General features: G+C 35.9%; 6 protein-coding genes across 6 annotated transcripts; 3 read left to right on the top strand and 3 right to left on the bottom strand.

Moving 5' to 3' along the window:
- The first annotated feature begins 30164 nt into the window (after positions 1–30164).
- Positions 30165–34074, top strand: LOC120088700 (exonuclease V-like protein). Its single transcript, XM_039046122.2, has 7 exons — positions 30165–30710; positions 31062–31166; positions 31526–31647; positions 32330–32479; positions 32583–32736; positions 33219–33295; positions 33593–34074. Exons 1-7 carry the CDS (start codon positions 30174–30176, stop codon positions 33810–33812), a joined length of 1365 nt encoding a protein of 454 aa, XP_038902050.2. The 5' UTR covers positions 30165–30173; the 3' UTR covers positions 33813–34074.
- A 4086-nt stretch (positions 34075–38160) lies between these two features.
- Positions 38161–39680, top strand: AAK6 (P-loop containing nucleoside triphosphate hydrolases superfamily protein). Its single transcript, XM_039045280.2, has 3 exons — positions 38161–38488; positions 38646–38791; positions 39231–39680. The coding sequence occupies exons 1-3, from the start codon at positions 38291–38293 to the stop codon at positions 39415–39417; spliced, it is 531 nt and encodes a 176-aa protein (XP_038901208.1). The 5' UTR covers positions 38161–38290; the 3' UTR covers positions 39418–39680.
- A 651-nt stretch (positions 39681–40331) lies between these two features.
- On the top strand, positions 40332–42890 carry LOC120088171 (hydroxyacyl-thioester dehydratase type-like protein). Its single transcript, XM_039045281.2, has 4 exons — positions 40332–40816; positions 41838–42156; positions 42283–42398; positions 42493–42890. Exons 2-4 carry the CDS (start codon positions 41887–41889, stop codon positions 42593–42595), a joined length of 489 nt encoding a protein of 162 aa, XP_038901209.1. The 5' UTR covers positions 40332–40816; positions 41838–41886; the 3' UTR covers positions 42596–42890.
- Positions 42891–42957: 67 nt separating this feature from the next.
- On the bottom strand, positions 42958–46519 carry LOC120088169 (uncharacterized). The gene is made up of 6 exons (XM_039045279.2): positions 45856–46519; positions 45390–45584; positions 45043–45282; positions 44535–44752; positions 43914–44165; positions 42958–43576 (listed from the first exon to the last, which is right to left on the bottom strand). Exons 1-6 carry the CDS (start codon positions 46193–46195, stop codon positions 43313–43315), a joined length of 1509 nt encoding a protein of 502 aa, XP_038901207.1. The 5' UTR covers positions 46196–46519; the 3' UTR covers positions 42958–43312.
- Positions 46520–51255: 4736 nt separating this feature from the next.
- On the bottom strand, positions 51256–54252 carry LOC120088754 (E3 ubiquitin-protein ligase RSL1-like). Its single transcript, XM_039046191.2, has 3 exons — positions 53477–54252; positions 52344–53110; positions 51256–51783 (listed from the first exon to the last, which is right to left on the bottom strand). The coding sequence occupies exons 1-3, from the start codon at positions 54101–54103 to the stop codon at positions 51744–51746; spliced, it is 1434 nt and encodes a 477-aa protein (XP_038902119.1). The 5' UTR covers positions 54104–54252; the 3' UTR covers positions 51256–51743.
- A 3539-nt stretch (positions 54253–57791) lies between these two features.
- Positions 57792–61193, bottom strand: LOC120089288 (E3 ubiquitin-protein ligase RSL1-like). Its single transcript, XM_039046712.2, has 3 exons — positions 60392–61193; positions 58744–59513; positions 57792–58201 (listed from the first exon to the last, which is right to left on the bottom strand). The coding sequence occupies exons 1-3, from the start codon at positions 61127–61129 to the stop codon at positions 58000–58002; spliced, it is 1710 nt and encodes a 569-aa protein (XP_038902640.1). The 5' UTR covers positions 61130–61193; the 3' UTR covers positions 57792–57999.
- Between the last annotated feature and the right edge of the window lie 10896 nt (positions 61194–72089).

The raw sequence follows: 72089 nt of genomic DNA on the forward strand, positions 1-72089 counted from the left end.
TAGCATCTCCGTATCGTATAAGGGGGATCACATAGGTAGTAACTAAGCGATGAAGCTTGCTAACTACACGATCGTCTAGCGCGCACCTACTACTAAACGACGAGCATCACATGCTCCCACTACGATCGCCTACCTCCAGCGCCTATGCGATCGCGCAACCAACGCCATAGGACATGGTAAACGATTTACCCCATCGCTTAGCATTAGCTAAACGATCGATTAGAAAATACTATATGGTCGTCTAGAAAAATTATCTAAATGATCGCTTAGTGAAATCCCAACGATCGTTTACCTGAGGCTACACGATCCGACCAACACTTGATCTTCTTCTTCGTTGAGAATTGCATCGTCATGCACCGAAGCTTCATCACGAACGACTCGACGAACTCGAACTTTTCGAATTACAGACTTGATTGCAAAGTTAATTTTTCCCAAAAACACAGAGGCCCTTACAATTAACACTTTGTAATACCGAAAGCTTTAACAAAAAGGCAATTTAAAACCGAAACGTCCATCAAAATCATCCATAAATGTAGAAAACGGTTAACCACAAATGCAAAAACCCACCGCGACTGTAAACAAATGTTTAATTCAGATCTGTAATTTGGAATATCAGAGAACCTGGCTCTAATATCAATTGAAGGAAATCGAAAACGAGGGATTTCCATGAGCAGCAGAACAAGACTATTCCAAATTACAATCATGAATGAACATATACATTTACAGTCGACTTCAAACAAACGGTTATGTGATTCATATAGAAATTACAACATGTAAAAAACAAAGGAATAGAGAGTAAAACTCTACGAACAAATGCACGCTTCGATGCGCGACTCTAATCGAACAACAGCAACCACGAACGCTCGATCTACATGACCGCAACACCGCACGAACACTTCGCGCTCGTCCTCAATGACTCCTTGGTCATGAACTCCTCCGCAACAGGAACGGCCTCCACAGCACCACGAACAGCCTCATAAAACCTCGACGGTATCGAGTTGAGTCTGACATCACCAACAAGGCGACCTTGGTATTCTCGGTGTGAGAATCCAGAGGGTGGGCTCTGTTCGGACTTGGTATGAGGCAGACGAACGGAGGAAACAACGATCGTGTACATGACTGGGCAAGTGGGAGAAGGCGGAGATCTATCGTATAGGTCGATGCCCAATCGTTTAGATAAAGCTATGCGATCATCTAGCAAAAGCTATGCGATCGTTTAGTATATTGTCTAGCTTGGTCTGTCGCCTACAGACTCTACACGATTGTTTTCCTTGGGCAAGTGATCGTCTAGCAAAACTATGTGATCGTTTAGTAAACACTACACGATCGTTTAGCTCACACCTGCACGATTGTTTAGCTCGTCCAGCCGTCGTTTAATAAATCTGTATTTACATGACGACCACCATGAGTTTCTATACGCCGAGAGAAAACTAAAAAGTCCCTTTCAAACTTTTTTAAAACTTCTTTTTCAAAATAGGAAACCAATTTCCTTTTAAACTCATGCTTACCATGATCCAATAACCACCCACTACTTTGGTTATTTAAAAGAAAAAAGTATTAATTATCCAATAATTAATATTATTATAAATATAAATGATAACCAACTTATCATACTATATCCAATAATTAATATTATTATTAATGATAACCAACTTATCATACTATATTTATAACCTATAGTTTTAATATTTCATCTCATGAAACATAATAAACCTTGGTTCTTTTTCTATTCCATGATACTTAATGTAAATCTCATTTACATTAATTCTCCACTAGATGTATCTTATACATAATACCGATTATATCATATAAAATAAAAATACCTTTTGTCAATTTAAACATTTCAAATCAACACCAAGAACTGATCCTTAATAGAATCCAAGCTACCAAGGGGACCTCATAGACCTGTAGCTCTGAAGCTCCAACGATACGTGAACAACTTACTAAACTCTTTAGTCACGGGATCCACCATCCATTAACTACCAGGCATTCCATTAAAGACCAACAGCTAAACTCTCATTACTACAGATATATTATGTGTCCATCTTAACTAATCAACAGTGCAACAACCTTTCACAGATCGCTCGTAAGTATAGTTGGGCCTTTAACCATTATGCCCCTGTAGTTACATCTATCTCCTTAAGTACCACTGATCCCTCTAATGAATATAAGTCATAGTCCTACTATGACTGAGTCTTCTCTTCCAAAGAGAAGTTGTGGCCACTATGTTCAAGCCTTGGAATCAGCCCTTAAGGGAGCAATCTCTCTACTTATCCCTGCTTTGGGAAAGAAGTGAATTCCATCTTGTGGATTGAGTTCCCAGCTCCCAGATCAGACAAGTCCCCAAAAAGGTAGGCATGTTGAGTTGGCAATCTGGCCACACTCATCCATACTAATCAAAGAACCGCCCTCAAAGGCAGGAATTCCCAAAACACTCAGGATTGAGGTCGTGTCACCTATGGTTGTTTAGGTGAGATGCAAGTCTCTAGTATCAACGACGTTATATACAGAGTCTAGTTATCTCGTGGTCCAAGTCTTATACAAACTCTTTGTATAGGACACCCCCCCTCCATGTCTCTACATGAATGGTCAAGATCTACCATCTGTAATAGTTTACAACACTTGCAAACCTCTACAAAGCGGGCCGTATTTGTAGTGTCATCAGGATCAGGTATCCCACCTTAATCATTATACTACAGACCTATTTAGGTTATCACTTAAGGCATGATCCACTTATATATCACATATACATGCTTAAGTTCACATAAGATAACCAAGGAGCTTTGTTTATTGGATATGTGTAAATGTCAGAATTAAAAAACACTTATTTTATTCATTGAACAATGTGTATCTTTACAAAATAACGAGACTCCGAGAGAATTAGGACACCAATCCCAACACTCGCTCCTCCCAATGTGCCCCCAAAAGAAGACAGGTCCAGATTGTTGAACGCAGCGATGATGCTTCTGAAAATGAACAAGGATCTGAAGCAGAGCATGCGTTAACACAAGAAGAAGTCGGCCAAATTTAAACATGCCTCTCCCAAACTCACCTTTGGCCTCGCACGATGATGAGATTCTTGATCTAACACATTATGATAACACCAACTTAGATCAAGAAATCCTTAGTCCTCTTCCTTCCCCTTTACCATCTCCAATCCCAACCTTCATCCCTTCTCCAACTATCTTTGAACCAACTGGATTAGGAACAAGTAACGTATAAAACTCAAAAGATCAGGATGGAAGAACTGAAGAACCAACCCCACCTCCAGCAAGTGCCAATCTTGATGAGTCGAAGGCGTTCATTAGCGATCAATGATAACGAGCAAAAATGCACGTTATCATAGTGTTAAGTTTACAATGTTGGAATGCGTTGATGAAATATGTTAATTTACGTCCATTAAGTATCAATTTTATAATATTGCGGTCGCATGCATTCATCGCATTAGAACAGTTGATTTTTGTATTTTTGTGCAGAATATGCATTAACGCAATACAAGAATTGCGATCATAGGAAATCATCGGTCAAGCACAACTTCACCGCAAGGCTTTGCGATGATTGTGCTCGCAAAAATTCACCCGAAAAGAATCGTCACAACCTGGTCAGCGTAACTTGGTGGGCGCATATGGGTGAAAGGCTAATTAATCACGATGGGATAGAAAACTGATGACAGTCGAATCCGAATTAAGTTGACAGCCAATAACGATCACAAGTACATTCAGCTTTTCGGTGACAAATATTCGGCGCATCAATTAGGAATTAATGTCGTCCCATCTGTATAATCATGAGAGAGAAGTCATTGTTCATCTTAGATGTTCTATAAATACTAGAGGCATCCTTCGAAAAAAGGGTTCACAAGTTCACTATTCTTTGTTCCACAAGTTCGCACGCCCTTGTTCATAGTTTTCTTTCATTTTAAGGCAGACGCAAGAGAGAAGGTTGTGCCGATCGAACGTTCCGATAAGCTTGGGAGAGCACCGGAAGCTTCAAGGACGGAGAGAGGGCCGACGCCTGTGGAAGCGAGAACATCTTTAGAATCAAATAGAGATTACAGTGTAAAAGCCTCAGTCAGCAAGGAATTGCTACCAGACTCTCTACCTTTAACTTCCATTGTCATTTTGTACTCCACTCATTTATCGAAATGGAATCTATTTCTCTATATCTATTCACTCTCTGTTATTTGCACATGAGTAGCTAAATTAGTTGAATGGGTTGAGAAGTACTTAGCTAGCACAACTAGGGAATCTTCATGCTATGCGATTATCTTATATTATGTATGCTTCATTCATCCATTAGAGATACTCGGGAGGGTAGTCTAAGGACAGGATCTAGACTTGGGAAGGCCAGGTTAGAATCTAGGCTCGGGAGAGTCAGATTAGAATGCATAATCAAGAGATAGAAGCTTAGGAATGAGTACTATTTGTTATCAACACATCGCATGCATCCTAGAGATAGGATATGATTGTATGCGGTCACCTTGCTTTTATGCATCTTACATCATTGCATAAGACAAGAGTAGAGACTTAGGGATAAGCTCTATGGATACTTTTGCATTCAACACATGCGTCCTAGACTTAGGAGCATTGCATTTGCATTGGAAAATGACTTGTTATGCATGGTGGTAGCATGATCGCATAGTCTGAGGCATTCCCAAGTAACGCTAGCTAAAGATTTTCTCAACCCATTCATCGCATATTCAGTGCATCTATCACACAACTGACTTTTCTTAAATCTGTCGCATTTTGTATATTTTCTCATTAATGCAATCAACAACAAACCAACAATTTATTTATTCGGTTACTGCAAAGTTTTCCTAAAAATTACCAACGCAACCTGTTTTCACAAGTCCTTGTGTTCGACCCTGGACTTACCAGGAAACTCAGTGGAATTTACTCTTGGATTCTGCTGAGGAAACTTGAGTGCACAACGCAATCTCATCAATGCATATCATCCAAATTTCCACTTCACAAAAATAAGCATCAAGTTTTGGCACCGTTGCCGGGGACTTTGGCAAAATAAAGTGCTAACGGTAATTTTTTTTTATTTCTTTGCAGACTCTCAATCTCTGGAGAATTATGACCAGGAGATTGAGACAACATTTAGACGGAGACTGAGAGACTGCCAATAGAAACCACAATCAGATAAAGAAGAGATGGCGGAGCAGCCTGAAAACGGAGCACCAAATGGTAACAATGTCATGGCGAATCCAATCCTGTTGGCAAACGATCACAATAGACCCATTAGGGACTATGCATCGCCAAACCTCTATGATTTCTCTCCAGGAATCATGAGGTCTGCCCTCAACGGAAGCCGATTCGAGATGAAACCAGTGATGCTGCAGATAATCCAAACTGCAGGATAATTCGGAGGAAAGCGTGGCAAAGACCCGCATGCCCACCTCTGAAGCTTTATTGAAATTTGCAATACTTTTGTGTTCCCGAACATCTCTGTCGAAGAAGTTCAACTAACTTTGTTCCCATTTTCTCTCTGTGATCAGGCTAGGAAATGGGCATATTCTCTCAAACCGGGAGAGATAACTTCGTGGGAACTGGTGGTGGAAAAGTTTATGAAGAAGTATTTCCCACCAACTGAATGCTAAGAGAAGGAAATTAATAACAAATTTTGAACAAGAAGATGACGAATCGCCCAGCGATGCTTGGGCGAGGTTCAAGCGGCTGGTAAGAAACTGTCCACACAATGGCTTACCAAACTGCCTGCAAATGGAGATTTTCTACCAAGGATTGAATCCCTCTTCGCAGACCGCTGCTAATGCGACAACCGCTGGTGGTCTACTCGACAAAACATATTGGGAGGCAAACTAGATCGCATTTTCAAAAATCACGAGGATTGGCGAGAAAGGGACCAGAGATTAAGAACAAAAGAAAATGACACAAACAATGGGGCCATCACATCCCTGCAAAATCAAATGACTACGATGATGAGTTTAATACAAGGAATCGCAATTAATAATACGGGAGCGAAGAAAGGGCAGGTCAGTGCAATTACTCAAACGACCGCAAGTTATGTCATTTGCGAAGATGCTCACCCGATGGAGGAATGGCCAACAAACCCACAATCGGTATGCTTCATGAGAGATGATCCCTATTCCAATACATATAATCTCGAGTGGCGAAACCACCCAAATTTTGCGTGAAAAACTCAACAACAAAACTTTCAACCTATGGCACAAAAAGAAGGGCCACCTAGATTTTTTCCTCAAAACAACGGTTCAGTGCATAGCCAAGCTAGGAGCTCACAATCACTGCAATCTTCATCCTTAGAGAGCTTGTTGAAGCAATACATTGAGAAAAATGAATCAGTGCTTCAAAATCAAGTTACATCCATTAGAAATCTCGAAATCCAAATGGGACAAATTGCGGCGAGCTGAAAAACATACTGCAAGGAGCGTTGCCAAGCTCAACTGAGCTCCCTCGCAATGCTGGGGGTAACGGGAAGGAACAATGCTTAGCAGTCTCCTTGCTAAGCGACAACATGACTGCGGAAGTAGAGGGCAAGCCCATCGCGACCAACTTGAATGCGGTGACAACCAAAGACCCATTGACCTATAGTTTGAAGAAGCCCAAAAGAATAGACCCTGAAGTTGCGTCCACCTTTAAGCCTCTAGATCTTGAAACAGAAGAAGTCCAACCACTAGCAACTCCGCAAAGACTGAAAGAGGAACAAAATGAGGAAGGAAAGATCGCAATAGTGGCTGCAGCGTAAAATGCTATGATCCCACCTAAAATGGCAACCCAGGAATCTTCACGATCCCATACTCTATCGGAGGGACCTACAGTGCCAAGCACTATACGATCTTAGGGCAAGTATAAACATAATGCCGCTATCAATCTTCAAACAATTGAATGCCGGCACACTTACACCCACAAAGGAAACTCTCCTACTCACTAACAGATCCCAAATACACCCAGAAGAAGAGTTGAAAAATGCTGTAATTTCAATCGATAAATTCATCCTGTCGGCAGACTTCTTTATTTTGGATTATAAAGCGGACGAAGATGTGCCCATCATATTGAGACGACCATTCCTTTCAATCGGTCGCGCTCAAATGTATGTGCGCAAGGGGGAAATTGTAATGAGCATTCATGGGGAAAAACTCTAGATTAAGGTAGTAAAGATCCCAGAGGACAAAGAAAAGAGAGAAAAGCCACCATGGACGTGAATAAACCAGCCTGGAATAAGTGATCCCTGAGTATTATATGATTCAACCTCATCAAGGACGCAATCCTTTTGAATATCCTTTTCCCGCATCAAATACTTCATGAACTTTTATCTTACTCGTTATTATCTATTATCGCAATTACTTTGTTTTACTGACTATCTATCTACACTGTTCTTATTCTAAAAAAAAAAAACTTGTTGTTTTGTTTAAAATCATTTAACCCTCTCTTTGTTTGTTTATAACGATTAAAGCACAAGATTGCGGAGATGCTACATAAAGCAGAAAATTATCTCCCTCCATCACCGCAATCCAAAGAAGAGAGATCGTCGCAAAGATGGATGTGTCAATACACAATGCGGGCAACAACGTAAATTTGGGGGTGTATTCTTCCTTATCCTTATTTCAAATTTTTCACTATCGCATCGCATGTTAGTCTTTACAATTTTTATCACCGCATCCTCTTTAATTACCAAAATCATATGACATAGATAAATTTAGTGAATCACCGCATGTTGTTTCTTTGCCAAGTATGATTTCAATGATGAAAAATATGCTTCTATGTCTTTCATATATACTAGAGTCAACTTAACTTTAAAATAGTCACCTCATAAAATATTTCTAGAAGTTAGGGGTTTGCTAGCTTTCTTTCAAACTCTCTTTACAACGCATTCTAAGAACATCGCATGACTCATTTCAATCTTTTGGCAATGAGGACATTGCCGCATTTTAAATTTGGGGGTGAGGTATTTATTTTCGACCTTGCTCTTTTTTAAAAAAAAAATTGAGAATAACAACTCCACTGTTAATGCAATGGGAAACCCATGTTGATAAGAGTTAAGTTGTGAAAGGCACTTACCCGTAGTGGATGTCCGCATGATACATGTGGGGGCAAGCCAAAACGAAAGTAAGTCACCACAATCAACGCATAAATAAATAACCGCAACTCCACTGCCAAATAGGTATGAGTTTAGTTTGAGAAAGAGTGCATTGCTCGTAGTTGAATGTCCACATGACACTCGTGGGGGCAAGCCAAAACGAAGGCAAGGCACTTGGATCAGGGCAAAGTCAGAAGAAAAAAATAATAACAATGACAAGAAATATGCGAGGATAAAATCATTTGACACCCCGGTGGAAAATTTTCTTTTTGAAATAAATCATGCGACGTTCCGGAAGTTAGTAAAGTCTTTTTTAAGGTTAAGCTTGCAGTCCTTAGGTCTTAGAAATATTTTAAGAAGAGACTTGAATAAGACTTAAAGAAATTTTGGCATATAGGATTTGAACGAAGTATCCTTGAGAAATCTAGGAAAAGAACTTTGCAGTTGACTTGCTAAGGAATCTTTAATTTATGCTTGAGGACAAGCATTGTTTAAATTTGGGGGTGTGATAACGGGCAGAAATGCCCGTTATCATAGTACTAAGTTCTTAAACAATGTTGGATTGCATTAATGAAATATGTTAATTTGCGTCCATTAAGCATCAATTTCATAATATTGCGATCGCATGCGTTCATCGCATTAGAACAGTTGATTTTTGTATTTTTGTGTAGAATATGCATTGACGCAATGCAAGAATTGCGATCATAGGAAACTTGAGTGCACAACGCAATCTCATCAACACATATCATCCACATTTCCACTTCATAAAAATAAGCATTAATCAATGCAGACCACTGGTTGCGTCTATAGAAACACTACAGTGTCAGAATATGGTTTTAAGAGGCTACATGCGACAATAAACAAGAAGAATACAGGACCAGTTCGTCTTTACAACACAATACATCAACCAAGTCCTAATAGGGATGTTTGCTCTACCACTTCTGCCTGCCCATCTAATGAACCCTCTGTGCTTCATGGATGAAGACCCTGCAGATGAACGCAGGGATGATGCACCAGCACAGTGAATCTGGGGGTGTTGGTTATTTTGTTCTCAATTGATCTTTTGTAATACTTTGTTTTGTTTTAGTTATTCCATGGCTGGCCTATCAAAGAAATGAATGAAATTTCTATCATTTTTCATCCTTGCATTTGTCTTAAGCATACCTCTTTTTATTCTTTAGTTATTTTATTGTCTTGTTCTTTGATTTACCCCAATGATATTACTAATATGCAAAATTTATAAGTATAGAGTAGGCGTAAAGAAAATCAACTAAGTCTGAACTTCTCTAAAAATCAAGTACATGCTTTCTTTCTGACACATGCAAGCCCTAACTCAAACCTTCTTTTGAAATTTTCAAAGCCTTTTCGGAATTTTGTTTCTCTTTTAGCAATGAGGATTTTGCTGATCTTCAAAATTTGAGGGTGATGGAAGTCCGAGTTAAGATGCATTGATCAAATAATTTCAACAAACAAAAATATTAAAAAGAAGAAGAAACAAAATATAAGGATGTAATATGCAAACTCCTCTGCCAACTTTATAAAAGAAAACCTCAAATTGGCAAGAGTTAGATTGGAACGGGCATTTAGCCGTAGTTGGATGCTCGCATGACCCCTGTGAAGGCAAGCCAAAACGAAGTTAAGTCTCCTAAACTAACGCATCCCAAACTCCACTATCTAGCTTAAAGGAACTGTATCCTGAGTTTAGTTGTGAAGGGCTCCCACCCTTAGTTAGATGCTTGCATGACACTTGTGGAGGCAAGCCAAAATGAAAGTGGGACATCTGGAATAACGCATGGGTGGTCCAGAATTCTTATTTTCTTACCTGCATCTTGTTTAAAAAGAAAGCATCTAATGCATTATTGGTTTAGAAAAATGAGAATGTTTTGAGAAGCGAAAGGAGTTGTTGACAAAAGGCTTGCTCCATTGGAAATAAAACATTCTTCCTTTTAGAAAAGAATCAAACCTGCGTTACATTTTTAAAATGTCAATATCAAAAGCTTATAAGTTAAATATGATGAGAGGTGAAACCTGCACACTTAAGACAATGGAGATAACAACGAATTGTTTTTGGAATGCTCGAGGATGAGCATTGTTCAAAATTTGGGGGTGTGATAATTTGTAGAAATACAAGTTATTGTCTCTCAAAAGTTGGAACAATTAGGGTTTTTAATGTTAAAATCTCATTATTCTTAGAGAAAACGCATGGAAATACTCAAACACTACTAAACTTGTACAAAAGAATGTTTATTGTTAAAAGTTGCGCCACTAACGCATATTATTGCAAGATTTCAACAAAGATTCTAAGTGTCGTAGGCGAAGCTAACACATGGACATGCGTCGGAGGGATTTCAACGCAACAAAGGTTCATTGACTTAGGCTGTTTATGTCAAATCACCATTTGCAAGCATGGGCAGCTGACTGGCGACGTCTAAAAAGTGTCTGAATGTCAGACGGCTGACCAGGGTATGGAAATTTAATGTTGCCTCATCATTAAGCTGGTGAAGAAAACGCCTATAAATAGATGAAATCCCACCAGAATAAGGGTATTCAGCTCATTGTGTATAATTTCGAAAACTAGAAAGACTTAGAGCTTTGCTGCTATAACAAGAACACATAAGGAAAAGATCCATCTCCACAGTTCATCAAGAAGTGAAGGAGACCTAGCTCGAGAGAGAACTTTCCTCCATTTCTTCCACAAGTTGGTTGTACACGAATTTAAATTGACCCAAAAAGGATAAGGGATTGTACTCTGCGGCTTGATTCTTTTCTTTTCATCTCAATTCTACTCTCTTCATCTCATTTGATTAAGTATTGACATTGTAAAGACAATCTGGTTCTTTATGAATTCACATATTTGATCAACTACACTTTGCTAATGTTTATTTCTTGTTATATGTTAGATGCATCTATGACTTCATGCAAGTTCAATTTATAAACGCTTAAGTCAACATAATTACTTAGCTTGAATTATTCGAGAGAATAAGCAAGTAAGCATTAAGTTAAAATGCTTGGTACATCTAGAGATAGAGGCACTAGTATTTCATTACTTTCTGTGATTAATGCATGCATCCTAGAGATAAGAATTTGTGTGGCATTCGCATTGAGAAGTGCTAAATAGAAGTTAAGCAGAAACCTAACGCATTAACGCATATTTGAATTATAAGCATATCTTCATCCACACAACATTCTCGTACGTGTTTTCAACTTAGATCAACGCATACCATTTTCACTGAACACCATTTTCACACGAACCCCTGTTTTCCACTTGACCTCTTGCATCTTCTTGTATGCATGCAGCAAACTTAGTGTAGATAAAAACTCATTCAACATTTACTTAGGATCCTTCTACATTAGCTACAACGCAAGCCCTGTGTTAGCTCTGATCTAAATCCCTGATTTCAACCCTGAACTTACCAAAAACCCGAATTAGATTTATACTCAAATCCGATTCAGGAAAACTTGAATGCATAAAGAGGAGTGTCACGCATCATTGACACATCATTCACACTTACACCCTATTTTCCTACTTTTCTCACACAATACACTCCTAAGTTCGCATCATGAGGAACACGAACAATGGTGTTGATATTTTTTATGCAAAACTGGAAAACAACCTTTATATGCTAAGACCTTAGCAACTAAGGCACTTCATAACACTAAAATATTTAAAATTTTGATAACTCAACATAAAAGGCTTAAAATTTCTCCTAAAGAAAATGCCCAACTTTGTCATTGAGGTTAGGACACATAAATTTTAATAGGATTGAGAGATTGGTGAAAAATGGACTTCTAAGCGAGTTAGAATAAAATTCTTTAAATGTGTGTGAATCATGCCTTGAAGAAAAAATGACTAAAATACCTTTTACTGGAAAAGGTCAGAGGACCAACGAATCTCTAGAGCTGGTACATTCAAACCTTTGTGGTTCGATGAATGTAAAAGCTAGGGAAGGTTATGAATATTTCATCACTTTTGCTAATGATTATTCAAGATATGGGTACGTTTATTTAATGCAACATAACTTTGAATCTTTTGAAAAGTTCAAAAAATTCAAGGCTGAAGTTCAAAATGCATTAAGTAAAACAATAAAAACATTTCAATCTGATTGAGGTGGAGAGTTTATAGATATGACATTCCAAAACTATTTGATAGAACATGGAATTGTATCCCAACTCTCAACACATAGTACAACTCAACAGAATGGTGTATCAGAAAGGAGAAATTGAACCCTATTGGACATGGTTTGGTCTATGATGAGTTACGCTTCCTTACTTTACTCGTTTTGGGGTTATGTAGTAGAGACTGCAGCATATATTTTGAACTGTGTTTCCATCCAAGAGTGTTACTAGAACACCTTTGGAGTTATGTAATGGTCGTAAAGCTAGTCTACATTATTTCAGGATCTGGGGTTGCCCAGCACGTGCGCTTGAGGCTAATCTTATGAAATTGGAATCTTGTTCAAAATTGTGCTTATTTGTAGGCTATCCCAGAGGAACAAGAGGTGGTTACTTCTTTGACCCAAAAGAAAATAAAATGTTCGTATCGACAAATGCTACTTTTCTTGAAGAAGACCACATGAGGATTGTGTTAAATGAACTTTCCAAAGAAACTACTAAACCTTCAACAAGAGTTGTTGAAGTTAGATCATCTAGTAGGTAAAATCCACCTTAAGTGTTGAGGGAACCTCGACGTAGTGGGAGGGTTACAAATCCACCGGTCTGTTATACGGGTTTAACTGAAATCCTTGCTATGGTAGCTGACGGAGATGTTGAGGATCCATTGTCTTACAAGAAGCCAATGGAGGATGTTGACAAAGATGAATGGATCAAAGTTATGGATCTCAAAATGGAGTCAAAGTACTTCAATTCAGTATGGGATCTTGTTGATCAACTTGATGGGGTAAAACCTATAGTTTGTAAATAGATCAACAAGAGAAAACATGGTGATGATGGAAAGGTGCAAACCTTCAAGTCTAGACTGGTGGCAAAGGGTTATACCCAGATTGGGCGAGTCGACTATGAGGAGACTTTCTTATCTGTTTCCATGTTGAAGTCTATCAGAATCCTCCTGTTGATTGCCTCATATTATGACTATAAGATTTGGCAAATGGACGTCAAGACTGCTTTTCTAAATGAAAATCTTGAGGAGACCATTTATATAAAGCAGCCCAACGGATCCATAACCCAAGGTTAAGAGTAAAAAGTTTGCAGCCTTAATCAGTCCATTTCTGGAGTGAAGCAAGTTTCTTGATCTTGGAACATAATGTTTGATATTGCGATCAAATCTTATGGCTTTGATCAAAATGTTGATGAGCCGTGTGTATAAAAGAGGATCATCAACAGTTCAATAACTTTCTTAGTTTTATATGTAGATGATATTCTACTCATTAGGAATGATGTAGGTTTACTAACTGAAGTTAAGAGCTGGCTAGCGACCCAATTCCAAATGAAAGATTTGGGAGAGGCTCAGTTTCTTTTGGGAATTCAGATCTTTCGAAATCAAAAGAACAAAATGCTAGCTCTGCCTTATGCATCGTATATTGACAAGATGTTTGTCAAGTATTCGATGCAGAACTCCAAGAGAGGCTTACTGCCTTTCAAGCATAGAGTGATACTGTCTAAGGAACAATGAGACACCTCAAGAAGCTGAAGAGATGAGACAGATCCCCTATGCGTCGACTGTTGATAGCCTGATGTATGCGATGTTATATACGAGACCTGACATCTGCTATGTTGTGGGGTAGTCAGTAGATATCAGTCTAATCCAAGATTTGATCATTGGACCGACGTTAAAAATATCCTCAAGTATCTACGAAAAACAAGGGACTACATGCTCGTGTATGGTCTAGGGATCTAATCCTTACTAGATACACAGACTCTAATTTTCAGACTGATAAGGATTCTAAGAAATCTACATCAGCATCAATGTTCACTCTTAAAGGAGAAGCAGTAGTCTGGAGGAGCACCAAGCAGGGGTGCATTCCTGATTCCACTATGGAGGCCGAGTATGTAGCAACTTGTTAAGCTACTAAGGTACCTGTTTGGCTCAGAAAATTCTTGACAGATCTGGAAGCTGTTCCAGGCATGTCAAAGCCCATCACACTTTATTGTGATAATAGTGGTTCTATGGCTAATTCCAGAGAGCCTAGGAGTCACAAAAGCGACAAACACATCGAGCGAAAGTATCATCTCATCCAAGAGATTGTGAATCGAGGAGACATGATCATCACACAGATAGCTTCGAAGCACGATGTTGCTGATCCATTTACAAAGGCCCTCACGGCTAAGGTGTTTGAGGGTCACCTGCATAATATGGGTCTATGGGACAGGCCACATTTAGACTAGGGTAAGTGGGAGATTTTGTACTGGGCGATTTGTGCCCTAGTTTATTACTTTGTGTACTTTGTTTATAGTTTTACTTTTACACTGTACACCCCACTAACTTTAGGTCATGTGGGAGATTGTTGGGGTTGATGCCCTAATCATAAGGTCTAATAGTTTGTAATTGTAATGTACGAAGATTTTATTTATGTAATAAAATATGTGATTTTTTATTTCAAAATTAGTTGCATTAACCATAAACCAATAAACTAACATCCAAGGTTATCTTATAGCTTAAACATATGTATGTAGAGACATATGAGTGGATCACGTTTAAGTGATGTCGATAGATCCGTTGGATACCTTATCCTGGTGACACTACGAGTATGGCCTGCTTTGTAGGTATTACAATTGTCATAAATTGCTACAAATGATCAAATCCTGATCATTCATGTGGAGACATGTGGGCAGGGATATTCTATACAAAGGAATTTGCATAAGACCGAACCACGAAATGTTTCATCTCATTATATAACGTCGTATATAATAGAGACTTACATTTCATAAGGATGACCATAGGTAACATGACCTGAATCCTAAGTGAGTTGTGAACTCCTGCCCATGAGGGCGGTCCTTTGATTGTATAGGTGAGAGTGGCTAGATCGTTGACTAAACAAACTTATCATTTTGGGGATTCTTCTAATTGGGGAGCTGGAAACACAGCTACACGAAAAGGAATTCACTCATTCCCCATTGTCGCGACAAGTAGATAAATTGCTCCCTTGAGGGTTGATTCTAAGGCTTGAACAATGTGGTGCCACACCCTTTCTTAGCTCGAGAGGGGTTTGATCATAGTTGGAGTATGATTTATTGTTCATTAGAGGAATCAGTGGTACTTAAGGAGTTAGATGTAACTACAGGGGCAAAATGGCAATTTTGACCCAACTGTACTTACGAGCAATTTGTGAAGGGTCGTCGTGTTGTTGATTGGTTATATCCAATAGACACAGAAATAAATCTATAGTATAAAGAGTGCAGTTGTTGGTCTTTAGTGGAGTGCCCAACAGTTAACGGATGGTGAATAATTTAATTAAAGAGTTTAATTAATTATTCACGTAACTTTGGAGCTTCAAGCTACAGGTCCATAAGGTCCCCTCGGTAGCTCAACGAGATCAAATAAGAATAAGTTTTTGGATTAATTTGAATTGTTCAAATTATTTGAGCGAATTAATTATATATGATATAATTAATTAAATTTTAATTATATGTTATATAATTACTATAATGTATTTGATACATTATAATATTAAGTATTTATAAGAGAAAATAAATATTTGAATATGATTCAAGTATTAATTATATGAATTTGATTCATATAATTAAATTTAATGTAAATATGATTTATATTAAAAGCCATTGGTAAGAGAAAATTGAAACTATAGGCTATATTGTATTTGATACAATATAAAAAACTATAGGTTATATATTATATGTGATGTAACATATAGTTATGTATATATGTACAATAAATTAGTTATTATATATATTATTATGAATATTATAATAATAAATAGATGTCCATTGAATAGTGTCCCAAAGCCATGTGTCACCATTCATGTTGTCCATGTGTCTTGTAATTATTCATGTTTGGTCTCCATATAAATCCACACCCTACTTGCCACTTTGCCTATAAATAGTGACATTTAGTGGATCTTAAAATTATATATACATCGGTGAGAATTCCACTTCAATTTACATATTATCAAATTTTATAATTTTAGTTATTTTATTTAATTATTATTATTATTTAAAATATTATTATATTATATGTTCTCCATATTCGTGTTCTTGTTGTATTCCTTAATTTCACAATACGTTATCAGCACGAGCTCCTGTCGTTTTTCCCACTAAAGGTAGGTCCTAAAGGTATGTCGATTTTTTCCTTTTCGTTATAATTAATAAATTTAATGTTATTTTACATATTCAATATTTATTAAATTTCTAACATAAGTAACATATTTTATGATAGTGTTGTCAGGACAAATCTCACAAAATTAGAATTTTCCGCCCTTGATATTAATGACAATAATTATTTGTCATGGGTACTTGATGCCGAAATCCACCTAGATGCTATGAATCTTGAGGAGACTATTAAAAAAAATATGACATCCAGTCAGGACAAAGAAAAAGCTATGATTTTCCTTCATCGTCATCTCCACAAGGGATTGAAAATGGAGTATCTTACAATAAAAGATCCCGTATCTTGTGAAAAAAATTTAAAAGAGAGGTATGATCATAAAAAAAAAAAAAGTTATTATTCCTAAAGCTCGTTATGAGTGGATGCACTTGAGGCTACAAGATTTCAAATCAGTAAATGATTACAACTCCGCATTATTTAAAATCAGTCCAGAATTATTATTATGCGAAGAGAAAATTAGTGATATCGATATGTTAGAGAAGACATTTTCTACATTTCATGTCTCGAATATGCTCCTGCAGTAGCAATATCGAGAGAATAGTTTTAAATAGTATTCTGAATTAATTTCATGTCTTCTCGTGGCCGAACAAAATAACGAGTTATTGATGAAAAATCATGAATCTCGACCAACCGAAACGACACCATTCCCTGAAGTGAATGTTGTGAAATTTAATAATAATTGTAGTCGAGGTCGTGGTCGCGATTGAGGTAGTAACCGTGGCACATGAAGAAATGATTATTATTTTCGTGGTGGTCATTTAATCATTCAAATTTCAGAAGAACCGCCCAAAATGATGATCACAAAGGAAAAGCTCCACAAATCAAGAGTTCAAAAAGTGTTGAAAATAAATATTTCTAATGCGGAATGACTAGCCATTGTTCATGTACCTGTCGCACGTCAAAACACTTAGTTGACCTCTATCAAGCCTCCCTGAAGGAAAAAGAGAAAAATGTGGAAGCAAATTTTGCATACCAGGATAATGACATATTTGACTCATCCCAAATGAAAATTTTGGATGTGGCAGACTTCTTTGAATTTCATGAAGAGAAGATTGGCGCAGTTGATGGAACACCAAGTGTTTCTTTTGATTTCGAGAATATCTAGACTTAATGTTATTGTTTTCTTTTATCTATCTTCATGTTTTTTTAGTAACTTTTGTTAAGTGTTGTTTTTCTTATTGTAATTATTTTTTTAATGAAGAAACATGGATCATTTTCATATGTTGGGTGCTTCAAAAATGAGCAATGAAGATCTATGTCTAGTAGACAGTGCAACTACACACACAATACTTACAAATAAAAAGTATTTTTCCAAATTGACAATGCTGAAAGCAAAAATAAATACAATATCAGGTTCTACAAACTTGATAAAAGGTTTTGGAAAAGCAAATATTATTTTGCCTAGGGGAACAAAATTTACAATTGACAATGCATTATTCTCTAGTCAATCAAAGAGAAATCTTCTAAGTTTTAAAGATATATGTTGCAATGGTTATCATATTGAGACTAATAGTAAGAATGATGTGGAATATCTATATATCATATCCACTGTCTCAAATGAAAAATGTATATTGGAAGAGTTGTCTGCTTTATCTTCTGGATTGTATTATACTCATATACGAGTAATTGAAATATATGCAACAATGAACCTGAAGTTCATGAATCTAAATATATTTACAATTTGGCATGACCGATTGGGTCATCCAGGATCTATAATGATGAGGAGAATTATTGAGAATTCAAATGAACACCCATTGAAGTACCAGAAGATTCTTCAATCTAATGAATTATCATGTGATGCTTGCTCTCAAGTAAAATTGATAATTAGACCATCACCAGCTAAAATGGGGGCTGAATCACCTGCATTTTCAGAGCGAATTCATGGTAATATATGTGGACCCATTAACCCACCAACTGGACCATTTAGATATTTATGTATTAATAGATGCATCCACCAGATGGTTACATGTGTGCTTATTATCAAGTCGAAATATTGCATTTACAAGATTATTTGCTCAAATAATTAAGTTAAGAGCATAATTTTTTCATTATACAATTAAGCCATTCGTCTTGATAATGCTGGTGAATTTACATCCTAAGCTTTTTGTTACACCCTGCCCTAGACCACCCTTTTAGCCTAGAGAAGGGCATGACTGCAGCAGTTATCAACCCTTAGGTTGACACTTACTGCTTAAAAACTCTTGCGGAATAACTCTGATACCAAATACAAATTATATGCAACGGGATGGCTGTAGGCCCACAATTTATTAACTTAGAAACTTAATATGTTTAGAGTATTTACAACATTAGATTTACAAGTCCCAAAACCCACAAACCCTAGTCCCTATATGAACAATAGTAACATGTGTACAATATTAACAGTAACCACCTAGCAAACGGTTACAAGTCTTTTCGTCCTTTAGTGGCAGAGCAGATACTGAGCTATCTTCAGAGGATTTGACCGCTACCTGTGGGGGGGGGGGGGGGGGGGGGGAACAAAAACATTTGAAAACGGGGTGAGCTTACGCCCAGTGAGTGACCGAGAAAACATAGTAAATTCTCATGCATAATTTCAGAAGATAGTTTTATCTGAAATATAATTTAATGCAGCATAAACAATTTCCAAGCGTAATGTATATAAAACTGTTTTAAACATAAAACAGTAAAATCATTTCTCAAATCAAAGTACTGTATAACTGGTAAAATAATCCCAACATCAACTACTAGTCCAGAGAGAACCCTTTTGCTCAATCTCTGACTTTATTCACCTATGGCCACATTAGGTACTACTGCTCAGATACCTTCTCCTTGTACTTCAGTATCGAGCTACTAGGATACCTTCTCCAACGTACTTCAGTATCCCGTTGGCTTGGTACCTTCTCAAACGTATTTCAGTACCAATAGATACCTTCTCCTTGTACTTCAGTATCTAGTTGAGTGGATGCCTTCTCCTTATACTTCGGCATCGCATTTTACCAAAACTATTTATAAACAACTTTTCTCTTTAAAGCATGTACAGTATAACACATATACAACATGGCTTTAAAGATGATAATGCATGCTGGATAAAATCAACATATGTAAATAGTTTTTCAACAATATGCATGCATTCAAACCATTCAAACTTGCTTGGAAACCACTTTATAAAACTAGTAGGCATGAGAACATTTTCGCAAATATGCTTTCTATAAAATGTTTGTAATCAAACCAGTTTAAAATATTTTAGTTCGAAAACATTTTAGCCACTCACCGCGAACTCTTAGGAACTTTTCACTCTAGTAGCTCCTCGGGTCCCTTTTTCACCCCTAGAATCCAGATTCAACTTACAACTTAGATTACTTATAGTTTCGGACCTTATTTGGAAATACTTCCTTCTACAAACTTATTCTAAAATGTCTTAGGAATCTTACCCTAAACTTTCACAAAATTCCTCATGGTTTGGCCATAATCTCAAAATCTTCAAGACTGGCTCAGACTGATCCGACAGTCTGACCCTTCTGACTTCTTCTCAACCTCTAGCTCAGTTCCTTTGAGCCTTTTCCTCCGTCAGCCCTACTCTGAAAACTAGACTTCTAGATTTCATATGGTTTTGGAATCACTCCAAATGCACGAGTAGATTGGAAGATCTTCTCGTCCAAAGTTGACACATTCCTCTGAACCCTCACTGCCCTCTACTTTCTCTACGAAATTTATGATTTTTGTGTGATTTGAAAATGAAAACCCAACTCTCTATTTATAGGCGTTCAAATTGCTCGTGGGATTGACAGTACCTACTTGGCTGCATGACCAAATGTTTAATCCTCCCTTTATCAACGTAAGCTGACTTCACCTTGGTTCAATGTGTTCTTCCCAAACGCATCCAACACAATTTCTTAGGGTTTAAGAATTTCTCTTAATCAGACACCTAGATTTTAATTGAAGTTTGCCCTTACGTCTTCAAGCTTTGTTTGTATTCAAATTAGGGTTTTTACATGTATAATCCACCCCAACGCGTCCAAATACATCGCCCAGAAGCTTGCTCGGTCGTTCAATGCATAGGTGAGGCATGGGCGTGACGTTCGAATGCAGCATCGGACAAGGCGTGGCTGACGCACGGGCTGCTCTCGCTCTCTCCCACTTTCTCGCTGGTCTCGCTCTCTCTACTCTTGCTCTCTCCCACTTTCTCGCTCAAAATCTCACTCTCTCCACTCTCGCTCTCTCCAACTTTCTAGCTCAAAATCTCACTCTCTCCAACTTTCTAGCTCAAAATCTCGCTCTCTCTACTCTCGCTCTCTCCCACTTTCTCGCTGGTCTCGCTTTCTCCCATCTTCTATCCAATCTCGCTCTCTCCCATTTCCTCTCCAATCTCGCTGGTCTCGATCTTAATGATCTCGCTCTCAACGATCTCGCTCTTAGCTACTGCGAATTGTTTGTCTCCGTGCAACTTCTACACGATTGTGCCACTAGTCACTTGCCTTCTAGTGCTTTGTGCACAACACGCATTTCACATAAATTTTCCATACTTAGCCAATTTTTCCCAAATTTTCCAAACTCAATGTCCATATTTTCTTTTCAAATCCCCATTCCTTCTTCACCATTTCACACTAATTTTCTCATCAACCTACTCAACTTATTTATACAAATTTAAATAAGGACACACAATTAAGTAAAAAATTAAGACAATTTAAATAAGAAAACACACTTAAGTGTAAAATTGGGATTCGAGGTTCACACTTTTGATAATCATTGTATGTCAATTGGGATAAGTGTTGAATATCTTGTAGCTCATGTTCATACACAAAATGGTTTAGCAGAATCATTTATGAAATATTTGCAATTAATTGCAAGACCATTACTTATGAGAGCTAAGCTTCCTTCATCTGTATGGAGACATGCTATTTTGCATGTATTGTCACTTGTACGCATTAGGCCAGTAGCTTATCATAAGTACTCGCCATTACAATTAGCTTATGGTCATGAGCCAAATATTTCCCATATGAGAATTTTTGGATGTGCAATATATGTTCCAACTGCTCCACCACAACGCACTAAGATGGATCCTCAAAGGAGGTTAGGAATATATGTTGGGTACGATTCCCCATCAATTATTAAATATCTTGAGCCCCTGGCAGGTGATGTATTTACTTCATGATTTGCTGATTGTCATTTTAATGAGACAAATTTTCCAACATTAAGGGGAGGAATTAAGAAGTTGAAAAAATAAATTATATGGAATACATCATTATTGTCTCACTTAAATCCCCTTACAGATAAATGTGAACTTGAAGTTTAGAAAATAATTATTTGAAAAATATAGCAAATCAATTACTAGATGCATTTATACATATACCAGCTACAAATATTCCATTAAAAATTGATATCCCAACACAACAAGTTGTCTTTAATATGTCTGGAACACGCCAGAAGCGTGGTAGACCAATGGGTTTCAAAGATAAAAATCCTCAAAAATGAAAAATAATTAATAGTGAAAAAGACTTGGTTGAGGATGTAAATACCCATAAAGAAATCCTCGACATGACTAGTGAGGAAAGTGAAATACCTAAAGATAATAATGAGATTTCAATAAACTATGTCATTATAGGAAAAAAATGGAATCGATCTAATGTAATTATTGACAACATTTTTCCGTATAATGTTGCTCTTGATATTATATCTGAAAATGAGGATCCTGAACCAAAATCTATTAAAGAATGTCGACATAGAAAAGATTGGCTTCAATGAAAAGAAGCAATCGAGACAGAATTAAACTCACGTTTAAAACATCAGGTTTTTGGACCAGTAGTCTGAATACCAGAAAGTATTAAACCTGTGGGATAAAAATGGGTATTTGTGAGGAAAAAAATGAAAATAACGAGGTCACTGTAGGATCTCTTACCGAAGAGTTCCATGAGCACGTTCGGATCACTCCAATTTCACAGTGACTGAAATACAACATTATACATTCATATGAACAGTTATGCAAACAAACACTAATTATCGGCATGCTATGAACAACAAAATAACAAGAGAATGAGTGCCATACCAGTTGAATACATTCTTCACACTTTGGAACTCAACGCAGCGGAAAACCTCCACGCGGTCTACCAAAACCCAGTGGAAGCGTCCACTACAGCAGCACGAACAACCACGAACACGAACGTTGTAGGGACGACACCACTAGAAAAGGGCCCAGGGTATTCTCGGAGTAAGAACCCAAAGCGTGGTCTTTGGTGAATTTGGTAGAAGAAGGAGGAATACCAGATCGTGTAGGCGATAAGCAAGTGGGAGGGAAAAAGTTGCTATCGCATAGCAGAATGCTTATCGTTTAGGAGAAGCTACACGATCGTATAGGTTTTACTAAATGATCGTTTAGTAAATGGTATACGATCGTTTAACAAAATCGACATAATATACGATCGTTTAGAGAAGCTATGCGATCATGTAGGAAATAGTGTGCGATCGTTTAGGCGCAAGGAAACTATCGTATAGGCTCTCAATTCTTTAAGCGATCATTTTCTTTCACCAGCGCGCTCTTGCGAATTCTTTTGGACAGTTGAACAAAATGAAAACTATTTTCATTTTAATTCATCGGTTACAATAACCGACGTTGCCCCATTAACCCACGTCCAAACGTGAATTTTTGGATTAGTTATCATATAATTAACCAATTAATCAATAAAAAAAATAATCATATTATATTTTTATCCTATAGTTTGATATCACATATCTACTATAGTATTTTCTCCTCTACTTGATATAAATCATATTTATATCTAATTTCCTCCGGAATAATGTATCTCATACATTCAGCCAATTATATCATATATAATCGAACTTCCTCTTGTCAATTTGAACATTTCAAATTAACCCAAACACTGGTTCTCGACTTTATCCAAGCTACCCAGAGGACCTAATGAACCTATGGCTCAAAGCTCCAATGGTCCGTGAATAGCTGACTAAACTCTTTAGCCACGAGATCCACCATCCGTTAATTGTCAGGCATTCTACTAAAGACCAACAGCTGAACTTTTCTTATCACAGCTATATTTCTATGTCCATCGGATATAACCAATCATGAGTACGATAACCCTTCACAGATGCTCATAAGTACAACTGGACCAAATTACCGTTTTGCTCTTGTAGTTACATATCACTCCTTAAGTACCATTGATTCCTTTAATGAATAATACAACATAGTCCAACTATGTGTGAACACCTCTCAGGCCAAGAGAAGGTGTGTGGCGTCACATCGTTCAAGCCCCGGAATCAGCCCTTAAGGGCTATCTATCTACTTACCCCTGCCTCGAGAAATGAGTGAATTCCATCTTGTGTAGCTGAGTTTCCAGCTCCCAAATCAGACGAATCTCCAAAATGGTAGGTTTGAATCGGCGGCCTGGCCACTCGCACTCATACAAATCAAAGGACTGCCCTCAATGGTAGGAGTTCCCAACTCACTCAAGATTGAGGTCATGTTACTTATGGTCATCCTAGTGAAGTGAAGTCTCTGTCATGAACGGTGTTATATAACAAGATGTTAACACTTCGTGGTCAGGTTTTATACAAACTCTTTGTATAGGACGCCCCCACTCACATGTCTCCAACACAAATGATCAGTATCAGACCATATGTGACATGTCACAACACTTGTGACCATTCCACAAAGCGGGATGCGTCCGTAGTGTTACCAGGATAGGGTTTCCTTCCTATATCCATATACTACAGACCATTTTGGTTATCATTCAAGACAAGATCCACTTGTATGTCACCACATACATGCTTGAGTCACATACAGATAACCATGAATTTTATGTTTAATGGTTTGTGGTAAAGCAAATAAAACAAGTAACTGAGCAAAATATCAGATGTGAAGTAAATATCATATTTTAACAACAAAAGTGTTTGTACAAACTGTTTACAAACTACAGGACACAAGACTTTAGGGCATCAACCCCAACAGTCACAAGATATAAAGCAAGACTATTTGCACAAGTTTTTTCACAAAGACCTGGTATTGATTATGAGGAGACATATTCTCCAGTGGTGGATGTAATTACATTAAGATATTTAATTGGCTTAACTGTGTATAAAAGTCTGGATATGCATCTTATGGATGTAGTCACAGCATATTTATATGGATCTCTTGATAATGATATTTATATGAGAATCATAGAAGGATTTAAGGTACCTGAAACATATACATCAAATTCCCGGGAATAGTATTTAATAAAGTTACAGAGATCACTATATGGATTGAAATAATCAGGTGAATATAGTATAATCGCCTGAGTGGATATTTATTGAAAGAAGGATATCAAAATAATCTAATATGTCCGTGTGTTTTTATAAAGAAATCACAACCAGAATCTGCTATTATAACTATATATGTTGATGACTTGAATATAATTGGAACTTCTGAAGAACTTTCAAAGGCAATAGAATATCTTAAGAAAGAATTTGAGATGAAAGATCTCGGAAAAATAAAAAATTTTCTTGGTTTGAAAATTGAGCATTTAGTAGTTTGAATATTTATTCATCAGTCAACTTATACAAGAAAATTTTTGAAAATATTTTATATAGACAAATCACATCCATTAAATATTCCAATGGAAGTCCGTTCATTGGATATAAAGAAATGTATATTTCTACCTCGAGAAGATAATGAAGAACTTCTTGGTCCTGAAGTACCATATCTTAGTACAATTGGTGCACTTATGTATCTTGCTAATAATACAAGACCAGATATTGCATTTTCGGTAAATTTATTAGCTAGATATAGTTCTTTTCCTACAAAAAGACATTGGAACAGAATTAAGCATATATTCCGTTATCTCCGAGAGACAATCGATATGGGTTTGTTTTATTCAAATAAATGAAATTTTGATCTAGTTGGTTATGCAGATTCTGGATATTTATCTGATCTACACAAAACTAGATCTCAAACAGGTTATCTGTTCACATGTGGAGGAACTGCTATATCATGGCGATCGGTGACACAGACTATAATAGTCACTTCCTCAAATTATTATGAAATTATTGCAATTCATGAGGCTAGTCGAGAATGTGTATGGCTAAGGTCAATGACTCAGCACATTCGTGAAACGTGTGACTTGTCTTCTAATAAAAAGCTTCCAACAATATTATACGAAGAAAACACAGCTTGCGTAGCCCAAATCAAAGGAGGATATATTAAAGGAGATAGAACAAAGCATATTTCACTGAAGCTTTTCTACATTCATGATCTTGAAGAAAATGACAACATCACTATACAACAAATTTGTTCGGAGGATAACCTGGCAGACTTATTTACAAAGACATTACCAACCACAACTTTAAAAAAATTGGTGCACAACATTGAAATGCGGTGACTCAGAGATCTTAAGTGATGTTTTCATGAGGGGGAGTAAATATATTGTATTCTTTTAGGCGTATGCATTATATGAAATATGTACTATTTTCCTTCACTATAATTTTTTCCCATTGGGTTTTCCTAGTAAGGTTTTAATGAGGCATATTTCATATATATATATATATATATAGACATCTAAGGGGGGTATTATGAATATTATAATAATAAATAAATACTCATTGCTTAGTGTCTCAAAGCCATGTGTCACCATTTATGTTGTCCATGTGCCTTGTAATTATTCATGCTTGATGTCCATGTAAGTCTTACATCTTACTTGCCACTTTGCCTATAAATAGTGGCATTTGGTAGATCTTAAAATTATATGTACATTGGTGAGAATTTCACTTCAATTTACATATTATCAAATTTTATAATTTTAGTTATTTTATTTATTTATTATTATTATATAAAATATTATTATATTATATTTTCTCCATATCCGTGTTCCCTTTGTGTTCCTCAATTTCACAATATATATATTAATTATTTATTTATTTTTTTAATTTAAATTAGTTATTTTCTCTCCACCCACGTTTGATGTGGGTGATTAATGGAGTTTTTGTTTTTCTTTTACTTCTTCCTACAACACAGTGAAGGTATATATGTTCTCTTAGAAAAACAGAAATTTCCTTGCTCCTCCTCTTTGCTCTCAATTTCTAATCCCTTCTCTTACCAAAATCACCAGAGCCCACACCTCTTGGGTTCTTTACCTGAGAATACCGAGGTCTCTAATTGGTGGTGTCCTATTTGGCCTTTTTTTGTTGCCATTCGTGATTTGCACAGAGAAGGGATTTTGCGTGAAGAAGGTCTAAGTTAAGATTTTCTGAAAACCTAATTCTTTCTTTTGTATGCATGTTGTATTTTTGAAATTAAATGCATGATTTGTTTTAAAATTGTGTTCTATAAAATTTTGGGAATTGGGATGATCCATTGCTTCTGCTCAAGGACCCTTCATTGGGATCCTTCAATAACCTTATAATATGGAAATATACAAATTAGATAAACACAATTTTCTCATAAAAAAAAATTACATTTGCTCATATAAAATTCACAAATTCATACATTTGCAAATACTTTCAAAATTTACATAGAAAAACCTAATAAAAAAAACTGATTGGCCCATAACTTAGCACCATACTAAAATCTAAAATCATGCATTTTATCTTGCCGTAAGCTCTCCATACTCGACCCAATCACTAAGTATTCAAAGAACTTGAGACAGAATATCCCACAGTTCAATGTATTTGATCCTTATAGAAAGCCTGTATTGACACGACTCAACTTCCAAGGACTAGGTGCAAAGTCGAACTTTGCAACATATTAGTTGCAAAATTGTGTCAATGAAGGGAGAGTGAAGCATAGAGGCCCTAGGAATGATACCAGATCCCTCGGTGTGATATATTTGGGGAATGAGTCACACAAAAGAATGTGCCCAATGTTCATGTTTATCACCAACATAATCAAATGTTGCTTTTGAGTGGACTATAGACGTAATCGACATCTGCCCATCCAGGTTTATGTTCAACTTCCAATCCGAGCACGTAATCAACATACATATGCTCTTTCTCCCATACTTTAGCAGTTTCTTCATTCTTTTCTTATATATGGCGTGGAACAAGCTATCTAAACCATGTAGGTTCAAGTGACTTTGCAAAATAGACTTGGTGGAGGGTCGAGAAATGGGGTCACTAGAATCGGTGGAGGGTGGAGAAATGGGGTCACTGGACTCGGTGGAGGGTGGAGGAATGGGGTCACTGGACGCGATGGAGGGTGGAAGGATGGTGCCACTAGACTTGGTAAAAGGTGGAGGAATAGGGTCACGGGACTCGGTGGATGGTGGAGGAATAGGGTCACTAGTCTTGGTGGACTTCATGCCTAAACCCTACATCGTTTAAGAAGTATGTTAGGTCAAACACTACATGTTATAGATTTATATTAGAACAAGTCTAAGATAATATTACATACCCAACACAAGGATCGCGGTAGGTTGGTGATTGTTTATACGTCGGCCTGAAGGATACTCAAGTCAGACTTGACATCTTTCAAGTCTGGTTGCACATCATCCAATTTATGTTCTACCATAGACACTCTCTGTCTATGTCATGGAGTGATATACGATGGCCCACACCCCACATGGGCTCCAAATAGGATGTTTTCAACTGAGGTGACACTCACTACTCAACTGGGGATATATGCTCGTGAGACTCATTATGAGGAGTGTGAATCTCACGCTCGTCAGTAGTGACCTCGTGAGACATGCTCATGGAATTTTGGCTCGTGAGACTGATGCTCGTGACTCTCGTAGTCATGGAGTGACTATGAGCATCATCATCATGGTGTGATATGTGTGTCTTTAAGGAGATCGCCTCGACATCAGTGCATTCATATATGGGTCGTTCATCAACCCTAGTGTCCTTATACTGCCTCTCCTTATCCGACATGATCAATGGTGTGGTTGTACAAAACAAAGAAGAATTTGTTAGTTACATGTGACCTTCACCTTAAATCTGAGTAAATATTGATGTAATACACTAACCTCGTTGGACTTAAACACATCTCGTTGTATTGTTCTCGTTGGCAGTGAATATGTACACTCTCACCTCAGGAATCGAGGTACGATATGTCTATTCAGTCGAGTTGCAACTTTTTCGACAATCGTTGATATGATCTCGTATGCCTACACCTATCATAATAAATAAACGATTATAAAACAAGAATAAGTAGTAACTAATATTGTGACTAAAATAAATAGATCTCATATAGCCAAGGAATGAATATTAACTAGAATGCATGAGGAAACCCCGGTAGGTTGTACTTGATAATGTAGTTTTTATTGTTCTTGGACCGTTTCTTGTAGTTATCTGCCTTACCACTCAATCCTCTTTATAGTCCAAGTAACATCCTCTCTCATAACATGTTTTCCCAATCCATGCCATTGAAGTAATCCAAATCCTCCACATCAATTAATGAGGTCTTAATGACATTGACCCTTATCTTTTCCCTCCCCATCATAGCCAGTTTGGTGTAATAGACCAATGTCATCTTCATAGCATCCATGTCATTCTCAAACTCTATCTCCTTGTACACTGTTTCTAAGGTACCAATGTGAATGTCCCTTGTAAAATCATTCTTGAAGTACCTATTAGCAGTGATCCAGGTGCTTCAACCCTCCTTATAACTATTGGATTAGGTGACCGCCACAATCCGGTCACCAATAGGAAGTCTTCTTTGGAGAATGTTACAACCGTACGATTCAAATCGAAGTCATTCCATCATTCCTATCGTCTACAACTTCCCTCAATAGAATGTAGTAGACCAATGGAATATTGAAGATAATGTCCATGTCTACAAATCGCCCAAATACCATCTTCTTGAAAAGGCAAACTGAGTGGGAGTAAGCTTCTCTTTCACTATCTTGTTAGTTGTCCCAATGTGAGAGGATAGATTGGTTGCTTGGCCTGGAAAACGATCATGGGGAGGAATCTTGAATTGTCTAGCTATACTACATAGAATAACAATACACGATACTCGATGCATGGTACTCGATATTCAATACTTGATATACAATTCTCGTTACCCCGATACTCGATACATGCTACATAGTGTTATCCCTTACTCGCTACATTACATATAACTCGATGGTTGATTATCGAGCATTCAGTTTGATTTTCCACTTTTATGACTTATCCTACTCAAATCCTAAACTCTAAACGGTCCGAAATACCAGAAATATGAAAATTGAAACGAAAAAAATTTAAGCTTCAGCCAAACATGCAAGATATGAAAACTGAAATGAAAACTGTATTGGTCGAGTATCGAGGAACATGCAAGTACATATTGAGGAACATGATGCCAAAATATAAACAAAGAGAAGAATGTTGCCTGATGTAGAAAGAATCGAGAGAGTTTTGAGTCAACAAGTGCAATGGTTGAGGGATACAAAATCGAAAGACGAGAAAGAATAGTCTGAGCAACGAGTTGAAATCATGAAATAATGGACTTCAAGTAGGTTAAGAATTCAAAAAGTTTAAAAGAATCGAGTATAAAGTTATCGAGTATCGAGTATGATGTGACTATGATCAAGTATGCCCATGTCAATTGTTGTCGTATTGAGTGACCATGCACTGAGATATCGAGTGACGAGCCATCGTGGATTGAGTTCCTTGATAGTGGTAGGCGTGTGGGGTGCATCTTAGGGGCGAAGTAGTAAAATCACACGTGAATGACGGAAGCAGAAGACCACTTTTCATTAATTGACTATTTTTTATTTAGGTGTCTCAAATAAGATCATCTGTAAAAATAAATAAATAAAATAATAAATAAATAATAATAATAATAATAATAATTAGAGAAAAAAAAAAAAAAAAAAACTCATTTTGATCTTCCAACTAGTCTATTCAAAATGGCGCGTTTCTTAATCCTAAGGTAACTTTGGTTATGCCTCTAACCAAGGATTGGATGCCAAACATCAACTTCGATAATGCCTTCCGCCTTTTCTCCTTTGCCTTTCTAAAGAAGCTTTTAAAAACTCAACTATATGGCGATTGCAACGGTAACTGCTCCACGATCCCCAACTCACCTCATAGTCGCCCAAAAATGGCGGATTCAAGTTCTGGGTTACCGCCAATTAATGACGATGACAATACCAACGAAAGCTTCCCAAATATCCCGGTTGAGATTGTGAGCGACGAGGAAATGGCCCTAATCGAAGCTGCCTTAGCCGCTGCCGTCACCACTGCTCGATCTTCAACCTCCGCTATTCGTTCCACTTTTTGTTCCTCTCAGAATCTCTTTAACACCAGGTCGATTCACTCCATTACCCTCCTATCCAAGAGGGGCATCTCTTCTTCCCAGCCAGACATTGAGGATCTCGGCAAAATCGCGATTACCCAGAAGAAGATCAAAGTCAATGAATCGTTTCTGCAACGTTATAGGAGGAACAAGCCCTTGGCCGTCACTGATATTACTCAAATGGTATGGACTTCTTGTTTCGCTTCTCATTGGTTTTCTTATTTTTGATTTGATCGGAATAAACTCTGAACTAAATTAGCTTGTTTCTATAAGTATAAGTTCTTTCAAAAACATTTGTATCTGTTTATGTTACACTCGGACAGTTTTTGTGTAGGAAGTGCTTGAACACTTCCAGACAGCCTGAAGCTGAAGCCCATTTGATTATTTGAATTGGGAAAGTTGTCTCCATATGTTTGTTTCCTTCTCGTCTTTGAAGGAAATCTTGAAGCAACCCAAGACAGTATAACCTGATTTTTCCCATCTTTTTATGGGGTGGAAAATTTATGTACTTAACTCCTGACCTGACATCTGCAGGAATGGTGTGAAAAACAGATGGAGCTTTCTCTTCTTTCTGGAGTTCGGAAAAAAACCAAAGCTATGGAAGCAGGTATTGCGCGCCATGCAATGCTTGAAGCGGAGGTAAATTTCTAGTCTCTAGATTGCCTTATTTCATTTGTGCGTGCTCTAGTTAGCTGTTTCTTAGTAAGTAGTATCTAAAATGGCTTTTGTGACTACATGTTGTGATGCTTGAACCATTTATCACATATATGTATATGACCTTGTTAGGACTGAGTCTTCTGTGTTAGTTCCCCTACTTACATACCTTTCGATTAAATCTGTAGGATAGCAGCCTGAAATCCTATAGCATTTAGTGTCAAGTACCTTGTTATCAAAACCTGTGAATTATTTTGAGTAATCATCATGAACAGAACTAATTAGTAATTCTTATATTCTCCTTTTTACCACTATTAATATGTACCCTCTTTGAATCCTTGTAGGTTGTTAAAAAAGTCAAAGTTCAGGTGAAATCGGAAGAAGATAGATGGGCTTTGAAGCTTCTTAATTTCATATTTGGTGTAAATCAACTAGTGCTTGAAGGATTGACTCGTGAACTGCCTGTGTAAGTCCCGATTTTTGTGTCCGATTCTCCCGTTTGTCCATCGGCATACTTTCTAGCTACACTCATAAATTGTTAAGCCTTGCTTGGAACAATTTTTGTGACACATCAGGGACATTAAAGTTGAAAATTAGGCAGTTCTACTGCCTGGTTTAGTTCCTCTGAATGAATAGGAGAACGATTCGTTTGATGAAACAAGTTTAGGGGAATAATTTGTTTAATGAAACCAGTTCTTTTTCTGCTCTTCTTTTGCAAGTTTCTTAGAATATCAATTACTGACGTTATTCTTGCTATTGCACTATACTTTCTTCTTATGAACGAAGTGAAAAATATGTCAATTTTAGCATCATTAACTTGGGACACGCTAATGTGAACTTTCAAATTAGTTACATTGGATAGAAAATGAGTTGAGTGTTATGTGAAAATAATATGGTGCTTGCACTCTTACAGCCTATCATATGGCAGTTGTTTCCCTGTTTTTAGATGGGCATTTTACGTTTTTCCATGATTTGATTAAAACAAATTACTCTCTTTTGCTTCCATTGATTTTCAGTTTTCAGTTTTCAACTGCTATTGTTCTCTTTTCTTGTACACACGATTTGTAGCTATTATTAGAATTATTTCTGTTACTTGGATTTTTCCACTTCTCTCAATCTCACAGAAGCTACGTTTGCATTGGGTTCAGATTGAGCTTGGTCGAAGGTGTATGGATAGTTGGTGTGATTGATGAGATTCAGATGTTGGAGATTAATACCAGTAAAATACCAATGTTGATAGACAGAAAAACCCGTGTGCGGGATACAATTCCTGCTGAACCACAACGAAGAAATGGAAAGTATGTTATTATGGTTATTTTCTTTAAGCCTTAGGATTATCACTCCATGTTCATCTCTGGATTGCAAAGGATATTGATTTAACTACCCTTATTGTTTTTGCAGGCTTCAATTAATGTGTTATAAGTTCTTATTGGACAGTTTAATTTCTGGTAGCTTTTCTATCAGACAATTTTTCGATTTCTTTTCTTTGAATCCTCATTCCACCTTGTCCGAGGAAATTGCGGACAGCACTACTTCATTTGGTTTTACTGCAAAGGTAGAGCTTTTAACTTCTGCTTGTTTTTCCACAATGATAATAAGGATGATGAGAAAATGATACTAACTCTACATGTCAAAATAGGGGGAAAAAAAGATTATCTGACTAGCTTCTTTAAATATTTTATATAAAGTAACCACCCTAGGTTGACCTGTAAAAGTCATGCAAATAAAAGAAGGGTCTAGAAGGAATGAGTTTAAATGATGGTGGCCATCTACCTAGAATTTAATATTCTCCGTGTTTCCTTGTCAATAAATGTAGTAGGGTTTGGTGGTTGTCTTGTGAGAATAATCTAGGTGCTTGGACACTCACACATAAATTATAAGTATATATTTTACATAATCTGGAGCTTACTTTCAGGCTCTCGATGCATTAGATTTTCTTTGGGAAGTTTTAGGAGAGTATTGTCAACACAATATTAGGTAATTCCGGAAGAAACTAACTATATGCAGATTTTTGTGTTTTTTTTCTTGTTTATACAGACTCTTGATGATGTAGTAAGATACTACATAAATTGTTGTAGCATGCTGCCTCCTTCTCACAATCAACTCTTACTAAGGTACACATTTATACTATAAAGGTTCTGATTTTTTCAATGGTTGTGCACTTGTGCTGGATTTGCAATAGTTTTATATGTTATTATTGGATTTTGGACTGAACCCTGTTTCTTATATGTTGAGCTTTTAACCCTGTTTTGTATACTTCACCTTTTCTTCTTGCTCAAACCGATGCTCGTGGTTTGCCCTTTGGAAACTGATACTTCATTATGCTACATTTTTCATTGTGATCTGTGTTGGCAGTTGCTTCTGAGAAATATTTCAGTTCTGATAAGATATGGTTAATTGTTATGGTGCAGATATGAATCACAAAAGGATCAGTCTATTATTGTTGAAGATGAATTTGCATATAATCATGGTTGGCTCAAGAGTCAACTTGAGACCTTATTACAGGTCTGGGGTGGACAGCGAGAACCCGAATGTACTCCTCGGGAAGAACGATGGAAATGCCGACATTGTCAATTTGTTTCTGACTGCCCTGTGAATGCTAACTTCGATGCTACTCGAAAGCCCGAGTAATTCAACTCGAAAATTCTGGGTTTGGTCTCTCCTGCCAACTAACAAGATCATCTCCTTCATGTTTATGGGGTTCATTTTCTGACCCTTCCCCTCAGAAGCTATAGTTTTATGTTTTAGCTTCTTGTGATTTATTTACAACAGATATATCAATTTGGATTGATCATGTTTGTATTTACACTCGCGGTGCAAAACTGCACCTCTTAGAAACAGATGTATGTGTTGTAGTTCTAATTTGGAGAACTATTCTTGGTTGTATTGGCAATTTTCTTAAGCTTGAGCAGTGAGGTAAAACAGCAATTACAAGTATATTATTTTATTAAAAAAAAATAATTTTATTGTATGTAAGAATTGAAATCGTTGGTTGCCAATCTGAGTATAACTCTGGATAAGACATAAAATAACCATAGATATTTTATGTTTTAATGGTTAATTTTCTGAGAGAATGTGATATATAACATATGGATAGCACCTTTAACAAAAAATAATTGTGTTTGGTTTAATTTTTCAGTGTTTAATTTTGAAAAAAAAATTAAAATGTTTGGTAACTATTTAAAATAGTTTTTGAAATACTTTTCAAGTATATTTTAACTTATAAAAATGATTTTTTTTTAAAAAAAAAACTTTTTTCTAGTCATTCCAAATTGGCCTTAAGTCTCCGCTCAATTTTTCTAGCACGATAGAACAAATAGGGCTAATTTTTAAGAAAAAGAAAAAAAAACTCTCCACTCGAACATAATTATTTCTTTCCCTTTATACCCCATCTATATACATATATTTACTGTAACATTCCATATATTTAAAAATAAAAATAAACTGAATTTAGAATCTGAATTTAGCTTAACATTCCTAGATTAAAATTTGAATCAATTCATTTTCAAATTACTTGATTTTGTTCAAATTGAAGACATAATTTGATTTTGTTATTGGTCATAAAAACTATATTCGAGCTCAAAATTTCAGAATATAAAGTTATTCCAAAGAAAGGAAAATGTGTATGCTAAGGTAAGGAAATGACGGTTATAAATGCACGTACATACTTAACACTCAAGATGGGAGATGATAATTGGAACTCAATGAATTTTAATGAAATCTAAATCAATTTAAAAAAAATTATTGCATAAATATTTAGAAGGAAGCAAAAGAAACTAACTACTTTTGCAATAATACTCTTATAGTTGTTTTCTCAAAGAAAGGAAAAAAAAACGATGCATCCATCTTCAATTCCCCATATTTATTAGGGAAAGTTTCACATAGAGAGAAAATGTCAAACTGTTTACCGAAATAGTAAAAAAAGAAGAAAAAAAAAACACTCAAAGATATTGATAGACTTTATCAGCGTTTATCAGTTCTTATCATCGACATACTTCTATCAGTCTTTATCAATTTCTATAAAAAAAAATTAAAATTTTATTATTTTGTATAAATAGTTTTCTTAGAAAATTTCTTATTTATTATGTATCTATATTTAAAAATATATATGTTAAAAAAAAAAATAGAAACCTGAGAGGGTGTCACTTTTGTTCATTCTCCACCTTTTTCTAATTTTGGCCTTTATTCCATCCGTGCAGCTGCAAATCGCCAACAGTTAGAGATGTCCACGATTAAGTAGGACCGTAGATGGCATCCTCATCCCCGCTGCATTTTATTCTTGAGAAAATTTTCACGAAACGGGATGGGATTCCCCGTGAGAGAGAAATTCATTAAATATACACCTCTATTCCCAATCTCACGCGACAAGATTGCTAGGGGAGGCCAGAAATTTTTCAAATTTTAAAATTTAAATATATTTATTGTTTAGTTTTAGTATATAGAATTTTAATTTTTTATTTTTATTTTTCTCTCTTTCTTTCTCGATTAAAAAAAGGTTGAAATCCTAAAGGTCTGTTTCATAGAAAATCTCAAAACAGAAATTTGAAAATAAAGGATTAAATGAAAACAGAATTATATTTCATATTTTCAAATATGTATTTATCAGCAGATTCATAAATTAGATTCTAATTTAAACAATTGTAAACTATTTCTAGTTAGCCATTAAATACTGGTTGACATTAAACTATTATTAATTTATTTATAAGCAATAATTTATAGGATAAATTGAAATTGTGGTCCTTATGATTTGGAAGCAAGTTAGATGTAACGACCCGAGTTTAGGAGAGATATATAAATAAACCGATATCACATCCGAATGAGAGAGATCGTGAGAACATGAAAGTATGATTAAGAAAGACTAAAAAGAATTGAAAGTTACTACATATACCAATAAGGTATATTTTCCTTTTTAGTGGTTCAATCATAGGAATTCCAAAGTTAAGCGTGCTTAACTTGGAAACTTGGAGCAATCCTAACAACATTCACTTCTAAAAGCATTCAAGACATGTAAGGACAACGTAGCTAGGTCGTAGGGGAATGTCGGGGCCATCAGGTATCGAATCTGGATTTCGAATCCTGGTCTGAATCCTAGGCCTATAGCATTACAGATGATATCAGAGTGAAACCTCTCCCAGTAAGATGTGGTTCGGGAGCGGAAGCTAGTGGGTATGTAATGACCCGAATTTAGGAGGGGTGCATGAATAAACCGACATCACATCTAAATGAGAGGGATCCTGAGGACATGAAAGTATGGTTAAGAAAGACCTTAAAAGAACTAAAAAGTCACTACTTATTCCAACAAGGTGTATCTTCCTTTTTGATGGCTCAATCATAGGAACTCCAAGACTAAGCATGCTTAGCTTGGAGCAATCTTATGTTGAGTATCCTCTTGAGAATTTTCCTATGATGCATGTGAGTGAGGACAAACCATCTTGAAAGGACCTGTGTTATCGGAAAATATTATTTTCAGAATTTGCACTATTTAAATCACATAATCCGAAATAGTTTTTAGAAACAAAATTTCATTTGAAGTGCAAACCAAACCAACCCTAAAATCTTCCATTCTTCTTCCTATTTCCTTCGACACACCACCTCCACCTCTGTCTCGATGTCCGATGATCTCTCTCTGTCTTACATCCCTTCGACTCGCTTTCTCTGTCTCTCTTTGAGTTCAACCTCGCACCGTTTGTTCACTTCGACGATCTCTCATCTCTAACTCGCAAAGGTAAGATTCTAAAGCTCATTGAAGAAAATAGATTTAAATCTTAAATTTCCGATTTTATTCTATTTTGATTCTTATTTTGGTCATTGATGTTAAATGACTATGAAATTTTTGACATGGCTGGATTCTTTTTCCTTTCGGACAATTACTGTCTCTGCTAATTAAGATGTTGTCTTTGTACTTTGTTCCTTTGGGAACAAGAATTCGACGATGAAATTCTTTTAACGTTTGTAGCAATGGATGCTTTTGGTGTTAACTGTTAAGTGTGTTTTAGATCATTAATGGTTTTGTGATTTATGAGCAAAACAGTCCATGTATTCTAATGGATTTTCAAAGCCAATCCATTCTTATTGAAAAATGCATTTATTTTTAATATTTGTTTTCACAAAGAACATGGAAGCTTTAAAGTTTTTTTTTTTAGGGAATTAAAAATGAAAATGAAATCGATCGAATTGAGACTTTTGTTGTGTTTTGTTTAACTTTTCAAGTGTTTAATTTTGAAAATAAATTATTTTGGAAAAAATTGAAGTGTTTGACAACTTTTCAAACACTTTCAAATTGTATTTTAAACAGTTTTTAGTAAAAGTTTAAATTAAAATGACATTTTTTTAAAACATTTTTTTCTCTAATCAATCCAAACATTTGTTTAATATCTTAGTCTAAGACCATAATAGACATTATTGAAAGTTTAGATACCAAAACAGACATTTTAAAAATTTAGAAATCAAAATAGAACAAAATTGAAAGATTGGGAACTAAAATAAGATCTAAACCAAAATAACAAAAAGAAAGTGACAATCATTGCATACAACCAATTAGAAGTCGGTTTTATAAAATGAAAATTGATCATTCAATTTTTTATGATCCTAAAACTAACATATGTACACTCCTAATCATTTCTTAGCCGGATTTAGAGAGTGCAAAAACTAATAGTTTTGATAAAAAAAAAAAAAAAAAAAAAAATTAACATTTGTGAAATTTTGTGTATAAAAATTATTATATGCCATAATATTTTATAGGTTAGTTCAGTTTTAGTATAATTTTAATTCATAATGAACAACAGAAAGTATAGAGACTAAAATTAAATAAATTTTAAAGTAATATTTTCACTTTTTTTTTTAATTAAAACACTATAGGTTGCAAACATATTCTTAAGTCGATGGTGGGTCGAAAGCCCAATATCCATCTTAGCCATAGGCCCAAAGCCCAAATTTGTTAATGAAATCTTTCTTAAAAGTGAACAAAAATATGACAGCGTGGCAGTTTCTAATTGGTCGAAAAATTATCCTTCAGAAACGTAGATGCAAAGGATAAAACCGAAGAAAACAGAAAAGGAAACCCTAGAACACAAGAACTTCACTGAAAAGTGGAAGCCGGGAAAATTCCGATGGCGACAGATCGGAAGAGGCAGAGACCGAACATATTGATCACCGGAACTCCGGGCACCGGCAAGACAACAACCTCATCTGCTTTAGCAGACACCGCTCAACTCCGTCATGTCTCCATCGGAGACCTTGTGAAGGAGAAAAGTTTGCACGATGGCTGGGACGACGAACTCCAATGCTATGTCATCAACGAAGATCTGGTTAGGTTTTTTCTTCTTTAATCCTTACATAAACTGCTGATTTCATCCTCCTGTAACCTAATTACGAATTGACACCGGTCTTAGACTGAATGAATTTTAATGGCTTTTCCGTTGTACTCGAGATGATGCTAACCTGTAGGCCTACTGAAATTTTCAGGTCTGCGATGAGTTGGAGGATTTGATGGAAGAAGGTGGAATCATTGTGGACTATCACGGTTGTGATTTTTTCCCTGAGCGGTGGTTTGATCGCGTGGTTGTTCTCCAAACTGAGAACTCCATCTTATATGACCGCTTGACGAAGAGGTAACAAAATTGTTAAATGATATGATATTAAAATTTCCAACACCTATCAAACACTTAAGTTTTTGGTTCAATAGGAGGTTTAAAATGGTATTAGGGCGGATAATCTACCCATCGACTCAAGCTTTTTTGGATCAATTGAAAGTTTAAAATAGTGTTAGAGTAGGTAATCTAGGGATGTTTATGATAGTGTTAGAGCAGGGAGATCCTTTCTCTTAATTTATTTTCTCCACATTTAATATTGATTTCCACTTATTGGATTACAAGTGAAGGTGAGTTTTAGACAATATTATATTAAATTTGCTTCATTCATCGTCTAAACTTTTGGATCAATAGGTGATTTAAGAGAAATCAAAGCTTGTTTGTTTGTGATTATTCTGATTCTGCATTTTGCTCCAACCCTCTTTTCAGACACTCGTGGGATTCTGTTTGTGGTGTGCAGGGGATACGAGGGAGCTAAGCTTTCAAACAATATTGAATGTGAAATCTTTCAGATATTACTGGAGGAAGCGAAAGAAAATTATCAGGAGAACATAGTGGTGGCTCTAAGGAGTGACACTGTAGAAGATGTAGCTAGAAGTGTTGAAACTTTGGCGAACTGGGTCAAGAATTGGCAACCTGTAAGCTAAGCAGATAAGAAAACAAAGATGAGATTATTTTTGCACCCGTTTTCTTGATTCTAATTTTATGTGAAGTAAAAGAAAGCTGTCTTTGCTGCTTGATGGAATTGGTTTTTAGCCTCATCTTTATTAGTTGTATATCTCCCAATTCTCCATTGTTGGAGTATTAGAAAGCTACACCCTTTTTATCAGGTTTTACCCAGTTTGTATCAATGTTTATCATTGAAACTCAATGGATATTATCGAAGAATTTTGAGGACTACGATTGAAAATCTTTTGAATCTCTTGATCTGGGTGCTTCATGATTCCATTGCAGAATGCAGAAAATTCTCAAGGATTCAGGACGCAAGTAGGGGCCCTTTGAAGATGGGTATAAAGTCATAAACTCTTGAGATCTTTGTATGAATAGGCTGTTTGATGTGGGTATGTTTGTTTTGCATAAATGAAGACATTCTCCTGTGTGCAATCTGCTTGAACTTGTAAACAGCTGCGTCATTGCTTGCTAATTTGTGTGCTTTGAAAGCTTGAAACATTTTTGTAGAAGATTATGTCGTTGTTTGTATGCTAGTCAATGTCTCTGGAATGTTAAGGCATGCCATTTTTTCAGTTTTAGTCCTTTGAAATGATAATTGGTGGCACGTTTTTTATATGCATCTTCTTCATACACAAATGCTTATCAGTTTCATCCGATTTTGAGGAGGTGATTATCATCAAACTCCTCGTAGGTTGGTTTAATGGCTAAATTTTTTAATGTCCTTAATTCTTTGTTTCAATTAAGAAAAGAGATTATCTTCAAACTGGTAAGTTGGAGAGTTTTTTCCGTCAAAATAATTGGACTAATATGTCAAATATGAAAAGCATACGCGATAATATTTTGAATATCGAGACAACTTATATATAATAACATATATGAGACAACTTATATATAAGAAATAATTATGTAAATAATTTCAGATGGAAGCACTCTTAACTTTTAGCTTTTATGTCAAACTTCATCATTTATCTTAAATTTTTTATGCAAAATATTTATTTTTTGGAACAATTTCATAGTTTAAGAATATTTTATTGGAACAATCTTCATAGTTAAAAGTTAAAAATGAAACCTTTTAAAGTTGTAGAATGATTTAATCAACACTTCAGTAAAAATTTGAAAAAAAAAAAAAAAAGATTCATTCAGCACAGTACCACCATAATCAAATATTCAATCTCAAGCTAATTTTTCTATATATGAAAAAAAAAAAAAAAAGAAGAAGAAATAAATGCGTCCGCCATTATAAGATCAAGATATAGCTAGTGATTTTAGAGAGAATATAACAACTCAGTTTCCTTCCGTCTCTTTTTATCTCCCTCTCCGTCTCTTCAAGATGACCAAAGGACTACAGATTTTTCCAGAATCGTATAATTAAAGGTAATCTGCTTTCTTTTACTTGCCAATTCTCTTCATTGTTCCTTTCAAATCTCCATTTTTAAGCAGTATCTAAAACTTGCCCTTAAGGTGTTTGATAAAATGCCATATCCAAATATTAATGACTTAGTGAAGCATCCTTGACGTAAAATTACACCCTACAAATAAAACAAGAGATTTTTGTACGGACAACCCAATCTTGGTCGTGTTAATACGGAATGACAAAAATCAATGAAAACTAACATTTTGTTTACGTCATAGAACACTTAGCTGTCTTGAACTCAGTACCGCGTTAAGAATGTCTCACCCGCTAAATGGCCGTAGCCCTAGATTAACATGAACATTGGGTTAGGATTATGACTATTTCACGATGGGTGAGATGTCCCTAACACAATACTAAGTTTTAGACGGTTAAGTGTTGTATAATGTAAGTAAAAAAAAAAAAACATTTTCATTAGTTATTTAGGAGTAGGTTATTCCACATTAACACAACTAGGATTGGGCCATCCGTATAAAAATCTCCCTAAACCAACACTTTTGAGAATGTAGAGGGAGGGAGTGTTTACTAGGTTCGTGTGATGATCGAGGAGTTCCTCCTTGATCCACCTTTCAGAGAGAAAGGCCATTTTTTGTGGCTTGCTGGGGTGTGTGCGGTTGTTTGGGATATTTGGAGGAAGAGGAATGATAGAGTGTTTAGAGGGAGCATAGGGACCCTTGTGAGGTGTGGTCTTTAGTGAGATTTCATGCCGAAGTTTTTTTGTAACTATTCTCTAGGAAACATTTTACTTAGCTAGAACCCCTTCCTTTAGATGGGGTTTTTTTGGCGGACGTATTTTTGTACGACCTTGTATTCTTTCATTTTTTCCTCGAGCAGTTCTTATCCGCCAAAAAAAAAAACTTTTGAGAATGTAATTTCAGATATAAAGCATTTCTGCAGTTCATCTATTCTAGGTGCCTTCATATTTTGCCTTGTCTTATTCTTTTCTCTAGAGCATTTAATAGTTGCCCTTTTTTTTTGTTACAGCTTTGTAGCAGACATTTGACTGATATTTATTAGCCCTTTATTTACAAGTATGTTAAGTAGAGGTTTATTCTCAATGCATATTTCAACTTCTTTGAAATGCTTCTCTTCATCAACCTCTAATGTGCTCAAAGTTGGAGATATCTTGAGCTATACCAGAATATTCACCAGCAAAGATGTTTTGGAATACTCCAAAGTGAGTCATGACTCAAATCCTCTGCATTTTGATTCCGAATTAGCTCGGCGTGCTGGATTCAACGGCCGTCTTGTTCACGGGATGCTTGTTGCTTCAATGTTCCCTCATATCATTTCCTCTCATTTTGTAAGTCTGGCCAGTTTGCATTTCTTACCCTTAAACTTTTAGGGGATTGAGAAATGCCACCTGAATCTTACAACTGATTTAATGCTTGTTTGAGATCTTTTAATGTATGGCCTTTTTTTTTTGTAGCCCGGAGCCATCTACGTGTCACAAAGCTTGAATTTTAAGTTGCCAGTCTATGTGGGAGAGAACATCGTTGGTCAGGTAGAAGCAATCGATTTGAGGGAGAATAAGAAGAGATACCTGTAAGCTTACTCTTGGGAAAATCTCTACATTCTCAAATTCAAATATCAAGTTATCATTTCATTGAGTTGGGTACTTGCCAAATGTGTATTTCAGGGCAAAATTCATAACAAAGTGCATGAGGAATGGCCACGAAGTTGTTCTCGAGGGTGAGGCAAGGGCCATCATACCGTCTGATTTTCATTCCACAAACGGGTAGAAGAAGATGTTCAAAGATTTAAGTCTCGACCGTTCCCTTGTACTCGGGTTGGAGGGCTGTTAGCTGGCCTAAGATGTGGTTGAAGGGAGCAGTTTGCCACTTGAATTCATTCAATTTCTTCTTTACCCGCTCTGGCTGAAGGTTGTCAAGTCTGGGAATTGGAGATGGTTTCCTAGCCTCCATTTTCTTTTGTTCCATCTCTTATTGATAGGGATATGAACAATATCTATTGTATGCTGTCATCTAGGCTTGTTTCGTTTTCAATAAAGTTGCCATGAGCGTTTCCATCTTCAAACTGATCAACTATCATCAATAGAGACTAACAAAATGAAACAGATAAACACTTATGTACTCACATAAACTACAGAGGATAATGAATTGAATTTTTATTCAATTGTATTGTGTTCAATGAGACATCCAAGCAGCATAAAAGTGTAGTCAAAGTTTAAGAATCAGAAGATTCTGATACGGTAATATTTCTATTGCATGTAATAACTTGCTCCTTCGACAGCATGTTCACTAAACCCTTGACTACCCTTAACTCGTAATTTTCCCAAAAAAAGAAAAAAAAAAAAAATCAATGGGGCAAAAGGGGGAGGGGGGAGAGGGGAGGGGAATGAAAAAGAAAGCTATCTTTCTCCTCGGTACCTGGTAGAGGAGCACCAGAGCAATCGTGTGGTATGTACATTATCTATAGTGAACTACAACTGCTATCTTTTAGTCTGTGGCAGAATCATCGACGGTTTGAACTTCGAGAACTTCTGTGTTGTGATCGAAGGAAATTTGATCTACAGAACGGGAAATGTTCAGTTGGCCTTGTGGGGTTCCAAAGAGGGTAGTAAATATCTGTCTATGGCATTCGTCACAGAAGTAGATATAGGTAAAATGGCCTTCAAATGGGAGCTTATGGACTGCAGCTCCTGGTAGGATCCGATGAACATAATCGGTCATCGATGGTGGAACCACCATATCATCCATCCCCTGTTTGAAGGAACATATGAGATCATAAGGGAGAATCAAACCAAACTACAATTGACAGCTCCAATTAGGATTTTAAAAAATAGAGTTTATTTTCATTGTCCAGATAAAGTCCTTTTTCAAAAAATTCAATTTCTCAGACGTCATTCATCAGCTAGTTCAAGTGAAGCAGAGGCCACTATAATGAGGAAGTGGGCATTGACGTCATGTTAATAAAAATATGAGGTTGATGAGAAGGAATCAGCATGATACTACTGGTTATAATAAATAATAATAAAAATTGTAAAAGTACCAAAAGTTAAATTTTGAGGAAGATGAACATCAGCAATCAAAATCTAACCTGCCATATGTGTATTGGACCAAGGAAGCCAGTGAATTCCTCTTGGACATCACCTACTAAAGACTTGAGCCAATGAATCACAGATTTTACTTGACGTTTCTGTAACCTGAGATCGTGAAGCTTGAAACCCCAATCTGACACCAGTAATGTAGCTTCCTCCACAAAAGGTTTTGCAATACCTTGCCTGATTGATTCTTCTACGTCTCTTTGCCAGAACTCTTCAGAGATCGGATCCTCTACTAAAGCTCTATCCTGAAAAAAAAGATATTATGACTAGATCCTCAGTGATGATTTAGTGAAGTTTCTATGCAATCTCAAAAGCTCAGTGAAATCTCTAGAAAAGAAAACCAGTTAACAAAACCTAAATGGCTTGGGCCAAAAACTATGAAGTTTTGTACCTTACGTTAGATATCTAGAATTTCACGTTACACATGAAAACATTACAAAACAAGAAATTAGACATCCGCATATAATAGGAGTTCCAGCCAAGACTAGAGAAACATGAAAACATTCTCAACATATCATCACAGATGTCTAATCATCAACAATGGGGAAGACCATTCTTACAACAGAAGGATCACGATTAAAGATCAACTGTGACTGTAGATAATAGAGTCTCACCCTTTTTCCTAGTGATAATGCCAACCACTTATCAATCTGATCATGCTTCCCCGACAGGAAGCTCCTACGGTAAAACAGAGGAAGAACAGTAGGAAATCTTCGAGCTAAGAAGTACATAAATTTCCTCTTTCTACTCCATTTCTCCCATGTCCGACGTCTTTCCTCCTTTGTCATACTTGGATCATAGGGATTAACCATTGGAGCAAACATAGCTGCACCTGCAGAAGGATGCCAATATATATCAGAAATTCTATTGCCAACATATAGTCATTGCAACTCTGAAAATGTAATTGGGTATCCTCATCCAATATCCCCGTCTCCATCTCTCCCTCTCTCTTTCACTGGCTTAAAAAATCCCACTCCAGCAATACTATTTCGATTCAAAGATGTTCTACAGAATTTGAGCTAGAATCGAACAAGTCCTTGTTTGTTTTTATTAATTCTACATTTCAGCATTGAGCTTTGAGCATTTAACTGAAGAAATATGGTATTATTGTCATATTCGTACCTGCAAGTTTATCAGGAATATACCTAAGAGCTGCCCAAGCATGCATGCTCCCTGTGGAATACCCTATTACCCAAAATCTGTCGTTGACACCTAAAGCATTCGCTAAAAATGACATGTCCATTGCTGAAGATTCAAGGTTTCTTTGAGGATGAGGATCACTCTCACCAAACCCCGGGAGATCATATGTCAATAAGCGAATGCCAAACTCTTCCAACATCGAAGACTTAAGCCCAGGCATTCCTAAGGATAAGAATCATATGAAAATATGTTCAGAAAAGGTTGCGTAAAGATATACAGGAATAATTTAACATAAAATTTCCTGAAATCTTAAACCCTTCCTATACAACCTCCAAGCCGAGAAGAGAGGAAAGTATGAGGACCGATCATTGAAAATCTAGCTCTTTCTGCAGAGACACCTTGCTCCTTGTAAGCCAAGAATCTACCGTCTGGAAGCATTACTCGCTTGGCGCTCGGAGGATGCATGTAAACCTTTTTAATTGGTGAGATGGCAATATCATCGCGTTGATCACTAAGACTTAAAACTGCAGTTAAACAAACCAGATCATTAAAGAGGTTCTTCAGAGGAAATTCCTCAGTCAACCAGAAGACAACCATTAAAAACGCAATTCAGAGGAAATTCTTCAGTTTGGTACAAATATGATTCTTCAGATAGAAGGAAGCGCGAAAACGATTCAAGAAGCGAAGTAAGGAAACGAAGCAAAATTCGAAAAACACGAAGTTCAAATTAAATTCAACTATCTTTATAAACTTTAAAAAACACAGATACAGCAAAAGCGAAGTTCAGAAATTCACCTGCCAAAACAAGAACCGAAACGGACAGTATGACCATCCAAACATGAAACGGATCCTTATCCTCGGGCAAGTAGTCATTGAAGAACCGCAATTTACCAAAAACCTTCTCACAAGGTCCTCTCACTCTCTTCTCAATGTACGATCCCTTCCCAAACGTCTTCACAAGATACGATTCATTATCTCCAAAACTCTGCACCACAATATCCCTACACCCCTTCCCGAACTCCAGAGCCATCTCCCCAGCCGCCTTGAGAAACTCCATGGCTTGATCTCCAAAATTCTCCGGTTCACCTCCCACTCCATGGCTAGCAGTATAAGACGGCGGCACTGCGGAAGTCATACCGTCCGCAGATCCAAATCACGGCAGACTAGAATGGCGTCGCCGGAGGACGTGGAGAAAGAATCAAAACCTGTGGCATAAAATTCAGTGTCGTGGGAAGTGGAATGAAAATCAAAATAAAGAAAGAAAGAAAGAGAAATAGAAACGAAGTGATGTGGAAAAGGCTTGAATGAGACGCAAAGTGAAAAAGAGAGAGAAAGAAGAATCTAGGGTTAGCAGAAGAGAAATGTTTGACGAACAAAGGGGAACTGGAAAGGCAATGGCGATGGTGGTGGTGATGGTCGTGGTGGGTGGGGACGAAGACGAAGACGAATTCAATTATTTATTTATTTATTTGTTATTCATTTATTATTATTACATTTTTCTTTCTTTCTTTTCTTTTCTTTTTTTTTGAAAACATATATTATTATTACATTTTAAAATAATGCTCTTGTATTCTACTATTTTGGTTTTATTCTATTTTTAAATTCTATAATTTTTAAAATTAGTTAGTTTATTATTTATTTTTTTCCATAAAAAAATTAGTAACTATTAGTATGGTAAAACTGTCTACTAATGATTGACCATGATAGACTTATATCACTAATGTTGGTAGATGTTCACAGTGATAAATCACTAATAGATAAGAAAAATTTGTTATATTTATAAATAAGTTAACCAATTTTTTTATTTAAAAACAATAATATTTTCTTTAAGTGAAAATTATTAATATTTTTCAACCAATACGTTTAATAAATATTGTTAGTCTCTCAAAGTTAATTTTTATCGAGATTGACTAAATAATAATGACTTTCATACAAAGCAAACATATTATGTGACCATATTTTTGAATTTAGAGTGAGAATGTAAAGAAAGATAATTTTTTTTTAAAAAAAAATAACAATTAACGAGTATTAAAAACTAAATTTAAGATTTATTTAGACTAAAATTAAACTTTAACCAAAATGTTGTCTTGACCTAATAATAATTTTCTCAATTTATTAAACCAAAAAGTTAATAAACACTACTTTTTTTTAAGTAAAAATGAATGACATTAACGCAGGAGAGTTAATTTTAAAATTTATTAAAAGTAATGTGAAAATTGGATAAAATTACAAGATTAAGATGGTATTTTAATTAAATATTATTAAATAATTTTTATTGGAAAATGAGAGTGGGAGAAAAGAGTATTGGGATTGCTCGAAATATTTCGCTGATTTGAAAGTATGGACGGCTCTACCACTCCCCTGCCTCAGCCTCAACCGTTTTGGTGGCCATTATTCTTTATTTATTTTTTAATTCTTACTTTTTCAGTTATCCACCATCGTCTTACGTGGCATTTCATCCTTTTCTATATTTATAAATTATTTTTTTAACTAAAAGTTTGTTTTATTTTATTTATTTTGTTTCTCTTGCATTACATCGTGGAATGTAGATGAGGATGAGGGTGAAATGATAAAAAGTATAAAACAATATAGAGAAATCTGGATTTTGTATAATATGTTTTCAAAGGGGGAAAAACTTGTATGAAACTTTTTTTTTGAGAAATAGAAGTAATATGTGGTATGATAGTGCTAGAAAAATTATCTAAAAATGCCAACAAAAGCATAGTCATAATATTCATACTATTCGATTCTCCCACCCTACATTTTAATTACAATACATTTACAAAAAAATATATATATATATATCTAAAAGGTGTGCGTATGTACAACTTCTAGGGTAGAAGGTCATGTCAATTACCACGGATCTAGATTCACTTTGACAAATTAAATATTTAGTTAAACATTAAAATTTGTGCTTATTAGATCACTAAATATTTTATATTCATATTTTATAGTTGATTAAGTGTGTGTTTGGATTAACTTTGAAATGATTGATTTTGAAAATAAACCAATTTGAAAAAAAAAAATTGATGTGTTAGGTAATAACTCAAATAGTTTTTGAGACACATTCAAGTTTGTCTTCAACCGTTTTTATCAAAAGAGTATAAATAAAAATGATTATTTCATAAAAAAAAATACTTTTTTCTCTAGTCTATCTAAGCAGATCCTAAAATATTATAAATACATACTAACCAAATTTAAACATGGCTGAACTGGTAAAAAAGAATATTGGTAATATTCATTATATAGAATTTAAGTTTGAAATCATACCACAAATTTATAATATTATATTATATTTTAGAAAAAAAGGAGATGAAGTCAAAATAAAGTATTATATATCCGTCAAAAAGTATGAAGATTAAAGTAAAAATGTGAGTGATTGTTCTATTTTACATTATCACAGTTGAAATGAATTTGAATGTGAGAGAAATTGTAGTGTCCTGAGGAATAAATTCCAATGCATTATTCACTATTTAACAACACCTAGAAAAATATAAGAATGTGACTGCACTCCTACCAAAAGAAAATGGTGCATCTTCTAACCACTTTTATAAATTAATTTAGTAGCTAATATATTATGACGATGTAATAATTTTAATGGCACATTTGAACCCTTGTGATTCTGAGAGATTTCAAGTCCTCATACATTTTAAATGAAAGACTTGTTTGAAATTCTGATTTTACTTTAAATTAAAGTTATTTTTGTTTTACTTTAGAAAAGAATGATTTAAAAATTCGGACTGATTTGAAATTCTAATTTTATTAAAAGAAACTTCTAACTTCAATGGTCCTATATTGTAAAATTTCATAAGATTTAGAAATAAATTACTACTTTAATCTTGTCATATTCTAATTTTTAATGAACAAATCATAGTTAAAAAGACTATATTAGTAAATTTTAACTTTATTTTTTTTTCTACATCATTCAAACACATAATCTTAAATATATTAATTTCAAATCTTTCTCGTTCAAAATAAATAAATAAAGTTAAAATCATTTCATGCATTTTCTTGAATCGGAATTGAAGGTGATAAATTGAACAAATATAATGTCATTATCTTTTTTAAAAAACAAATAAAATATTACTAAACAGTTACTTTGATTTTTTTTTTTTTTTTTTTGGAGCAAAGCAGTTACTTGATTTAGGAGTGGGGTTTTGTAATGCATTGAAACTAGAAAGAAACCTAATTTGATTTATAAATTTCAAACACAAAAAAGGAAAAAGGAATCAAATAATTAAGGAATAACTGAATAATAAGGAATATATGTATATCTTCTAAAAATGGAGAATCCCGAGAAGATTGCTCGAAACCGTTAAACCTTATTTCTCCACTATGGGCCGCGAGAAGTGTGGTGGAGAGCCGTTAAAAGAAACCGGTCGACGGCCAGCGGAGAGTGGAGGCGGCGATGGCGACACCGGCAACCGTCGTACGGTTTGCAGTTGGAAAAATTAGATCCGTCGCTGTCTGACAAAATCGCCGCCCTACCTTTTTTGGTCCACAGAACCAATTCTAAATTTCAACTGGCATTTAAAATTGGGGCCCACTTTTCGGGTCGGGTCAATTTCCGAGTCCGACCGGTATAAGGGTAAATAAATAATTCAAGACGCGGGAGGAAAAGACGGGAACACCCCTTGCACCACCAGTTTTGTTTGTTTTTCTCAAGGTGCAAAATTGAGGAACCGTAAAGTAAACGCTACTGTGTCAGTGTTTGTTGTGCAGTGCAATACAATTTCAGCCAAGCATTTTATATGGCTTTTTTTTAGGATTTTAAAATTAGGTTGCATTTTACATGAATTTAGGTCACTATCACTAATCCATAATTAAATTCCTCAATTACAAAAAGAATTTTAAAAAAACTATTGTTGAAAAATGTAATGAAAATGACAAATAATGAAAAGTTAGTAAAAAAAAAAAGTGTAGATCCACATCATAATTACGATTACAGAACATTGATTTACCACGAGATAAACACGACCTTAAATAACGAGATTGAGAAATTTATGTGTGTATACTATTTACTGTAAAACAAACAAATTAAGGATTAAGAATAGTTTAAGGATTAAGAATAGTTTAACTAAAAAATGTGTTCATATGTATATTTCAAAAAACAAAGATTTAATCCTTATAATTTTAAAAATGTTAAAATTTAATCTCTATTATTTATAATTAGAATTTAATCTCTTTAGTTTGCTTAAAATCAAGGACCCATCGAACTATAGGGAATATTTATAAGGTTCTATCAAATCATAAGAACTAAATTTTAACTTTTAAAACTCAATCAAATTTGTAATTTAATCATATTTAATAAAAGGTCGGAATGGATTAGGAATAGTCATCGAATGATTAAACTGGAGATTAATGACCACAGCCAGTCATCTTCTAGGCTGGGAGGAACTATATATATAACCACCACATGGACAGCAAGTACTAGTACATAATAGTGAAAAGGATATAATCATTATTCAAATTAGAGATATTAGATGCTAAACAAATAATTAGTAGTTACAAACAAAGAACTTACTTTTCCAAACATTCAAATCCAAATTATCAGTTGTACTCAAAGCCAAATTATTGAATTAAAAAAAAAAAAAAAAGTTGGATGCGTTTTTTAGTTCCACATCATTTGAGATAGAAAATTTTAAACCTTTGACCCCTAAAGAAAAAATATGTGCATTAACTTAGTAAAGCTATATTCATATTGTAAATTTGATCTAATCATAAAATTATTATAGGTTGGATTAAAAGAATCCGAACATATTTAACTATACAAAAACATCTCATGCTAGTACTTATAACTTTAAATCAGACAACTAAATTAAAAGTTAGTATTAATGAAAATTAGAAGCTTACGAAACTAAATGAAAACTAAATTCAAAACTCAAGAGTAAAAGTGTCCATTTCAAATCCTAATGATCACAGAAATTAAACTCAAAATTCAAGGGTCAAAAATGTATTTTATCCTTCTTTTTATGGCATTGGTTCTCATCACCGTTATTTTAATTTTAAACAGGAAACTTGATTTGGGTCACTAACTTTTTATCAACTTTCTAATTTTGTCATTTATAATTAAGAATCTAAAATCCAAGATTTGAAATTTGATAGAAGTTTCAAACCAAAACTATGTACTTGAACCAATAAAATATACCATCGAAGTAGAATTTTTTGTTCAATGTGACAAAATGGAAAAGTAGATAATGTAGATCCTTAAAATACTATTTAAATAACTGAAAGTCTGAAATAAGGATCATTTTATATGGACAAAATTTCTAACAACTGGAACTAATATCTCAATTTAAACCACTAATGCACCAATAATAAGCATTATTAGAAGTGAACTAAAAGAAAGAAAAACACTATGAGAAGTGGAAAAGCAACTTTCCTTCTCATATTTTTGTTAAATATTCCTAAGGCCAGCTGAACTCCTATATAAGTATGTCTAGAACTATCAAGATTCAATAGAAAGAACAAAGTCAACACTGAAAGTAATTTTAAATATTGCAGCCTGCAGGTACTATAATCTTAACTAATTCCATAGGAAAGTGAAAAATATTTACCAGAATCCATAAGAATTCTTCAAGCAAATGTCACAAGATGTCACCGCCATCGATCCTTTAAAGTGCATCATTTATGATGTGCTGTTCGTCCCATATGGGACAAGAACACGTCGGTTGCTTGTTCTCTCACTCAGCTCCACAAGAATAGCAAAACTCATACCCACATCTGAAGAAAATCAGCCCCCAACATTAACCACAGAGTACAAAAACCGTTAATTTTATCACTATACTCAAAAGCTCAAAACATACTAAGAGCCAGTTTGAAATGACTATCAAAGCACTTAGAAATCGCTGTTTTAAATACTTAGAAAGTCTTTCCAAACAAATCCGAACACTATCTACAATGTAGGTTCGAAATAGCAATGGACCTTGTAGGTAGTTGACATATTGATTGTAAAGCAAAAGAAATGACTTTAGAATCCAAAACTTCGCATGCTAATATTATGTTAAACTGCTAGCATGTTTGGGGGTGATTCTCTAATGGTTGTTTTTAATCATTCAAAATCCATTTTAATAGTATGAAAAATGCAATTAAAAAGGAAAATAAACATTGAATTGATATTGAGTGATTAAAGTTGAGTTTCAAAATGATTTTTAACCCAATAACAACGATATTAATCATTTCAAAATCACTCTCAAATATACACTATATTGTATCTAGAAACTTAGTGAATAGATTAGCCATGCACTAAACAGAAAAGTGGGAGGAGAATGAAGGAAGCAGACCTGCAAATGATGTGGTAGCATCCTTCTGCAAGTTCAACCAAATGGCTGCATCTTGCACATGGTTGCCACAAATTCTCTCTGGCCAGAGTCTTCAGCTTCGCATCTGCTGTTTGAGTGTTATGGCTTAACTTCCAGTAGGCCTCACAGGTCATACTGTTGTGCCAGGAGATTTTGCATTTGACGCAAAAAAGTTGGTGGCATTTCATGCAATTCCTGACGCCAGATCGCTCTGCATTCTCATGAGTGTCTTTTGTATACTCCAAAACTTCAGTTTTTGACATCAAAGCAGAGCATCTGGGTTGTGGGCAATAAACTTTCTCTGAAAAAGGGATGGAAGACTCCTTTAAGCGTTGTTGTATGATTTCAATTACATTGGGTGGGAGAAGCTTATCACAGCTCTCAATACTCACTGTAGATTCACAACCTTCATGAGGGCATTTTGCCTCAGATCCACCAAGAAACTTCACTTCTACGTGCTTTTTCATGCAAGAAAAACAGTATCTGTGAAGGCACCCATCAACTGTAAACATTTGATCCAATTCCCTATCTTCATAACAAATCTTGCAGTTCTCTAGCAACTGCCTGCTGTGCTCAGTTTCTGCAGCAGCCCTAAACCCTATGGCTTCGTTTGCTAACATAAAGGCAAATTTCACATCATTACGTTCTACCAAAATGGGTTCACAATAAGTGAAGTGCCCTCGAAGAAAAGATACTCGTTCGACTAATCGTGCAACCTTGCTCATTCTTGGCCTTAATCTGTCTGTAACCTGCATTCAGTAATCACATATAGCAATAAATAATTCTGCTACGGAATCTAAAAATGAACAGAATCATGGCTCACCACAGTCCAACAAAGGATTCATAGGGAGGCTTGAAGGATAAAGAAAGAATTAGCATCAAAAGACAACAACAGTGGCAAAGAGTTCTACAATTAAAAAAAAGCGATGAACAGAGAATTTTCAACTGTATCCTTTTCTTTTCAGATTGCTAGTTGAGTGTTCTAATGGTGGGTCGCCAATGTACTAACAATCTTAACAACTATCTAAATGTTGATAAATCTAAGACATCAGAATAGACAACTTTTTGTTCTAAATGTACAAAGATCGTGAAAATGCATGATTATGCTAACTTACATATCGGTAAAGCGTACGGTCATCGCAGAAGATGGAAACTCTTTCCAAGGGAAAGACAAGAGCCGCCTCAAGCCCTTCAATTAAAGTCATAAGCTCAGCAACCACGGGATTGATAGCCTCGCGTTCTCTAACAGTTTCCAATGGCTTCCTCACTTCCATCAATAAATTATTTCTCCGATCGAAAACAGCCACCACAATCACTGTTACATCTCCGACACTCTCTTCGCTAACCAAACCCTTGAAATACAATCTGAAACCTTCGGGATCAAAAAAATGATTACCTAACATATCGAGAGTAGATACGCTCGTACGGAAGGACAACCAATCGTACTCATCCCACTCGTCGTCAGAGACGTTGATAACGTCTCCGGCGACAAGGTCATGAAGCCGATGGTCCAACTCGTCCTCGTCCTCCAAAGCGTCATTGTCCAATAACATAATCGCATCGAGATTCTTGTAATCGTCGTCGAGAAATGGCGATGGCCGTGATGAAGTCGATGGTGAAGGAAATTGGGAAGTAGAGGAGAGGTGATTTAGTGAAGCGGCAATGACTTCTTCCAATTGCAAGTCATAGGCGAGTTCATCGTCGTCTAGGTCGGAATCGATGTTCATTTCTCCGACCGCCATGGATTCCGACGAGAAACGCTGCTATAAGGTGGTTACCAATTGCAATTGGCCGCTCTTTCAACTTTTGAATGACTCAATTAAGTACTTCCTTCCTAGAAAGCGTTTGTTTTTCCTCCGAAAAGAAATTATCTAAAAAAAAGGAAGACTTCGACTTATATTGGTCAAAAGGTATTGCATATAATTTTCATGATCATTCTTAAAAAATATTGGATTTTATCCCCCGGATGTTCTAGAATTTAATGTATCATCAATGGCAGATTCTCTTATTAGTTTAAAACTGATTTTGTACTTAGAACACTGACTTTTATGTGCTGAGAGAATTTGTTTAGGAATATGTTTAACAATGATTTTGAAAGTGATAAAATTTATTATCATAACAATTCGAAATGTCATCGTAAAATTAAATATTAAAGTCTCAATTGGTAATTACTATGATTTTATTTTTTATTTTTGAAAATAAAGTTATAATACTATTTCCACCTTCAAATTTCTTTTATCTTATCTACTAAATATAAATGGTTTAAAATATCAAGCCAAATTATTAAAACTAAAAAAATAGCTTTTAAAAATTTTGTTTTTTGGTTTTGAAATTTGGCTAATAATTTAATCATTGTATTTAAGAAAAATGCAAATCATGGTAAGAAATAGGGAGGAAATGATGAGGAAATAGACTTAATTTTCAAAACGAAGAACAAAAAATTAAATGATTACAAAACGGAGTCTAAATTATTTTAGAGTGATTGGAAACTTGTTCAAAGTGATCAATGTTAGAGATTTATAATTGGCAATATTTGTTTAAGGATGTGTTGTGAAACTTCTCCATGGATGTTCTTTTGAATGTCCTAACATGCGTCTTTTCAAACACTTTGTTGTTTTTTCAAGATGTTGTGTCTCCATAATAGTTTATTTCCTTATCTGAAATATTCTAGCAATTTTTATTTTTGCGATGGTGTTTTCTTTTTTGATCTGTTCATAATAGGTTTTTGCTAGGGTTGCTTCCTTTCTACTATTAATATTTTAGGAGTTGTGATAATCCTTTTAGGATCAGTCTTTTTAATAAGATTATTTGTGTCGTGGTTCTTGTGAGTGCGTATAATCTTATAAGTGTTTCAACCTAACATTATCGAAGGTTATGTTGGCGTTGATCTTGAGTCTTTCTTAAGACCATATTGATTTGTTCTTTATCAACTCGATAAAAAATTCTTGAACTTAGGGGGAGCATAAGTTTTTTCAAGTAAAGTGGTATTCATTTGATAGTGAGAATATTACATTGAGAGAGAGTATCAGTACACTTAGGGAGAGCTTAAATGATTGCTAACTAATACAGTTGTGCTTAGGGTGAGCCTAAGTCACTTTAAGAAGGAGTCTCACACTTAGGTAGAGTTTAAATGATCATTTATTGAGTTGAATTTTGCGTAGGTCACTGTATTTACGATTTATTTACATATAAGTACTGCGTTGCAATTGTAATTTCATATTAGTAAAAAAATCTTTCCCAAGCACATTGCCCCTAGACGTATGTGGTATATCGTTGAACTGGGTTAACAAATCGTGTGTTGTCTCTTTAAAGCTTTGTTCTATGATTTTCTATTTGTCTTTGGCAAGCATTGAAACATTGTGTGTAACACTCTCATTGTGTATGTTAGATAATTTTTTTTTCCAATTAGGAACATGATAAAAGTGATTCTAACTATTATAAAATCATTTCTAAATATACACTAAGGATTGGGTCTAAACTTATAATTTATTTTAGTCTAAAATTAACATAGTTTAAATAACATACACGAGTCAACACAATGAACATGAGAATAGAGCATGAATTAAAATATGGATATCGTTATTGAGATTTCAATTTGATGAGCACATCAACAAAATATCAATATTAAAGGTTTTTTTTTTTGTAAATAAGGAAATTTATAATGCATTTATTTGAAAAAATAATTGATTTATTTTTTTTAATTCCAAAACTAAGTTGTAGATGTTATTATTAATATTCATATTCTTATTGAGATTAATAGATGATAATTTATTTATGTTTTATGTGATTTATGAAAGACATAATCTAATATGAAAAAAATAAAGGGAGTGATTTATGTTACCTTTTAAATTATTGAACCAATAATTTTGAGAATAATAGAATATAAATATTAATAGTAATTTAAATATTAGAAATTCGGGTTGGGATTGGTCAACCCAAATTTTTAAATGCATAGTCGAGTTATTTGAACACTCCAGATGGAAGATTAAGACTTCAATTTGAAGTTCTCTTAATTTCGGTGTGTCATTTTTGTGTAGACTATGTTCTTAGGATGAGGATTTTCTCTTATTGTTTATTTTAAACCAGCGAATTGTTGTACTTGGATTCAAGTAATTTGAAGTTTGAAGGTTCTTTGCGATTTCCACCATACTAGAACGAGTTTAGGATGAACCTCTGGAAGTAGGAATTTTAGATATAATTATGCTATTCTGCATTTATATATATCCTGCATAATTTCTAACAAGACAAAGATATATTCACAAATATGATTATATTATGAATTGATTGATCTTGATTTGATTAGAGATACTAAATAAAAATTTAAAGTTTTTTTAGACAAAAATTTAAGATGTTTTAGTTCTATATCCTTAACTTCGTACAAAATTGATATGACCTCTTCAAATAATTTGTCACAACAAACTTTTATAATTTTAAAAAAATATTCCAATTTCAAATTAAAAGAAAAAAACCAATGGAGTAGGAAACATTAAAAGCGATAAATAAAATTAGAATTGATTATTTTCCCCATCATATAGATGTCAAATTCTCTTAAACCAAAAAAAGCAAAAATAACAAAAAGAGGGGAAAAAAAAGAAAACAAAAAACCTCTAATAATAATAATATAGACGTCGACGTTAGTAAAAGATACCTACTTTGCATTGCATGTCGCTTCTTCAATGAGAGACGATCGTCGGCTGTAGAACTAGAAAGAGAGAACCCAAAACGACAAATCGGAAAGTGACAGTGCCAGATTTGTCTTGCTCCACAAACTATTTTTAAATTAATTTAATATCTTATATGATTGTAGAAATTGATTCCCAAATTTATATAAAATAATGTCTGTACATTTAGAAAACTCAAACATAACAGCATCATTTCATTACCCAATTTCAGTGGGTACTATTGAATTAGAACAAAGAAGAAATTGCAAAAATGACATTTAAGCTTCCTCGATAATAATTTGGTTTTTAATTGTTGATACTTGAAAATTAAACCTATTTTCTTTTAACTTTTTAGATATTTATTTTTTTAAGTGAAACAATTGAATTTTTAACTAAATTTTAAGAGAAAACAAATTTTAAAGGACACGTATCCTTATCATTAAAAAGCCAATTAAAAAAATATTTTTTTCTTTTAGTTTCAAAGATGACTTGTTTTTTTAAAAATAATGGTAGAAAGTAGATAACAAAATCTTTTATAGGCTTAATTTTTTAAAAAAATAAAAATTAAAGTCAGTTTAGTAGTCATTACATCTTTCTTAAATAAATACAATTACTGAATTCTTAGCCTAATTTTAAAAAAAAATAACTTTTTTTTCAAAATTTAAAAGCTTAAATGATTATCAAAGGATGTCTTAAGTAACCAAATGAAACATTTACCTATAATACATATGGATTACCTAAAACGAACAATGTAGAGCTTCACACCAGGGGAGCAAGAGCAAACTTCATTGATTATAACCTGTTACAAAAGGAAGAGAAGTCCCAACAAAAGTTACACTTGAACATTTGAATCATTTCAAAGTTCAAATATGTCATCTATAGTCAGGCAATTTACAGGCAAAAAATCAAATCCCAAGTTGGATCATTTGAAGAGTGAGCTTGGAGGATGGTTTTTTTTTTTTTTTTTTTTTTTTCTTTCAAATAAAATAATAAAACTCATCCTCTGAATCATAAAGCTCTTCTTCTCCATCTTCCTCATCGTAGTATTGATCATCATGATCAAAGTCTCTATCATCGTCATTATACCAAATACGATCCTCTGTCCAAAGCGGGCAAGAACACGTCGCCTTTTTATCTTTCCATTCTGCTCCACATTTATAGCAAAACTCATGACCACATCTACAACAAAAGGACGAGAAGGGAGTTTATTCGAGGTCGAAATGAACAACTGCAAACTAGATTCGGTTTAGATAAATTGCAGGTATAAATTGAAAAAAACACTCGCAAATACGCTATTCTAGACATTCATGGTGAACCATCCAGAAAACAAATAAAGGAATGATCGGAGTTTCAAGATAGATAACCTTCATTTCACTTTTCCAACATATACAGTTATGTATCCATAAACCTAACGTTTACAAATTCAAACAAATAAAACCAGTTCCATTCCATTTTTCATGTATTACTATTTTGATTCCCGTTCTTCAATCAAGTTCAACTTAATACGTAGGGAAAAATGTAAAGAATCTGTCAGAATTACATGCCAAACAAAAATTTCAAATCAGATGGAAACACCTGAGATTAGTCAAGGCTAAAAGTATACTTAAAGACAGATACTAAAAACCACAATAACGAGTAAATTCGGGTTAAAGTGAGAGTTAAAAACAGAGTTAAGTTTCTACATTTTTACTACATATTTTACTTCGGCAATAGAAGTTTACCTGCAAGTCATGTGATGGCAACCTTCAGCAAGTTCAATCATGTGATTACACTTCACACATTGGCGCCACAGATATGTTGATGCCAGGGACTTCAATTTCACATCTTCCGTTGGAAGATTATTTGACCTTTTATAGTCATTGCATGTTATGTGATTATGCCAAGGAACCTTACAGTCAATACAGAAAAGACCATGACACTTCATGCATTTCCGCACTCCAGATTGGTTGACAGCACCAAGGATTTCTTTAGTGTATGCCAAGACCTCAACTTTTGTCATGAGAGTTGAACATCTTGGATATGGACAATAAACTTTCTCAGCAACAGGTATGGAAGCTTCTTTAATTCGTTGGCGCATGGTAGCCATATCTTTAGGTGTTAAGAATTTTGCACAGCTATCAACATTCAGGTCAAACTTACAGCCATCGTGCGGACACTTGGGCACCAATCCTTGAAGTAATTTCACTTCCACGTGTTGTTTCATACAAGAAAAGCAGTACCGATGCGAGCAGCCATCAACTGCAAACATCCTATTAACATCACAATCCTCCAAACAAATAACACAAGTCTCATTTAGCTTCTTCTTTGGAGCAGGAGCTTCAGTTTGTATGATCTGAGGAACTATTGCATCCCTAGCTAGTTTGAATGCATATTTGATATCATGTCGAGCAACATGCACAGGATAGCAAGAGTCAAAACGTACTCGAAGATGAGCTACCTGACTGAGTAGAGCAGCGATCTTGCGTTGCTTGGGTGGCCATTTGCCAGTAACCTGTTCATGAGTTAGTATAACAAGATGTTGGATTGTTTGATGTATTTCTAGAAATAAGTTGCAAGTGAAAAACTTAACCTGAGATCAACAATTTCATAGAAAAACACTGAAGCTTAGGAGCACATCTAAATTACCTATTTTGGAACACTGCTTTTGTTAAAACAGACTTTAAAATATTACTAGGAAAAGATGACAGCAAGCTACAGGCTTGAGGATGCATTACTACTAATTGTTGTTATAGAGAGATGAAACCCTAATCATACTAGCCCAATATCGTCAAACATCTGCCATCTACAACATCCTGCTCGACATCAGTTGTTAATATATCTTACCATTTTCAATATCACTTTAAAGCACACCCATCTTCTTCAATGTTTGACAGTTGACTCGGTTCTAACTTCTAGATGATATTTCTGCTAATGGGAAGTGAGTTTAGAATCTCCTTCTATCATGATGCTCAACAAGAAACTGATCACTATTTCTTTATGGATATTACTTATAAATTATGGGTTGCCTTTAAAGTTTGAAACTAAACAGTGAACTTCACATCGAATCATTTTGAAACTCCATACACTCGTGTAAAAATATAGAAACAGACCTAATCCCTCAAATAGCCTAAGCAAGGATTTAAAACGGGTTTTCACCAACATTGTCAATACAATTTTTACAGTCATCTACGCCATTATTAAAGTAATATGTAAGGGTCCCATGCCACGTGATACAAATATACCATCATATAAATGTCTCGAGATCGATGTAGAAGACAACTAAAGTTTTTTAATACAGAGTTATCTTGGAAGCAAGGCCGTGGATAAACAAGTAATTGCCAGAAAATTGTTCAGGATTAAACAATGAACAAGAGGACAGAGAAGGCTTACGAATTGAAAGAGAGGATAGTAATCGCAGTAAAAACAAAGTCGCTTCAATTTCAAATCCATAGCTACATCCAGTCCTGCGATCAAAGCCTTAAGCTCAGCCACTATTTTACTCCTTTCATTTCCTGCAAGGCGTCTTTTCACTTCGACCACTAATTTATCCTCCGGATTGCAAATAGCAACACCGATTCCTGCCACAAAGCGTCTCTCATTTCCAATATCTTCCTCGATCACCAAACCCTTGAAATAGAGCTTAAAAACTCCCCGATTCTCAACGCCATTCGAGCATCCTTCGCCGAAGGGTTTACGAGAAGTATCACCCTGAACTCTCCAGTCATCATCGGGAATATTTAGAATATCCCTCGCGAAACCGTGATTGTGAACCTGAGGGTGAAGTTCATCGCCAGTCCTGCGCATATCAAACTCCGATTGCAGCCAGTCTTGTAATATCTCATCGTATTTCGCGATGTCCCTGGAATGGAGTGTGCCGATTCTAGAGATATCAACGCGTTCGAAATCTTGAAATTCTGGCCGAGGAATCGAGGAGGAGGAAGACGATGAAGCGAGTGATGCGACGAGAGCTTCTTCGAGTTGGAGGTTGTACGCAAGATCGAGGTCCGATTCGAGTGCTAAGGCGTCCATGAGATCACAAAAGTGCTCGGAAACTATGGCGTTCAAGTCTTCGCCGTCGGAATTTAGAGAGGGTTTGGCGGCCATAGTCGGGTTGGCCGGAGTCGACATTGGGATTTTATTTATTTATTTATTGGAGGACGATGCAATAAAAATTACTAGGAAAATTTCACAAAATGATCTAAAATCTAAAATTTTTTCTAGTAACGACCTCTTCCTAAAAACTTTTTTACCACATCTTTTCCCATTTCAAAACTATCCCCGGTTTTCTTCAGCCTTCAGACCACACCACATTTCTTGGGAAAATTGTACGGATGACCCAATTTTAGGGTCCAAAATGTCAAATGACCAATTTTAAAAAAATAATGTCAATTGACCCTCTGCTTACGTCATCACGGGAATAGATTACAAAAATTGTCCCTGATAACCCTTTCGCTCTCGCTGTCTGTTCATCTTCCATCGTGGTATGATTGTTTGTCCCTGTATGATTGATTTGACAATTTTCACAAAATCTGTCTACAACTTAAAATCGTTAATACAAAAATGGTGTATTCTTTAAAATCTAAACTTCATTTGAACTATCATTTTGTTGAATGGAGATTTATTGAACGAGGTTTTCCAGAGCAGAGTTTTTCTGAACCAAACGGAGTTTTTAGAACGAGATTTCAGAATGGAACAAACTTTTCTTGAACTTGGTCTCATTGGTGTTTGTAGAAACGTGGTCTCAAAACAGGTATGTATAGACATTGTAAAATAGCATAACGAAAAGGGTGTGAGAAAGAGGGACAAAGAGAAAGGTGGAGAGAGCGACATTGAGCGACAACGAGAGGGTGGGCTTGAGCGACAGCGAGAGAGTGGGCTTGAGCGACAGCGAGAGAATGAGCTTGAGCGATAGCGAGAAATGCAAGAGCAAGAGACAAGAGAGCGAGACGCGCGAGAGCGACAACGAGAGAGATCCATGTATTTTACTATCTGCTTAATAAAAAATGTTCTCTTGCTTTGTAGGATGACACGGAAGTGTGTACTAATTCGATACGGAGGTCATTGGGATGAGAACCAAAATTTGTATGTTGGAGGCGAGCTAACAGGAATCATTGTGCCTATTACCTTGAAGTATGAAGAACTTAAAGCTCACGTTTACAGGATTGCAAATGTAAGTTGCTCAAAGTTTGATGTTGTTATGAGAGTTAAATATAAGCTTGACTTTGAAGCCCCTCCACATTACATACGAAATGATGGTGATGTTGACTTCGTTCTTTGCTAGGATGATCTTTCTACAATTCAGATATATGTAACACTAAAATCATACCACGACGGAAATGTGAATATAAGTGATGATCGTATAGGTGTAGATAGACAATATGAGGCATCATATGAACTTAATCGAGAAGAGGGTGATATCCCATTGTCTATGAACACTCAACCATCAGCATTATCAATAGACAATGACAGCATTCATGCAGTGAACTTGGAAAGAGAAACTCAATGTAACAGATCTATGCCTGGTAATGAGAGATCAGCATACTTGAATTTTATGGATTGTGGTCCATCAGAAGAGAGTGATCCTTTCATGGTCGATAATGAGAGATCAGAAGGATTAAATTCTATAGACCGTGGTTCTTCAGAGGTGCATAAACCTGCAGTGGCTGTTACTGAGAGATCAAGAGGATTGAATTCCATGTCTTCATGTCGTAGAGGGGAATTGATTAGCCTGGCACCTCTTCATCTGAGACAGATGTTGAAGTTGGTCAAAATTTTTTGAGTAAGAGTGATTTAAAAATGAGATTGTCTATTCTATGCATAAACAATAATTTTGAATATAAGGTAAGGAAGTCAACTAAGTATTTGTTCACTGTTAAATGTATAGAGGATAATTGTAAGTGGAGCTTTCGTGCGGTTAAAATTCCAGGGTGTGACATATTTAAGATCACGAAGTATATGCGGTCGCACACATGTTCTATTGGAATTTTAAATCATGACCATAGACAAGCAATGGCTGCGGTAGTTGATGAACTAATCAAAGACAAGTTTACAGGTATAGGACGTGGTTATAAACCTCGTCACATTGTCGAGGATATGAGGAGAGAGTACGGCGTAAACATAAGTTACGATAAGGCGTGGAGTGCAAGGGAAACCGCTTATGCTCTCGCCAGGGTACTCCAGAAGAGTCTTACGCTGTTCCACATGCAATGGTGAAGCGTTAAAGATGGAGAATCCAGGTACAAGGTTTGAAATCGAATTTGAAAATGATGTCCATTTTAAGTACATGTTTATGGCATTAGGACCTTGTATTAGAGGTTTTTCAAGTTGTCGGCCGATGATAATTATTGATGGATCGCATCTAAAAGGAAAATATAAAGGGACCATGTTGGTCGGAATCTCCATGGATGGCAACAACCAAGTTTACCCACTAGTATATGCCATAGTGGACAATGAAACTGATCGAGCTTGGAAGTGGTTTATGTCGAACTTGAAGTGTGCCATTGGAGAACCCCCTAACTTGGTGTTTGTGTCTGATCGAGCGGTATCTACTGGAAATGCCATTCGTGTAGTTTTTCCCACAACATTTCATGGATTGTGCACCTATCACCTATAAAATAATATTCTTTCGAACTTTAAGGAAAACACGATTGTTGGGATGTTCAAGAATGCAGCCAGGGCATTTCGCATGGCAGAGTTCCAAGTACACTGGGACCAACTACGTATTCTTCGAAATGGTGCAGTATCGAGATATTTGGAGGATATTGGTCTTGAAAGGTGGGCACGTGTTTACCAAACAGAACGAAGATACGATAACATGACGTCCAATAGTGCAGAGTGTTTCAATTCATTGACCAAAGAATATCGACAGCTGCCCATAATGTGCTTGTTGGAACACGTTCAAGGCCTCATCCAGTCATAGTTTTATGAATGGAGAAATTATTGGGCATCTCGAACAACGTCACACTCGGACTACTGTGAAAACCGATTAGCAACTGAGTGTGACAAAGGCAGACGATATCAAGTTGAGCCAATTGATTGTTATAGGATCCATGTGTGGGACAATCGATTGGACGATATTGCGAACCTTCATACGAAGGAATGCACATGCAAGAAATTTGACTCACTCGGTATCCCATGTTCGTATGCGATTGTGGCTACGCGAGAAAGAAACATCCCCATCCATGGTTTGTGCAGTCCATTCTATAGCATGACTCCCTCATGTCTGCTTATGCAGAGTCTGTAAATCCACTCGGTCACATATCTAAATGGAAGAGACCTCCGGGATATGTGGAAAAGCATATTGCACCTCCTAGAATAGTGGTACAGGTCGGGCGGTGAAGAGTACAAATAATACCATCAAGAAGAGAACAATGCAGATAAATAAAATATGGTAGGTGTGGGAACTATGGGCATAATCGGCAAAACTGCAGTGAACCGCTGACGATCGGGCGACCCATTGACTCTAATACAAATGATTCAAATGTCGGTCGATTGTAGTTGTCTATGTGCCATTTGTCTTTGTAATTGTCTAAACGCCACTTGTCTATGTAACTGTAACATTCTATGTGCCACTTTAATCCTCAAAACTGTAATTTTTTATGTGTCACTTGTCATTCTAGAAACTTCTATTGTCTCGCTTATGAGTTTGATTACTAGAGTTTGTCTATTCATGAATCTCTTCAGATATCTCGCTTTATAAGTTTGATTACTAGAGGTTGGCTATTCTTGAACCATTCTGGAAACTTGCGCATCTCGCTTTTAATTTAACCTGTTGGCAATGAATCCTTTTATAAGTGTAATTAATGAATCCCTTCAAATGTCTCACTTATCTAAGTTTAATTTAACTTGTTGGCTATTCATGAATGAATCTTCTTCTATATTCATGGTAGTTCTACACTAACAATTCAATCCGTTTTATAATTTTAATTTAAATTAATTTAATCCCTTTTAAAGTTTGATTACTTAAATTAAACTTAAATTAAATTCTGCACTTATAATTTAATTTAACTTGTTGGCTTAATGAATCCCTTCAGATGTCTCGTCCCTTCAGATGTCTCGCTTATCTAAATTTAATTTAACTTGTTCGTTATTCATGAATGAATCTTTCTGTATTCATGGTAGTTCTACACTAACAATTTAAATAACATGTTAGTAAAAGCTAAATTACATCAATAATATACATAATATACATGTACGTCAATAATATGGAGTGTTCGTCCACTATTGACATGCCAATTGCATCCTATAGTCAGTCATCTTATCCTTAGTTATTACAGATGGGTCACTACCAGTCACTACATGTTCTAAGAATTTTACAACAAAAATTCCATAATCTAACGACCCGTGCTGTGTATTCGTAGAGGTAGGTCAGGTTATCTTCCATTGAGACGTTTCGATGTCCGGCTTCGAACGTTTCAGGTCACAGTAGTGAAGAAGCGAAGGTAGAGTGTAAGTCAACGGTTCAAGGAAAGACTCCAGCTTCTTCTTCGATGTCATGGAAGGTAGTGAATCAAATACAAACAACCGGCCTCTATTTAGATCGAATGCTACCAACATCCAATGCTGATCAATGTTTGTTGACGTGTATACGAAGTCCACACCTGACCACTTGACATCAAATTTACCCATGAAATAATCCGGTAACGTCACATTCGCCCATGCTACGACAACTTCCAAGGTCGACTTATTCTTGATATGTTTGTAGACCCCATCTCGAGAATTTAGATGACTCTACACAACGAAAAGAACATTAAAATACATAATAGTCAACTAACGTATTCCTATTCAAAAGTGCAGTAAATGGTTACCGTTATTCCAATTGGCAGGATGGTGAAGCGAGCCATACACATGTCTGGTCGCCTATAGAAATTTTCTTGCATGAACTCAAAAATGATATTTAGGGTTTGCATCTAGAACAAAATATACGTTAGGAGAGGGTTTATAACTGTATGTACTTGGTAAAAAGGACAAGGATCATAAACTTACGTCACACTCAACCCATGAACTTGGTTCAGTCAACTCCTGGAAAAAGGTTTTGAATAATGGCTGAACTGCATTTTCTCGAACCTCGTTGTCCGTGTTCTCATCGGCAATCCAGTTCACCATTTCCTTCAATGTAGCTGTTGGAACCTTATGCTCCAAGGAGTATTGGATCGTCGCTTTAAACTGCATCGTAATTACCCCAGGGAGAGGGTACTTAATATTTGGACGATCCAAAGGAAGTTGAACCCTAACTTCCTTCTCTTTTGTTATTTTCTTCTTTCGTTTAATGGGAGGTGTGTACTTATCAACGACCTTCCTCTTACGCGTTGTTTTTCTACTCTCGACCATAACCTACAGAAATATAACAAAATGTTGAACATGTTGAATAACAAATATGAAGAAAGAAATTTTCAAATCACATAATGATCATACCTGTGAATCGAAATGTAGGATGTTAGAAGAGGTCGTGATATCGAGCTGTACAGGTGGTGGTGGAGGTGGGATCGGTGGAGGTGCAGTAGGTGACTTAGGTGGAGGTGAGGTAGGTGACTTAGGTGGAGGTGGTGTAGGTGACCTAGGTAGAGGTAGAGGTGGGGTAGGTGACCTAGTATAGTCGGGATGGGGGACATAGTGGCATTTTGTGGAGTAGGAGACCTCGTCGGCATTGTGGAACCTTTCATCGACTGTAATAGAGACAAAATAGTTGACAATTGGCCTTTCGTGTTTCTCACATTCGTCTTTAGGTTCAATACACGGGCATCTAAGCTCGATATTGAGTCGTCGTTGCTCCGCAGGTAGGTATATACTTTAGGTTCAAAATTGACTCCCTCCTTGCGGCCCGAATCCTCCGGGACAAAACACTCTTCTTCAAACTCAGGACGTACATCACCAACCACAAGCACATTATGAAACATATCCTCACTAGGAGTGTAAGTAGGCTGGTGGATGCTTTGATCCCCATCAGATTCTTCATCTTTCGCTCCACCTTCTGAATTACCCTCCTGTTCACCTTCCTCACCTTTTGAACCATTATTATCTGAACCACCATCACTATTTGGACTACTAGAGCTCTCTGAACTCTTGGTGTCAGAGTGTGCTTGTCTTACCGTCGTCTATCAATTAGGGCGTCCTGAAACTCCTTCTCAGCCTCGGACATGACAAGACCCTCTTTGACTTTTGTCTGCATTAAGAAACCCAGTAAGATGGTTAGTGTATATTTAACTACCGAATAAACATACTATGGCTACATAGATTACACTTACATTTTCAGACTAAAAAAATGTCTCTCTCAAGTGTTTTGAATGACACCGAGTGGGAGCATGACCACCGTAATGTATGAGGAATCACTACCTTGCTCTTTCGAGTGGCAACGTTTCTTGCTATTGACGAAAGGATCTCATACGTCCACCCCTAAATCCAAATAACTCAAATTTATAACTATGTTAATGTTAAACCAAAGATAAAGTTAGGTTAAGGAACATCTACCTGGAATGTTTGGGGAAATCCACGGAGCGAGTACTTCACAACATAATTTTTATTTCCCCTCACCTTCTTCTTGTATAGACCAACCTTGTCTTTAAGTGCAGTCTTCAGGGAGTCGAGTGTCCTTTGCCGAATGATTGTACCCCAATCAAGAGAGTTATAGTAGTCTATGTCCTCAATATCGTCAAATAGGGTACAATCCACAACATTCTTTTGCTTGTTTTTACCCATCATTGCAACCTCTGTGTAGTATACTAGGGTAATTTTCACTTCATCCTCATCATTTTCAAATACCAATTCTTTTTATTCTTCTTCAAGCAAATGCAAGTGGAATGCATCTGAGGCCAACCGACTACCAAAGTACTTGATAAAAAGTTCATATGAGGACTCCTCACTCCATCCAACTCGCGTAGGAGACCGCCACAAACCAGTGATCAACAAAAAGTCGTCCTTTGAAAATGTGACGACCTTTCCTCTAACAAAGAAACTGATTGAGTCCATTCCAGAGCTCTTCACTTCCCTTAATAACATATGGTGGATTTGAGGGTTGTTGAATACAAGTTCAATGTTTAGGAATCGACCAAAAATTGTTCTCTTGAACATCTCTAACTGCCTTTCAGTGAGCTTCTGCTTTACAATCTTGTTGGCATTGGCAACATGGGCCAGGCAAGTTACTTGCCCGGGAAATCTATCAACTTCACGAATTTTCAAAGATTTCGACATCTTAAATTACTCCTTCATTGTTCAATGAACATTCAATTTATCAGTTAACAGGTCCGTACTAAAAAATCACTAACAAAATATACTGTAAAAGTTTCGCTAATCTCGCTATCTCTTGCTAATCTCGCTCATCTCGCTCTAGTACATCTCGCTCTCGCACATCTCACTTTCGCTCGAATCGCTCTAGTACATCTCGATTTTGCTCGAATCGCTCTAGCACATCTCGCTTTAGCTCGAATCGCTCTAGCACATCTCACTTTTGCTTGAATCGCTCTCGCACATCTCGCTTTTGCAAACTCGTCCACTAACTTGTCATCTAACTACATATTCTTCGTCCTCAACCAATGCAGAACACATCGAAACCCAAAATAAAAGACCGATCAAACAATACCAACCTAAACAGACACAACACAACATGAAAGAAAAAAAATTAAATTCACTAACCCAGTAGAGAACTTCGATTATGGCAGTAGAGAACTTTGATTACGACAGTGATGGTTTTGCAGAGCGAGATGAACGATACTTGCACGTACAACAATTTGTTTTCCCTAATTTTGAGCGGAGGGGGAGACCGTTGAGTTTGAGTTGAGCGCTATAGACTAGAGGGGCATTTTTGTAATCTATTCCCATGATGATGTAAGCAGAGGGTCAATTGACATTATTTTTTAAAAATGGGTCATTTGACATTTTGGACCCTAAAATTGGGTCACTCGTACAATTTTCCCACATTTCTTCTTCCTTCTATGATTTCTTCAACCCTTCATTTAATGTGCATTCAATACACCACCAACATTCCACCAAAATATTTATTCCCAACTAATATTTTGAAGAGAATGAAACGTCACTCTTATTATTCACTTTATGTCGTCGAACTCCCCATGAAATTCTCTCATTGTTCTCTCGTAGCTTTCTCTCAGAGTTTCAGCCCAACATCTTCGGATTCTCTCATAGCTTTCATCGTCGGATTGAGTCCACATTTCTTCTTCCTTCAACGGTTTCTTCAACCCTTCATTCAATGTACGATTTCTTCAGCCCTTCATTTAATGTACGATTTCTTCTCCCAGATCGCTTTCTTAATAAGTGTCGTTTAGCATTAAATTACTGGACGATCGTTTATACATTCATACGCGGTCATTTATACATTACTATGTGATCGTTTATACATTAATACGTAGTCGTTTATTATGCGATCGTGTATAAATTACTACATGATCGTCATAAATTACAATACGATCGTATAGTAAATTATAAACGATCGTGTATTAAATTATACACAATCATATAGTAAATAATAAATGATCGTGTAGTAATTTATACACGATTGTTTAGTAAATTATAAACGATCATTTAGTATATATACACAATCGTTAGTACATCACCATGCAATCGTTTATACATTACTATGCAATCGTTTACTACACGATCATGTAGTAATTTATACACAATCACATAGTAATTTATAAACGATTGTGTACTAATTTATATAATACGATCGTTTATACATTACTATGTGATCGTTTAGACATTACTATGCAATCGTTTACTACATGACCATATAGTAATTTATACACGATTGCATAGTAATTTACTACATGATTGTATAGTAATTTATACACGATCACATCTTTGTATGATTTGGTGGGGATTGGGATGAGTCCAGAAGAAATTATGTTGGTAGTCATATGAAAGGTCTGAAAGTTAGAAATGATATAACAATCAATGAATTAGTGAGTATGATGTACCAACGACTGAATATCAATCCGGATATGTTTGATATACATATCAAATGTTGCTACAATCTATTGGTCCTGGCTCCGCCAATTGACATAGTCGACGGTGAAGATCTTAGCTTCTTCTTAGAAGGCAGTGAGGCATCTCGGATGTCGTTATTTGTATCAGTTACACCTTTTGAAAGTCAATGGCATGCACAAACATTGTAACTATTAGAGCATATCCGCGAGTGGCTACAAGGTTTGTTCTATATCCGACGTACACACGCAATGGCATGCACAAACATTGTAACTAATTATGCAATAAGTATTCTTAAGGAATCAGAATTGATGTCTAGAACATATCGTGTTTCTCTGGTGGATATGCATATAATTATTGTGGACGAAGGATATTTGGGGGGGTTGGTTTACCTTTGTTCACGGACATGTACGTGTATTGAGTTTAATTGCCTCGAGATCTCATGCTCCCATGCAATATCTACAGCGACCCTGAGAAACATTAATGTTCAAACATTATATGCAAAATGGTTTACAGTTGAGTATGTGCTTGCTGCTTACGCTGAACCAATCTTCCCAATTGGACACAATCAAGAATGGGTTGGAGATTTTTTTTTTTTTTTTGGATAAATCCACCTCCATTAAAAACCAATTTTTACTCGCCTCCAATTTTACAGATGAATTGGGTCATGGGTTAAGTAGATGAATTGGGCTTAAAAGTTTGGACTCCAAGTTTTGTCTCCACAAATGACAACCAACGATCTCCCACTTGGAGACAAAACGATGATCTTGCCTCCTACTGCAATGAAACTTTGTGATCTTGACAAACTCCAAAATTCTACTCTCACTAGGACTATTATCTCTATGTATTTTGACAAACTCTAATGTTTAACTGTGAAACCCAGATTTTCATTTTCCTTACTTAAGCAGGTGATTAAAGGAATTAACTAAGTGGAAGTTAAATCCTATGTTAAAGAGTAGGAAAATTCCAAGTGTTTAAATAGATTTGTTAAGTAGCTTTGAAATAAGCTTAAACTGATGAAAATTTGGTTAAGTATAACCATGCATTGGAAGCCAAGAAAAAAATAGCTAAGTATTAGACAATGCGTTGGCCTTGTGCTAAGCGTTGGTGTGGTGCCATGCGTTGGCCATGAATATTTGAGGGGTTATTTGGGCGTTGAAAGAGGTTATAGTATGGCCAAGAGGAAAGGCTATGCGGGGACAAGCATGCGGCAGCCAAAGTCTTGGGAGGTTAGTAGAGCATGCGGTAGCCTCAAGTTGTATGGACATAGGCGATAGGCGCTGGAGATGTGTGCGCGGGTTGATCGTGTAGTAAATAAGCAATGCTACACAATGGTATGCGACGATGCTACACGATGGTATGCGATGATGCTACATGATGGTATGCGACGATGCTACACGATGGTATGAGAAGATGCTACACGAAGGTATGCGGAGATGCTACGCGATGGTGTGCGGCGATGCTACGCGATGATGTGCGGCAATGCTACACGATGGTGTGCAGTAATGCTACGCGATGGTGTGCGGCAATGCTACGCGATGGTGTCATGCGGCAATGCTATGCGATGGTGTCATGCGACAATGCTATGCGATGGTGTCATGCGGCAATGCTATGCGATGGTGCTATCCGACAATGCTATGCGATGGTGCTATGTGGTGGCCTTGCTAAACGATGAGCTAGGCGATGAGACAAATGATGGTGAACGCATGGTGAATTGTCTTTGCATTGCTAAGGTTTGTGGTAATAAGGTTTATGAGGTTTGTTGCGTTGTTCTTGAGTAAGAGACTAAGGACGTTGACAAGCAACTAAGACATACATGCGATGGTCATGAGGGATGCGTTAGCAAGAGACTAGGTGATGGTAAGTTATACTATGAGGCGTTGAGTTGAGACTTAGCTTGACTCAAGGGTTGACATGCGTTAGAGATGTGCTATATGCGTTGGACATCTGAGGCATGTGGACGCATAGGACAAGGCTTGAGCAAATAGTATGCGGTGGAAGAAGGTTAGTCATAATCCTAGTTGAGAGCATAAGGCAAAGGTAAGCCATGCGGTAAAGGGCATGCAGCCAAGGGGGAGCCTTGCGAGCATCTAGCATATACGAACAAGTTGCGTCAATGGGATGCACAAGGTAAGGTTGCGTTAATTGGGAATGG

Source organism: Benincasa hispida, chromosome 10 (assembly GCF_027475165.1).
Source record: "Benincasa hispida cultivar pf3 chromosome 10, pf3_genome.v1.1, whole genome shotgun sequence".
Taxonomy (NCBI): domain Eukaryota; kingdom Viridiplantae; phylum Streptophyta; class Magnoliopsida; order Cucurbitales; family Cucurbitaceae; genus Benincasa; species Benincasa hispida.

Coding starts and splice junctions, on each gene's coding strand:
- LOC120088700 (XM_039046122.2), top strand. CDS start 30,174: ATGCCTCTAACCAAGGATTGGATGCCAAACATCAACTTCGATAATGCC. Junction 31,167..31,525: donor ATGCAATGCTTGAAGCGGAG/GTAAATTTCTAG, acceptor GAATCCTTGTAG/GTTGTTAAAAAAGTCAAAGT. Junction 32,480..32,582: donor CCACAACGAAGAAATGGAAA/GTATGTTATTAT, acceptor TTGTTTTTGCAG/GCTTCAATTAATGTGTTATA.
- AAK6 (XM_039045280.2), top strand. CDS start 38,291: ATGGCGACAGATCGGAAGAGGCAGAGACCGAACATATTGATCACCGGA. Junction 38,489..38,645: donor ATGTCATCAACGAAGATCTG/GTTAGGTTTTTT, acceptor TGAAATTTTCAG/GTCTGCGATGAGTTGGAGGA. Junction 38,792..39,230: donor TATGACCGCTTGACGAAGAG/GTAACAAAATTG, acceptor TGTGGTGTGCAG/GGGATACGAGGGAGCTAAGC.
- LOC120088171 (XM_039045281.2), top strand. CDS start 41,887: ATGTTAAGTAGAGGTTTATTCTCAATGCATATTTCAACTTCTTTGAAA. Junction 42,157..42,282: donor ATATCATTTCCTCTCATTTT/GTAAGTCTGGCC, acceptor TTTTTTTTGTAG/CCCGGAGCCATCTACGTGTC. Junction 42,399..42,492: donor GAGAATAAGAAGAGATACCT/GTAAGCTTACTC, acceptor TGTGTATTTCAG/GGCAAAATTCATAACAAAGT.
- LOC120088169 (XM_039045279.2), bottom strand. CDS start 46,195: ATGACTTCCGCAGTGCCGCCGTCTTATACTGCTAGCCATGGAGTGGGA. Junction 44,166..44,534: donor CATTATCACTAGGAAAAAGG/GTGAGACTCTAT, acceptor CTTTTTTTTCAG/GATAGAGCTTTAGTAGAGGA. Junction 43,577..43,913: donor GTCCAATACACATATGGCAG/GTTAGATTTTGA, acceptor TCCTTCAAACAG/GGGATGGATGATATGGTGGT.
- LOC120088754 (XM_039046191.2), bottom strand. CDS start 54,103: ATGGCGGTCGGAGAAATGAACATCGATTCCGACCTAGACGACGATGAA. Junction 53,111..53,476: donor ACCGTACGCTTTACCGATAT/GTAAGTTAGCAT, acceptor TACTGAATGCAG/GTTACAGACAGATTAAGGCC. Junction 51,784..52,343: donor TGCTACCACATCATTTGCAG/GTCTGCTTCCTT, acceptor GATTTTCTTCAG/ATGTGGGTATGAGTTTTGCT.
- LOC120089288 (XM_039046712.2), bottom strand. CDS start 61,129: ATGTCGACTCCGGCCAACCCGACTATGGCCGCCAAACCCTCTCTAAAT. Junction 59,514..60,391: donor ACTATCCTCTCTTTCAATTC/GTAAGCCTTCTC, acceptor ACTCATGAACAG/GTTACTGGCAAATGGCCACC. Junction 58,202..58,743: donor TGCCATCACATGACTTGCAG/GTAAACTTCTAT, acceptor CTTTTGTTGTAG/ATGTGGTCATGAGTTTTGCT.